Source organism: Helianthus annuus, chromosome 14, assembly GCF_002127325.2.
Source record: "Helianthus annuus cultivar XRQ/B chromosome 14, HanXRQr2.0-SUNRISE, whole genome shotgun sequence".
Classification (NCBI taxonomy): Eukaryota; Viridiplantae; Streptophyta; class Magnoliopsida; order Asterales; family Asteraceae; genus Helianthus; species Helianthus annuus.
The window spans coordinates 101,018,867-101,087,230 of NC_035446.2; the positions used below are offsets into that span (position 1 = coordinate 101,018,867).

A 68,364-nucleotide genomic window follows, 5' to 3' on the forward strand; every position below is an offset into this window, starting at 1 on the left:
GTGGCAGTAGATTACCTGTCTAAATGGGCCGAGGCCGAGGCACTTCCAACAAATGATGGAAGAGTCATGGTAAGATTTCTGAAAAAATTATTCTCTCGTTTTGGAACACCTAAAGCATTAATAAGTGATCGAGGTACCCATTTTTGTAATCATCAACTCGAAAAAATCTTAACAAGATACGGGGTTTATCACCGGGTCTCAACAGCATATCACCCTCAAACAAACGGACAAGCCGAAGTGACTAATAGAGGTTTAAAACGAATACTTGAAAAAACCGTAGGATTAAATAAAAAGGAATGGGCCGATAAATTAGATGATGCTTTATGGGCTTTTCGAACTGCCTATAAAACAACTATAGGCACAACCCCATATAAGCTCGTCTATGGAAAAAGTTGTCATTTGCCGGTAGAAATAGCTCACAAGGCCTACTGGGCAATAAAAAATGTAAACTTGGATTTAGAATTTGCAGGTAAAAAATCGATTTTGTCAAATAAATGAATTAGACGAATTAAGGAATTATGCATACTCTAACTCTGAAATTTATAAGGAAAGAATGAAAATTTTACACGACAAACACATTAAAACTAATGAATTTCGAGTGGGAGATCAAGTTCTATTGTTTAATTCACGACTTCGATTATTTCCGGGAAAACTAAAATCTAGGTGGTCAGGACCTTTTTCCATCACCCATATTTTTCCTCACGGTGCAGTAGAAATTAATTCTCGAAATGGTATTCCATTCAAAGTCAATGGCCAACGGCTGAAACTCTATCAAGGATTCATTGAGGATGAGGAGGAAGAAATCTCGCTTCGAACGGTGGACGAATAAAGGCATCAACATCATACCTAGTAGGTTACGAACAAGCGGATGAACATCGAAACTGGTAAGTCTTCTAACCGAGTTTCGGGAAAACAGGGCACTCACACGAGCACTATATAAAATATATATATATATATATATATATATATATATATATATATATATATATATATATATATATATATATATATATATATATATATATATATTTCAAAAAACTTTGCTCGGCACGGGGCCGTGTCCGCGCAACTGTCGGGATAAAACCCCCTTTTCATAACAGTTACACCATTCCACACGCCCCGTTTCCCCGAAAAACGCTCTGTTCCAGGCGATTTTCCGCAGAATTTCGACGTCTCCTCTCATTCTAAAAACATCATGGTAGGATTCTATCCTCATTAGTAGTTAGATTAGTTACTTGCATGTAGTTAAAACATCGAAAATTTGGGGAAAAATCTAGGGTTCTTGAAGTTCATCCGGATCAAACCTCAAATTTTTGCATAAATCTGATAACATTAGTATAGATTAGTGTTTTGGAAAGTAAACCCACTTGTATTGTTGATAGATTTGCCCGATTTCTCATAAAAACCCCAAACCCTTGTTTTTGAACCGAAAAAGATAAAATTGAAGGGGTAAACGGTTTGTTTTGGGAAAGGGCACTTGGGGTTTCATTTTCGGGGGAAACCGCACCTAATTGGCAAAAAAAATTCAGATTTTCGGGACCGGGTCGAAAAATGGAATTTTTGAGCAACATACGCCTGGACACGGGGTCGTGCCCGCTGAGCACGGGGCCGTGTCCAGCCCACTGTTTTCAGTTTTCTCCGAAAAATTTCACTATTTCGTGCTAACTTTTGGTATATTCTTTCAGATGTCGAAGAAGTTCACAAGATTCAACGCAAACGAGCTCGATGCTAGGGCCAGATATGACACACTTCAAACAAGACCGGAAGAATATCCAAGACAAGTGTGCACGAATCTCTTAGCCATGGTGAACCAACTTAACCGGTTTAACAACCTCGTTACCGGCCCACTAAGGATTGCCCTAACCACTAGACTTCGTTCCGTCCATGAATGCACTAAGGAGTTCTATAGCACCTTCACTTTCAATTCAAGGTGCGACCCTTTCGACAATGATGGGGTGGCATTCCGATGTGGTGGAACGAAGTACTCAATCTCAATGGCACAATTCGGGGCAATAGTAGGGCTGTATACGGAGGAAGATTCGGGAAGTGAAGAGAACACCAGAGGGGTGCGAGATTTGGATGAGAACGAGCGCCAAGCCGCGTGGGCTCTGATTGGTGAAGGGAACTGCAACCCAAGCAGCACAAAGAGTACCAAGTTGAGGGACCCACTCTACCGATACATCCATAGGGTCCTCGGTTACTCTTTAAGCGAAAGGCATGATAGTGGTGGTGTTGTTAGGTTGAGAGATTTGATAGTCCTTCACTGCATTCATAACCGAAGACACCTCGATGTTCCGTTTCTCCTAATCTGAAACATGCATCTGAACCGGCTAGCTCATGCACCAACCCCTATTTTCTTCGGGGGATGGGTGTACCGTCTCTACAGGCACTTCGTGAACATACCTAGGTCTTTCAAAAGAAGCCCATGGTCGGGAAGAATCGATGTATACATCTGCCGCTCCATGAACCTAATCTATGAGGCAGAAGACAGGTCGGTAAGCTTTCAGAGGATGCAAGGCCATGCATGGAACCCACAAGAGGTGTTAGTCCTTCATGCCCCAGCTCCCCAATACCAGTACCACCCTCACGGTGATCCAGGCCAATCCTCCTCACAAGGAGGTGGTTTTCCTAACTTTCAGAGTTTGCATGATCTTTTGCAGGAAAACCTTATGTGCACCAGGAACACCTACAACCTCGCCAACAACACATACAACCGGGTCGGGGCCATTGAAAGAAACATCTCCGATATCCAAGATGACATCGGAAGCATCCGGGAGTACATGACGGGGCATGGAGGAGGAGGTGATGAGGAGGACAGTGATGATGACATGGACTAGGCGGGTGGAGTAGGAGCAGAGCAGGTGGTTGGTGATCCCACAGGTTAAACCCCCTTTTCTATCAAACAATTTACGGCCTGCGTGCCGAGTGTTAAACAATTTACTTTCCCTAACTCTTTTTATTTTTCTGCATTTGTTTTTTTTTTTACTTTGTGACATGGATGTTGAACTTGGTAATCTAGGATGTTTGGTATTGTTTGGTGTGGTATTTATTGATAAAACAGGTACATACGAGGCTTAGAGTACTAAACACTAAGTACTACTAAAGCCGGGACAGGAAAACCGGAGCTAGAAACCTGTTTTTCAACCTTGCAGACTGTCTACATGGGGTCGTGTCCGGCTGACACGCCCCCGTGCCCACCTCCCAGACCTGCTGATTGTCTAATTTCTGCAGATTTTTGTCAGACACGGGGTCGTGTCCAGCCAACACGCCCCCGTGTCCACCTTCTGTAAGTTTTCGTTACTGGAACCTGAACACGGGGTCGTGCCCATCCGACACGGGGCCGTGCCCGGGATGCCAGTAACATAAAATTTTGCTTTTAACACCCTTTTACACATTCAATCAACCTAAAAACTTATTTTTGTGACACATTGAGGACAATGTGTAATTTAAGTGTGGGGGGATGCTAAAACTTTGAATCTTGCAAGTCCTAATCAACAAGCCTTACACAAAACTCTATTGGAACCGCTAATCACCCCAAATTTTTTCAAAAAATTTTTTTTTTACTTGTCTAAGTTTAAGTTGGGAATTTCAAGTTCTAAAAAAAGGTTATATTTTTACAAATTTACAACCGATAGCGTCGTGATAAAAAGAACCAACATAAGAAAATTATGAAACGGCATGACAAGCTTAGTTAAAATTTGATTATATATACTTGATCACATAAAAACCCATTCCCACAAAAGTGAGTTTTGAGCCTTTATTGAGCATACAAATACATATCTTTACACTAAATGCTCATTTTTCGTTTCTTGTGTGAATAGCCGTTTGGTTCGTACGACTCTAGAACTTGCCACAACAATGCATTCCCGGTCCTTACCAACTTAAACCCGAGTAAGTAAATGATGGAGGCATTAGGACTAACCCTTTTTCTTTCTACACCATTATTTTTCATTTTTTTTACCACCTACCCAAAATCCCCCTAGTTAACCCCTTTGAGCCGAAACCTTTTCATTTCTTAACCCGAAACAATCACCCTTTTTACCCACCTAGACCTTTTTATTTTAACCCTTTCTTTTAGTAACAAAGCTCGGTTTTTCTTATGACTTTTCAAAAAAAAAATATAGTTGATGAAACCAAATAAACAAACAAGTTCATCAAAAATTACTTTGTTTGACAGAAATGGTTCATCAAAATAAAAAAAATGTGAAAAATAAAAAGTCTTTCAAAAACCGACGCTTTTTACGCTTTTCGCCATTTCACTAACCACTAACCCAACCACCCACCTTTAGCCCAAACCTAACCCTTCACCCAAAATTCCTCTTGATATTTACAAAGGTATATAGTTAAAAAGGAGGAGGATTGATTGCTTGGCAAGCTTATGGTAGGAGTAAGTTCCATGCCGCTCTCGAGTGACTCACTATAAAAAATACACCTTCGGCCGAGTGTTGAGTGATTCCCCGTGAGGTATGTGAACTTGTATATAAATGGAATTTAAAAAAAAAGGCATGTTATGCCCTAATAAGTAATTTATCTTATGAAACGTTTTTAATAAATCATGACGAATAGGATTGTAAATAAATAAAAATAAAACTTAAATAAAGAATCTTGGAAAATCCCGACACTCTATGACAAGTCCAAAAACCTTCTCTTCTACCCATTCCATTTGGGAGTGAAAAAGCCACATTATAAAGAGTTTTGTTTGAGGACAAGCAAAGATTCAAGTGTGGGGGTATTTGATGTGTACAAAATGCAACATATAAATTACATCAATTGTGGCATAAAACTAATCCTTTTTTAGTACTAATGTTGGAAAAAGTGTGCTTTTGTCTTCCTTTTGTATTTTCAGGATTAAATGAGCTCAAATGAACAAAAGAAGCAAAAAGGCAGCTAAATCTAACATAAATACAAGAAAAGGAACAAACGTGGCATGCCCGACCTCCCAACAGCATCTTCCCAAAGCCAAACAAGAAGACAGAAGACTGAGCACGCCCCGTGCTTAGTGAGCACGGGGGCGTGCCCAAGTGTCAGCAGAAAAGACAAAGTGGTTGAAGCTTCTATTGCCCACCACGGGGCCGTGCTCAGCGGACACGGGGGCGTGGTCAATTGTTGCAGACGCATTTAATGAAATTGCAAATTGCAATTATTAAAGAGAGAGAGTTGGATGGACACGGGGTCGTGCCCGAGCTTCTGTTCAGCCTATAAATAGGAGTGCTTGGAGCTCTTGCAACTCATCCCTTGGCACACCACCTCTCTCACACTTCACCAACCACCCACCACCATCACAACACCATCATCCACCACCATCATCCATTGTCCATCATAGAGTGTGTGAGTCGTCTCAGGATCCAAGATTGATCGTAAGAGTTCTTGACAATCAAAGGCCATGTTTGCCTAAGTCTCTTACATCACTTGGTGAAGACAAGTGTTTCGTGTAATACTTTTTATTTTTAATCTTTTGCACTTTTTAATTGGTTTTGTATTAATGACTTTAATTACTAGTTTCTTATGTTGAAGGTGATTCTTCCTTATCGTTTGTCCGTGGTGTCTTGGCATTATTTTACTGTCTATATAAAATAAAAGATTTTCCCCATTCATATCTCCACGGTCTATATGGAGGGATGTTGGCTACCTGGTCAGGGGTTAAGGGAACGGTTTGGTAAGAGTCTTGCCATTGTTCAGTGTATAGATCCTGCAAAGGACCTGGGTCAAATTTAGTAGGACCTCTTTCAATACCCAACGGTATTGGATGGCGGGGGTCCAAACTCTTTGATCCCCTCATAAGTTAAACTACTATTAAAACTTTAACCCGGCTACTTAGGACTGTATCCCTGCTGACTCAGACTACTTAGCCGAGGGTAACGTCGCCTTCAAAAGAGGGGCCTACCACATTATGCATTAATACTTAATTAATTATCTTTCAATAATCCGACCCTTTAGGATTGTATCCTTGCTGACTCAAACTACTGGGTTGAGGGTAACGTCACCTTCAAAAGAGGGGCCTACTACAATAATTAAGATAATCTCTTAAACAAGTGCAAAAGTGCGAAAATAATCAAAGGTTACACTACACACGAGTCGGATCCAAGTGATTCATCTTATCTATATGTTTTTACTTTTATTTTATTTTTCAGCATTTAGTTAGTTTTATTTTTCTAGTTTAAAAACCTTTTTCTAACTTTTTGATTTGATTAGACGTTGAGGATAAACCGGTACTAAAAGCTCTTGTGTCCTTGGACGACCTCGGTATCTTACCAACACTATACTACGTCCACGATGGGTGCACTTGCCCATATGTGTGTTTATTGTTAGTAAATATCGTGTTTTATAAACTTAAAACTTGACAAAAAAGTGTAAAAGGGCTTAAAATATATATATAAAAACCTATAACACACGACACGCATCAAGTTTTTGGCGCCGTTGCCGGGGACACAAGGATTTTAAGAAAGTTAGGAATCAACGGCCTAATCGTTTTTTCTAATTTTTCTGTTTTTTTAATCCCTTTTTACATTTTTAGCCAAGTTTTAAATTTATAAACAGGATATTCACTAACACTAAACACACATATGGGCAAGTGCACCCATCGTGGATGTATTATAGTGTTGGTAAGATACCGAGGTCGTCCAAGGACACAAGAGCTTTTAGTACCGGTTTATCCTCAACGTCTAATCAAATCAAAATGTTAGAAAAAGATTTTTAAACTAGAAAAATAAAACTAACTAAAATGCTGAAAAAGAAAATAAAAGTAAAAACGGATAGACAAGATGAATCACTTGGATCCGACTCGTGTGTAGTGTAACCTTTGATTATTTCCGCACTTTTTAAGAGATTATCTTAGTTATTGTAGTAGGCCCCTCTTTTGAAGGTGACGTTACCCTCAACCCAGTAGTTTGAGTCAGCAAGGATACAATCCTAAAGGGTCAGATTATTGAAAGATAATTAATTAAGTTATTAATACATAATGTGGTAGGCCCCTCTTGTATTTATGTTAGATTTAGCTGCTTTTTTGCTTCTTTTGTTTATTTGAGCTCATTTAATCCTGAAAATACAAAAGGAAGACAAAAACACACTTTTTCCAACATTAGTACTAAAAAAGGGTTAGTTTTATGCCACAATTGATGTAATTTATATGTTGCATTTTGGGCACATCAGGAAGACAAAGTCTTCGACTTTTACCAATAGATTTTCGACGACACATTGTGGATATTTGATAGACCTATTGGCAAGTTGTATGCTCATCTTTGTGGGGCTTGTTTTACCTAGTCCGAGTTGGTCAAACATTGATGCGGGCATAAGATTAATGCTAGCCCCAAGATCGGCTAATGCATTGCTGATGGGTGATCCCCAAATGGAACAAGGGATGGTGAAACTTCCGGGGTCAATTTTCTTTTGTGGGAGTTTGTTAAGTAGTACGGCGGAGCATTCTACACTTAAATTAACTAGTTGCAATGTTTCAATTTTCCTTTTGTGAGTGAGGAAGTCTCTCATAAATTATGAATATTTAGGCATTTGAGTGAGGACTTCCACAAATGGAAGATTGATGTGCAATTGTTTTAGTAAATTTACGAATTTTGTGAATTGTTCATCAGTCTTTTGGCGAAGTAACTGACCGGGGAAAGTACCAGAGGATTCTTGGTAGGCTCTTGATTTGGTGGAGGAGTCGTCTCTTTTTGGGGCATCGATGAAGTTGGGGTTTGGGTAGAGGGACTCTATTCAGTTGAAGGTAGCGGGGCCTCCTCGAGACCGATGGTACGGTTTCTTAATGTGATGAGATGTACTTGCGCCTTTGGGTTTATTTCGGTATTGCTGGGTAACGCGCCTTGTGGTCTCTCGGAGAAATTTTGAGCTAGTTGATTTAATTATTTTTCAATGTTTTGAATACTAGCTTGTTTATTTCTAAAGTTCGATTCCATTTGTTGAAATCGATCCGAGTTTTTCTTTTCGGTGTCGGAGATGAGGCGTGAGATAGTATCTTCAAGCCTCTCTCGTCCCCCATGTTGTTGTTGAGAGAATTTTTATGACTCATTTTCTTGGTTGTTGAAAATTTGTTCGTTGGTTTTGATTTTGTTGGTTACTACTATTGTCGGGTTCTCTACAACCAAGGTTAGGGTGGTTACGCCATCCTTGGTTGTAGGTACCCGTTGGAGGACCTGACGGTCTAGGTCTATTATCAATGTAGTTTACCGTTTCTGTTTGATTATCCATTTCTTTCATACAACTCCAATTTTCATGTGGTCCACCACACCCTTCACAAGCCATAACCGAGGCCATTTTTGCCATTTCTAACTTTTTGATTTTCGAATAGAGGGCCTCGATTTGGGTTTGTAAAGTAGTGGTTTCGTCAACCTTATGGGCGCCCGGGGCAATAGATTTTGTGCCTCGGGGAGTGTGCCACTGAAAATTGTTTTCAGCAAATTCCTCAATTTGATTATAAATTTCATTTGGGCGACGATTACCTTGAAGTCCCCCGGAGCTAGAGTCAAGTGTTTGTCTTGTGTGTGGCAACAACCCATTATAGAAAGTGAATACTTGTTGCCTTACCGCAAGACCATGATGAGGGCACTTTCTTAGTAGCTCCTTTAACCTTTCCCTAGTTTCATACAAGGATCCCCCGTCCTCTTGTGAGTATGTATTAATTTCAGTCATTAATTTAGCTGTTTTAGAAGAAGGGAAATACTTATACAAAAAATTTTGGGCTAGTTCATCCCAAGTGTTTACCGAACCAACTGGGAGGGTGTTAAGCCAAGCCTTAGCTCGGTCTTTCAGTGAAAACGGGAACATTCAGAGGCGGATGGCGTTATTTGATACTCCGTTGATCTGAAAAGTATCACATATTTCCAAAAAGTTGGTAATATGTAAATGGGGATCTTCGTCCGCAAGCCCTTGGAAAGTTGCGGAGTTATGGAGCATTTGGATCAAATGCATCCGAAGTTCAATGATGTTGGCATCGACATTCGGTGCATTGATAGCGGCGCCGAGATTAGCTACCGTGGGCCGTAGGTAATCCATTAGGGTACGTTGATCCGCCATTGGAAATGGGTCCCCCGAAACTTTATCTTGGTTTTAGCTTTAAGTCTTTTTTTTAGAAAGCGTTCGGGTTCGTCTAGAGGTTCTTTTATGTTTTTATTGGAACTGGAGTCATTCACTGCGTAGGAAGTTCAGGTGCGGCGCCTGGGTTCCAAGTCCTGCGATAAAACAAAAAGATTGTTGGTCAGAAATTTTACCACGGCCCCGTGCTCAGCTGAACATGGCCCCGTGGTCGGAGTTACAGTGTTTTTTTCCGGATTCCTGTTACTGGGGAGTTCAACACGTCCCCGTGCTGCACCAACACGGCCCCGTGTTCAGCTCTCTGTAACTCGAAAAATAAAAACTACCAGTTACGATGTTGGGCACGACCCGTGTCCGATCAGGCACGATCCCGTGCTGCAATTTGAAGATACTGAAAAATTAAGAAAAATCCTAAAAAAAAAAAGAAAAATAAGAGAAACGATTAGGCCGTTGATTCCTAACTTTCTTAAAATCCTTGTGTCCCAGGCAACGCCAAAAACTTGATGTGCGTGTAGCGTGATATATTTTTATTAATATTTTTAAGCCCTTTTTGACACTTTAGTCAAGTTTTAAATTTATAGAACATGATATTCTACTAACACTAAATACACATATGGGCAAGTGCACCCATCGTGAGCGTAGTATAGCGTTGGTAAGATACCGAGGTCGTCCAAGGACATAAGAGCTTTTAGTACCGGTTTATCCTCAACGTCTAATCAAATCAAAATTTTAGAAAAGGTTTTAAACATGAAAATAAAAACTAAAAATGCTGAAAAATAAAATAAAATAAAAACAGATAGATAAAATGAATCACTTGGATCCGACTCGCCTTTAGTGTAACCTTTGATGATTTCCGCACTTTTGCACTTTTTAAGAGAATCTTAGTTATAGTAGTAGGCCCTTCTTTTGAAGGTGATGTTACACCCAACCAAGTAGTTTGAGTCAGCAAGGATACGATACAATCCTATAGGGTCGGAATATTGAAATTTAATTAATTAAGTTATTAATGCGTAATGTGGTAGGCCCCTCTTTTGAAGGTGACGTTACCCTCGGCTAAGTGGTTTGAGTCAGCAGGGATACAATCCCAAGTAGCCGGGTTAATGTATTAATAGTAGTTTACATATGAGGGGATCAAGCCATTCGCACCCCCACCATCCAATACCAGTGGGTATTGAAGGAGGTCCTAGTAAGCTTGACCCAGGTCCTTGCAGGATCTATACAATGAACAAGGCAAGAACTTTACCAAACCATTCCCTTAACCCCCGACCAGGTAGCCAACATATCTCTATATAGACAGTAAAATAATGCCAAGACACCATGGACAAATGATAAGGAAGTTTCACCTTCAACATAAGAAACTAGTTATTAAAGTCATTAATACAAAACCAAATAAAAAGTGCGGAAAGATTAAAAATCAAAAGTATTACACTAAATGCTTGTCTTCACCAAGTGATGTAAAAGACTTAGGCAAACATGGTCTTTGATTGTCAAGAACTCTTACTATCAATCTTGGATCCCGAGACTACTACACACACTCTAAGATGGATGATGGATGATGGTGGTGGACGTGGGTTGTAGTGGCGGTAGAGTGTGGGTGAAGTGGGAGAGAGGTGGTTTGCCAAGAGATGCCTTTGAAGTGAACCAAACACCCCTATTTATAGCCTGCACAGAAGCCTGGACACGGCCCTGTGGCCATCCTTTTTCTCTTTATTCATTAATTGCAATTTGTCTGTGTTAGCTCCACACGCCCTTGTGTTCGCTGGGCACGGCCCCGTGTGCAGAAGCGTATCTGTACTATCAAGATTGCAAGATTCTGCGAATCTTAACGTTGACCACGACCCGTGTTGAGCTGGGCACTCCCCCGTGTTGGGAATAGAAGCTTCTATAGCTTTGTCCTTTCTGCAGACAATTGGCCACGCCCCCGTGTCCGCTGGGCACGGGGCCTTGTCAGCCTTCTGTTCTCTTGTTTTTGATTGTGGAGATGCTGTCGAGGGGTCGGGCATGCCACGTTTATTCCTTTTCTTGTATTTATGTTAGATTTTGCTGCATATTTGTTCCTTTTGTTCATTTACGCTCATTTAGTCCTGAAAATACAAAAGGAAGACAAAAGCACACTTTTTCCAACATTAGTACTAAAAAAGGGTTAGTTTTATGCCTCAATTGATGTAATATATATGTTGCATTTTACACACATCACCATTATAACTAAAAACGCCATTAGATATAAAACGCCAAACTTAATTATAATAAAATCCCGCCTAAAAAAACCGCCAGAAAAATCCTATATATACAACATCTCTGACCTTCAATTAAAAACACACACAAAACCCCAAACGTCATATTTAATATATACCATTCGTCTTAGAAACGCCAAAAAACCCAAACATCAAATATCTTCTAAACCAAAATGTTTATTTGAAATTCAGTTTGGTTGTCTGTAAGCTTTCGCTCAATGCAATGGACAAAATCCTTAAGTGAGGATATTGTCCGTTTCATTGAGTGAAATCTTATTGACTTTATCCTCAATTTCCATCCAATTTATATCGCCAAAACATACAAAAACATTATTGAGGTTTGTTGTCAATAAAGTTTAGCTATTTGGGGTGGACAGCATTGTCAGTTATCTTTCTTAACCGAGGATTAACAATGTTGTCCATCTCATACAGCAAAACATTATTGATTTTAGCATGATCAAATTTTGAGGTTTAAGGTGCTTTTATTTAGTGGCGTTCTTTTTATCGGTAAAATGCCAAAATTAAAAAATCAAACATCGTTCATTGGAAAATTCAAGATTGTTGGCTGAAGGGTGTAAACTCAATAAAATTTTGCTGCATGAGATGGACAAATATTCAAGAAAAAGATGTTGATGTCAGACTTTGTGCTTGCAAACAGCCACAAAAAACTACTTGAAAAAAAAAACAAAATGAATCATACGAAAGTCGAACCAGCCAGTTAAGATGATTCAAAAAAGAAGAAAGAGACTGGTGACAGTGAAGATTTGGAAGATCAATTGTTTATATATTCTTTTTTTTAATTTTCTTTTTCAGTTTGATTGTATATATTTAAAAACGCCATATATAATAAAAACGTCAGACAGCCAAATGCTTGTTAAAACGCTATCATGCCGTAAAACGCCCCAAAAACTCCCAAACTATAATAAAATTCCTTTGGAAAAGTATTATAAAAAACCCAAAAAATAAAAAAAAAATAAAAACCAAACTTGAAAATGTAACTAGAAACAGTAACTACAAAATAGTAAATATGAAGAGACGGAAAATTTATTATATTAGAATCTAAAATGCCAAACTTGAAAGACGGGACGTGTTACAGACTTCAGAGAAAAAAGCTTATAAAAAACAATAATTACAAACAGTAACTGAAACGACGAATAGTTTATTATAATAATGCACCGCCAAAAGAAATCCTATAAAATAATAACTCTCAGCAACTTCCATTTAATCAAACCAAAAAAAAACAAACGTCAGATACTACTAAATACCACTCACTGTAAAACGCCAAAAAATTAAAAAAAATCAAAGATGGCTTATATGCTTTCTTGGATATTCAGTAATGTTCTTCGTGAAGTTTCACTGAATGGATTGTTAGCTGAGAGGAGTAACTCAGAAAGATTTTGCTACATGAGATGGACAAATCTTTAAGAAAAAGATACTGATGACAATCGAATGTCATTTTGTGTTCTTTGTTCTTGAATAAGGCTTGGATGAGGAGAAGAGATCAATGACACTGAAGAGTGGGATGATTATAAAGATGAAGATCAAGATGAAGAAAAAGCGAAAAACCCACCCACACGTCATAGTAGGGATGGCAAAAAGCCCAAGCCTGACGGGTATACCCGAAACACGAAACATATGGGTCGGGTATACCCAAAGCCCAATGGGTATGGGTCGGGTACGGGCTTTAAAAAAGAAAAAAATCGGGTACGGGTATGGGTATGGGATTTAGTGATACCCGCCCGATACCCAGCCAATTTACCCGAATAATACCCGAAAGTATCATATTATAGATTTCCATATATATAATACCATCTTTATAGTCATATGTGGATATGTATTTGGCAGATGCTTAGTGAAAAAATAACTTATTTTTTAGCATGTATATTGGATATGGAAGCTATCATCCTTTATTATGTGGATGTTTAATACAATTAGGTGGTCCTGATACAATTAATTGATTAAGTAATTGTTTTGATCTAGTTTGGTATATGTGGTCTGATTATGATACGTAAGTTATTAATCATATTTTCATTTTTTATAGTTATTAAAATAGTAAATTATATAAATATCAAAGTAAAAATTGCACATTTGTCCCAACGGGTATTTTTATGAAATTAACGGGTATACCTGATACTCGCGGGTATGCCCGATACCCGACGGGTAATTACCCGACAAATACCTACCGGGTAACGGACCGGGTATGGGACAAAGAATCACAACCGGGTACGGGCCTGGGATTACCAATACCTAGCCCATTGTCATTCCTACGTCATAGACCTATGTCCCCAAACATCCACAAAAAGCCACTTCAACAGACGAGCAGGCAAAAATAATCAAACCGATAGGTTTGTTAAGTTTTACATAAAACGCCATATATTTGGTGACAGTTCTTGTACTATTAAAGAAGAGATAGACTGATGACAGTGAAAATTGTGAACAGAGATCCGATTAGGATTTTAATTTATTTTCTTCGCTTCTATTTTTTTTCACTATGGTTGTAATATAATTTTACAATTGTAAAACGGCAAGATACCACAAACGCCAAAATGTATATAAAAAATAATAGAACAATGGGCCAACTTGTTTAAAACGCCTTGAAAAAATGCCATTCAGATAGATTTCCTGACCCCCTTGGGGTTCCAATGGCATACGATTTGAAAAACGCCATAAACGCCATGCCAAAATGTTAATACAATGAAACCATTAAACGCCATTAATTATTGAATTTGGTTAACGCCAAAAATCTTAAACCCCAAAAATAAAACAATATTGGGAAAAGCGGAACTGGGAAAGTAGAAGATAAAAGGACAAAAAAGCCCCTCCGTCCTTCTCTATGACGCGTGACACGTGTTGGGCCAGGATGCGTTCTCACCGTTCTCACACTTTTGAGCGTTTTCTCCTGATCATGTTCCTATATTTACATATTACAAACTTTTATAGGGAGAATAATCTGTGTATTTTAACTTATTTTGTCATACCCCAATCGATGACGGAACGTGTAAGGGCGTGATAATTGTTCATATCTATGGCACTAAATTGATGTATTTGATCATGACATAATTCAAATGTCAAATACAAGAAACAAATTAATTTCAACATAGCATAACATGAAATAAAGTTATTGGTTTAATCTAAGTCCATTGAATCTAAGTGATTCATCAAGCCTGTAAAGTCTGAGGTGTGTACATATAAACGAATGAAATGATAACCCTAGATGACTAGAGTCATTTAGTATAATATCAGTTTTAATACCCAAATATCTTGGGCGGTTGTCAACCAATAAGGCTATTATCTACCGCTTTAGGTTTAGTTCGTTAATGATCAAAGCTAGAATAAAGATTATAGACTTAGGCTCACAAATGAAAAGGTTTAACATATAGCTAGGCCTGTAAACGAACCGAACGTTTATGAAGTGTTCATGAACTTGTTCAGCGGAAAGTTTGTTTATTTAATAAACGAACGAATACGAACAAAAAAATTTGTTCGTTTAATTAAATGAAAAAACATGAACACACCTTGTGTTCGCTCATTTATGTTCATGAACGTTCGTTTATGTTCGTTCATGAACGTTCGTTTAAATTTTAGTAAATACATAAATAGTTAGATTTATATAAATATTTGGTTTTCTAACTACTTATATTAATATGACTAATTAGTATATTTATGAACTTTAGTTTAAATATATTTTCAGATGAATTGTAATATATTTGACTTGTTTGTTCAATCATGTTAATTTATGTTTGTTTATATTTATTCAAATATGTTTAGTTAAATTTTTTTTGTTTATGTTCGTTTGTGTTCGTTAATGTTCGTTTAGGCTTTAAACGAACGAACACGAACATGCCCGATTTCTTAATGAACGAATACGAACAAAAAATGTGTTCGATTATATGTTCGTGTTCGTGTTCAGTTAAAGTTAAATGAACAAACAAGAACATGCCTATGTTCGTGTTCGTTCGATTCGTTTACAGGCCTACATATAGCACAAATTAACACATACACACATAATGAATCGCATAGTTTGAATAAAAGATTTCAAATAATAAATAGTTATATGTGATATACCTCAAAACATAAAAATAAAAAAAAGAATATTATGTTCATGAACGTTCGTTTATGTTCGTTCATGAACGTTCGTTTAAATTTTAGTAAATACATAAATACTTAGATTTATATAAATATTTAGTTTTATAACTACTTATATTAATATGATTAATTAGTATATTTATGAAGTTTAGTTTAAATATATTTTCAGATGAATTGTAATATATTTGACTTGTTTGTTCAATCATGTTAATTTATGTTTGTTTATATTTATTCAAATATGTTTAGTTAAATTTTTTTTGTTTATGTTCGTTTGTGTTCGTTAATGTTCGTTTAGGCTTTAAACGAACGAACATGAATGAACTCGAACATGCCCGATTTCTTAATGAACGAACACAAACAAAAAAATGTGTTCGATTATATGTTCGTGTTTGTGTTCGTGTTCGTTCTATTCGTTTACAGGCCTACATATAGCACAAATTAACACATACACACATAATGAATCGTATAGTTTGAATAAAATATTTCAAATAATAAATAGGTATATGTGATATACCTCAAAACATAAAAATAAAAAAGAGAATATTAATACTCACATGTTGCAAAGATAACAAAATACAACTTAACACAAGTTGTAGCGTTTTAGAATAATCCCAAAACTATCCTAACATGTATAATATAGAAGTATGAATAAAAAGTATAAAACGAGTTCGAATGAAATAGAGATTTCTAGGTTCTTATTATAGTTAGTTTAAGATGATAAAAATGGGTATAGTGTCAAAAGTATATAAACATAGTTAATAATAATTAGTATTGAAATAATATAGTGAGATAAATATAATTTGTAGTTTTTGGCTAAATAAAATATAATGTATTTATCCTAAAATAATTTGTAATTTTTGGCTAAATAAAATATAATGGATTTATCCTAAAATTAATATATAATATATTATAGTTCGACTAAAATACAATGTAAGTATTTATTTGTTAATTTGGTCAAAAACGAATGTCTAATAACATCGTGTTAGAATTTACATAACAAATCTAAAATTGATCACAAAATGTAAGTTAGTAGAAAGTATAAGTTTTACAATTTATTCATCTTTAGATATCAAATACTATAACTGGAAATACTTATTTTTATAACAAATATTTCAAAGTACTCTAAATAATAAATATGACTAAAAGGGTTATTAGTGCGTGTCTAAAATGTATATAGTAGTGTTTATATATAAATTAAATATCTCTTACTCCATAATTCATCTCAAGCCATATATATATTACTATGTCAAATTTGTCCATAAGTATATATGTCTAAGGGTAAAGGATCTCTAAAAAGGAGAAGTGTAAGAAGAGTTTTACACTTTTACATCTGTTTTTTAATGGTAGAGGTTATAATGGCAAAAATGTAAAATTTATTTCATTTAATAATAATAATAATAATAATAATAATAATAATAATAATAATAATAATAATTGATTTGTCTTGATAGAGGTATAAGTGTCAATAAACATTAAGTAGATTTAAAAAAGTGTATAACTTCCCTCCCTAAAATCACGATTCTCTCTTTCTCTTCTCCACACAAACTAGAGATTATCTCTCTTCTTCACCCTAATCCGCCATTAATCACCAACTCCAGCCACCATAAAAAAAAAAAAAAAAAAAAAAAAAAAAAAAAAACCAAACCTCCTTCTACAAACATCCACTATTTCTTTCTTACCATGATAATACAAATGCAAAACACCATGTGTTAACACATGGGTTTTAGGTCACGATGTTTAAAACAATTTGGAAATACAATTTTTGCGATTCAAGATATAATGTTTTAAAATCTAGAATGAATGAATCACTATTCAAGTCATGATGTTTAAACATTTGGAAGGGTTGTATACGATTCAAGACATGGTGTTTTAAGATACAGAAGGAATGGATTTTACGATTCCTGTCATGGTGTTTTAAAAAATCTAGAAACATTGTATTTGTGATTCATATCATGGTGTTTTAAAAATATGCAAACATTGTATTTGTGATTCAAGTCATAGAACGTATTCTAGAAATACAGGTTTAAAACACCATGTGGAAATGCAGGTTTAAAACACTATACTAAGAACACATTCTCTAAATGCAGGTTTAAAACACCATACGGAGAACATGTACCGGAACGCATGTGAAAAACACCATGAGTTGCATTACGAATTTATAAAAACACCATGTTATGAATTTTGTTCATTGTATTTGTGATTCAAGTCATAGGACGTATTCTGTAAATGCAGATTTAAAACACCATGTGGAAATGCAGGTTTAAAACACTATACTAAGAACACATTCTGTAAATGCAGGTTTAAAACACCATACGAAGAACATGTATCGGAAAGCAGGTATAAAAACACCATGAATTGCATTATGAATTTATTAAAACACCATGTTATGAATTTAGTTCTAATGTGTTGTGAATAATGTATCATATGAATGGGTGGTTATCAAACCCTAAAAATTCTCCAGCTTTGTAACTACATGTTTATTACCAAATTTTAATTGTTGATGCAATTACAGTTATACCCTCAAGTATTATTTTAATTACTATCACATGTCCTCATCATATTCCTTCTTACACTTCTCACACAAAACCTCATTTTTACAATAACCCTACCCTATGTCTAAGTGAATTAAGTTTTATAAACTAATCAAAATTAAGTACGTATTTGCCCCGCTTGTGGTGTGCGCATGTAATGTATATATGTGTGGGCGCTCAGGGACAAAAGAGAATTGCACTAATTTTAATGTTATTTTATTAATTTCGTAAAAATAACGTTAACAACGGTGGACGGTTTAATCATGCATCATGTGGTGGCGTTGATAGCTGAAAGACAAGTGGGTACATGCACCAATCGGTCTTTTGTCCCGATTGCTAAGTGTTATGTACTTGAGGTCCAAGGCTTGATGCAAAACTACAATTAAGCTGAAGGTCTCACCGGAAGCAGCCTCTCTATTCTTACGGGGTAAAGATAAAGTTGTCTATATCTTACCATTCTCATACTCTATCTTAGCTTACTATTGTTGGGATTACTGAGCATGATGATGATGAAACTAATCAAAATTAATCTTATTAACCATTATAAATTAACTATGTCTAAGATTATAATGTGTCTAATTTGTCTAAAGTCTAAAGACAATCATATGAATTGATAAAATATAAGTTTTATTGTTTATATGTATTTTGCATAGAAATATATAATTAAATAGGATGTAGCCTACAAATAATTAAAAAAGTTATATTTTATAATTTTCAATATTTATATTTATATACTATTAATTTTTAACATTGTTAGGCATTACAACTTGTACTTTCTGCTTACAAAGTTGAACATTTGTGGTGTACCTCTTGGTTCATGGGTTGTACTCTTTTCTTTACATACCACGTGTACCCATGACTCACATAAGCAGGTAATGGTTTTAGGGGAATACCATCAGACATCAAACCCTTCATCCTTCTATTAGATTAGAGATATAGAGAGAAAGCAATAGAAAGATTGTTGAGGGGGGGGGGGACCGATTCCATGATGGTTTGATGGCGGTGGGTTGAGGCGGATATGTAGAGACATTGTTTCGTGGCAGTGGTTCTGCCGCCGGTCATCTTTGCGTTTGTTTATTGGTTGAGGGGGGAACACGTCGCAGCACTGTATCGCTCATTTACATTTTCAAGATTTACATAATAAAAGATACTTAATTATATATATATATATATATATATATATATATAATTGAACTACATAAGTACAAAATAAAAGTTTCAAAGTAACACCCACTAGTTATCTACCGACTAGTTGAAACATTTCAAAACATAGTTAACAATTCATTTACAACATCATCATAGTTTAGACAAGGTTAAGTTTAACGCAGAAGCTTCAAAATTTAGTGTTCGGTTCTTGAAGGCATGCTTGATCACCATCCGAAATGTCCACATCATTACCTATAGTCAAAACCAGCTAATATGTTAGTTTTGACATTTTTCACCAGCCCCATTCTCATAGGGGAACTCTAATCCAGCTAAGCGAGGTTCCCCTTTGAGATCTCCCAACCTAAAGGGGACATCGTGCGCGGCATAACCATCGAGTTGAAGTCGAGACCTAAAAGATCGAATGTAATGAAGTGTATAAACAAGTTCCTGCATCAAAATGAAAAAAAAAATAATTATTTTCCAAAATTAGTCCCACCGTGTGTCGCGGGAGAGTACACGTAGGCTGTCGCGTGTCGCGGCGGCTTCCACGTGTCGCGAGGAATCAAATGGGATCTTCCGCGTGGCGTGGGAGAACCACTTTTCCAGCAGGTGCAGGTTTAAAACCTTCACTTTTGCCCAGCTCTATAAATTCACATTTTTCCAACTTAAAAAGGGCATAACTTTTTACTCGCTAGTCCGTTTTAACCGATTCTTTTTCCTATGAGTCCGTAATAAAATTGCGGACCTAACCATGTAAATTTCGCATTACGGTAACTGAGTTACCAGTGATCCGTTCCTGATTCCCTTATTTTGATTATCCGACCCTCTAACCGTGGTTGCATTATGCCACATTTCAGTTTCTTATTACTCTTAGACGTGGTTACCCAAATTCCCAGGCTTATAACCTTGGTGTAATTGCACCATTCATGGCTTTGTGTTCCCTTAGAACTAAAAGCTCGTTTCCTCGGAATTCAAACATTCTGTTTCAAGCGACATTACAACTTACTTTTATTGTTTGATCCGAAAACCCGGATTCACAAACTTTAAGTATCATAGTCAAATTCATAAGCATAGTGTAATCCAACACTTAGCAGCATACTAGACTTTCAAGTCGCTACTTTCATGATTCTTTCTATAGCATCAATTCGACCCGTTTGACTACATAGTGAAAACCATCACTTTATTAACAAGCCAAACCCAATTCCAAACCTTTATTTTGACCCGTTTGATGGTCGAGTGAACTTCGCCACTTAAAGACGCATCAAACGCATCTATTTTACTACGACTCCATTTATACATTAAACCCAAACATATATGCATAATTTAACGAGACTAAGTCACGTACCTTTAGAGCACACCTTTTCCACGTGTATCTCCTCCGGCGTGTCCGCTTGACGTTCCGGATTCCTTGCCTAAAGAGTTCAATTCATAACAAGTTTAGAACTGTTTCATAAGCTTTAACGCATTATTTCTTAAGATAGACAAATCTGCATTTTCACCCAACGTTTAACATTTTAACCCTCATTTAGGCGTTTTATCAAACACCTAGCGGGTCAGATTTCTACATGATCAAAATCAAGTTCATGACTTGAATTTATCACCCAAATTAGCTTCAATTAGACAATTTTGACATATATCTTAACATTAATATTTCCGAATATTATCTCAAAATTTCAATTTACACTAAAACAAGAGTCTTAATCCTAGTGTTTATCAAGTTTCTACTAACACATTAATCACCTAAAATGGTGATTATGAACCTACAATTAACATGCAAAGTTTTAACAAGAATTCACCTAGGGTTTATCCCTAGACATCATATCTCTTCTAATTTCGTCATTACAATATCAAAATCAAGCTAAACATTCGATTTTCATTATATGCTAGGGATTTGAGTTGAATCAAAACAACCTAAATTGGCATACCTTATGATCCCTTTGACGCGGTGATCACGAATCTATGTTCAGATTTCTATTGCAACTTGGATTGAGCCTTCAATTTGTGAGTTTTAGTGATATTAGGGTTTTGAGAATGGGGGATCGCCCCACTCCTGCTCTTGATCGACCAGACACCTCAAATAGGGTGTTTGGTTTTGTTTTTATTAAAATAGTTAATTTAAGTTTAAATTTTAACAACATAGGTCCCTCCACTTTTGTTTAACATATAGTTTGGTTATTTTAACCCTATTTCAAGTTATTTCTAGACTTGTAGTTAACTAGGTTATAATTTTCCTAGTTAATTAATTCTTGTTTATTTAAACTTTATGATTCTAATATAAAGTTTTATGTTTTCCGGAGTGTTACAAACACTGGGAGGTACATGTTGCGTTGAAGACTCATTAGTCAATTTTCCTTTCTCATGTGTGTCTCTCTTCTTTTAGATGGTGGCGGTGTCCACCATTTGGGCTCCATTCCGGCACAGTAGATCAGAAACCACAAAACTCATGTTAGGGTTTTCATATGCAAGAGAAAGAGACTAAGAGAGAGAGAAAGACCTTACGGTGTACAAAAGGAGAGAGACAGGCGGTGGGGTTTAGGGTTTCGCCTCTTCCACGACTTCTTCGAAACTATTCAAAGAGAGAGAACAATGTAGTGGCTCTGGAATAGAGAGAGAAGGATGACAGATCAGAATCCTTGTCTGCCACCGATCTGTTGTTGAAAGGTGTAGAAGAACAAAAGGAGACAGGTGTGGGGTTAGTTTTATTTGTCGCTTGGAACTCCACAGTATCATACATTTGCAGTTTGTTAGGGTTTTATAATGGCTTTAATTTCTTGATTTTGGTTTGTTGCATCTTGAATAGCATTTTCCAACCTGATTTCACTTGTTTCCTCTGTAGCTTTCGAGGCAGCGCCCACTTCCGATTTCATCAGCAATTGCTAAGTATACGGTAGCTTTTACAGTAACTCTTTTTTTTTGCTTTGTTCTCACTCAATATCGTTTGTCTTGTCGTGTGCTGAATCAATTTTTATCCAGGAACAAAACATCTGATATACAAACTGTTTCATCAAGGTGATGTTTGATACTCATACAATTTTCGGTGATTAAAATACCGGAATAAATTTTGTGGTGAAACAAAATGGGTTGCAGGAGCAAATTTTGGTTGCAGATTGTTTAGGCAGTAGGTAAAATTTCTGTTCATTTATATATTCCTGAGTTTTAAATGTGGATTAAAGTGATTTTTATGTCGTGTTCCAGTTTTGACCATAACCAATAAGGAGCAATAAAGTTTCAGCAGCTGATTTTCATGTCAACATTGGACAAAACACTAGGTATGAATCCATGTCTCTTGATTTTTTTGTGCTCGAATTATTAGACCATTAAAATGCTCATTTTTAAAAAGAAAATAATTCATGAAATTAACACCCAGTGTTCAAATTTGAATTTCCTACAAGGACCTTTTAATTCATCTACAGCAGTCACACGTTGTGACGGTTGTGTTGTTGTTTGCATTGTTTTTCTTTTTATATGAAATTAAGTTAGACTGATGATGGGGTACGGTACTAAACCCGACCTAAGTGGTCGGGCTGCCATTACTTATTGCTTTTATTATAATATTTATTATTACTGTTGCTTACTAACCCAACCGCGAGGCCCAACGCGATGTAGTTTACACTACTTTGGGCTGGGGCTTGTAGAGATAACCCCTAACTGGGCCTGGCCCATTGAGGTTAGGGGAGGCCCATATCCCCTATATAAAGAGGTGTTCACCTCATTATTAGGGTAGATGAAATGGAGCCGCCACACTTTTTGTAGCTGGAAACAGGAGAGTCTTCTCCTACCGGCAATCTCTACAGCTCCACTTTCTTCTCTTCTCAATTGCAGATCTAGGTTCAAGAAGAAGAACAAGGTGGGATTCTTCACCCCCTCAGAGAAATCGGTCCAATCATCCCGGCGGTGATACCGTGTTTCTTCATTGGCGCCCACCGTGGGGCTCGAACCCACAACCACAAGGTTAAGAGCCTTGATCGAAAAGGGGTATGGTCCCAAAAAGCCGCGCAGACCATACTCCTTATGCGTTAATCAAACTAATCTACAGACCACGCGGTATTCAAAACCTAAGCCGAGCGCGAGATTCAACCTTGACAAGCTCATGGCAACGCGCCAATAGCAACTACCCGCAATCAAATAGCGTGCGCCAGGTTTGCCCAACCAGTATCATATAATATTCACCGCTCCATTGTCTCTACTCACAGCGAAAGACATACGCAACAAGCATGGCCAACAACTTTCCCGCACCTGGGCGACAGGTAAGCCTAAAACTCAAATCTTTACTTTCGAGCACTCCTAACAAGTCTAGTACTCCTACCACGCTTGCACACGGGAGCAGCACTAGACTGGGGGACTTGATGGGGTACGGTACTAAACCCGACCCAAGCGGTCGGGCTGCCATTACTTATTGCTTTTATTATAATATTTATTATTACTGTTGCTTACTAACCTAACCGCGAGGCCCAACGCGATGTAGTTTACACTACTTTGGGCTGGGGCTTGTAGAGATAACCCCTAACTGGGCCTGGCCCATTGAGGTTAGGGGAGGCCCATATCCCCTATATAAAGAGGTGTTCACCTCATTATTAGGGTAGATAAAATGGAGCCGCCACACTTTTTGTAGCTGGAAACAGGAGAGTCTTCTCCTACCGACAATCTCTACAGCTCCACTTTCTTCTCTTCTCAATTGCAGATCTAGGTTCAAGAAGAAGAACAAGGTGTGATTCTTCACCCCCTCAGAGAAATCGGTCCAATCATCCCGGCGGTGATACCGTGTTTCTGTAGATTAGTTTGATTAACGCATAAGGAGTATGGTCTGCGCAGCTTTTTGGGACCATACCCCTTTAAGTCCCCCCAGTCCAGTGCTGCTTCCATACGCGAAGTGAATGGTTGGAGCTCTGGACTCAGGAAAAAGAGAAAGGAAAGGCGTGCTGGTCTTTAAAGAATTTGCTAGGTCTTGGTAGCTGGCGCGTGTGTAAGTGTTTGTCAATTACTACGGCGCGGCTACCAGGCTTGTTAATTGATACCTGTTGCTTTTGAGAGCTGGCGCGCATGATCATTGGTTGATGAAGCATGCGGCGCAACCCTTGCTAACTTCAACTTGCAGTTTCGTTGTAATTTTAGGCGAGAAATTTCTCGAAATTTAAATTCTGACAGGGTGCAAATGTCGTTGTTGGTGACCCTTGAGTTGGCTGCTGACGCGGCGATCATTATGTTGTCACTGACGGTTCGCCTGCCAGCTGAGTGTGGCCCAGCTTTAGCGGTGCACACACAGTCGTGTGGCTATTGTAAAATATTCACCCTATGGTGTGACTTCTGTTGGTTAGCGCAAGGTGCGCGCGTGTCTTAAGCCATGAGGCGTATGTATTTATAGTATTTGAATCTTTGTAAACTGCTGTCTACAATAGTTGCACGTGTTAATCCACTTTGAACAGGTTATCGCGAATGAGAATTGGCATAAAGTTGCGTCAGGAATAATGAAGTGGAGACCCTAGCCTGCGCTAATCCTCTGGTGTGACACAACAACAATGTGGCATGAAGCAAAGGAGATGTGGCTTGTCTTGAAGATTGTAGGTGTAAGCGAAACTTTATTCCAGCCAATGTGTTTTTGCGTATACCCAAAGTGGTGCGTGCATTTGTAGCACAATTTACGTTTTGTAAGCGTTTTCATATATGGCTAAGCATGCGCGCGCGGGTGACACACACGCTCGTATGTAAAGCAGCAGGGTCGCGTGGAGATTAGCGTGCTTACATGTGTAGCAGCAAGACTCGCATGGAGGCTGAGATGATCGTATGTAGAACAACAGACTCGTATGGGGATCAACGTGTTGGTATGTAAAAGAGCTTGCGCGCATGGAAACTTACGTGCTCGTAAGTAATGAAGTATGCGCGCGAGGCGACTAATAGGCTCGTATGTAGAGGAGCGTGCGCGCTTGGCGACTTGCGTGCTCAAAAGTAAAGGAGCATGCGCGCGTGGCGACTTACGTGCTCAGATGTAAAGGAACATGCATGGTTGGCGACTTACGTGCTCAGATGTAAAGGAGCATGCGCGGGTGGCGACTTACGTGCTCAAATGTCAAGGAGCATGCGCGTGTGGCGGCTTACGTGCTCGTTTGTAAAGGAGCATCCGCGCGTGGCGACTTACGTGCTCACATGTAGAAAAGCAGTCAGTCTCGCACGGAGACTGGTATGCTCGTATGTAAAGGAGCATGCGCGTATGGCGACTTACGTGCGCATATGTACAGGAGCATGCGCGTAAAGCGACTTACGTGCTCAAATGTAAAGGAGCATGCGCGGATGGCGACTTACGTGCTCGTATGTAAAAGAGCATGCGCCTGCCGGCGACTTATGTGCTCACATGTAGAGAAGCAGTCAGTCTCGCACGGAGACTGGCGTGCTCGTATGTAAAGGAGCATGCGCGTATGGCGACTTACGTCCTCATAAGTAAAGGAGCATGCGCGTAAAGCGACTTACGTGCTCGTATGTAATGCGTCGCCAAACCTGCAAAATTCATTATCAAATGCTGGTGTATCATGAGATGCCCAGTCGTGTATTAGTATTTCTCCAACTTAAAATAAGTTGACAAGATATATTGTAATAAAGAGTGACATATGGAACACATTGTACCGGAACTTTGTCCTTAGGAGAAGTGTGTATTATGCATCCATACTTCACAATATGTGAAAGCAATTTTGACCCTCGGAATGGTGTTACGCCTTGCTAGTCTTTCAGTTTATTGATACTAAAATGTTAGTAGCGTTATATTAAAATATTGATATTAGACAAGTAAAGAGTGTATGCTCGTATATGTATACACGTGTAGCGGGCGTGTTGGTTATTGCCTAACGAAAAATGGTTACACGTCTACATAGTAAAAAAAACATTTTTTATCCTTTGTGGAAAATCTGAATATCAATATTTTAATTGAAAATGTAAGCATAATAGCATGAGTAGTTATATTTGCTAAAATGAATACATACCCATGTATGCCTAAAACCTCAAAGTGATAGAACAACTCTAGGTGTATGTTAGAAGGTATAAAAAAATCATGTCAGTATATGATATTCAAGGGTCACTGTTGTGAAAGATAGTAAGTTGTGGAGTGAAATGTAAAAATAGAGATTTGAACCACAAAAAAGTTTACAAGTACCCTTATAAACCCCACCAAACATCTGACACATTTTTAGCTTCTTTCTCACGCAAAATTTTGAAGCAGGTTTTTAATGGTGCCATGTTATGGAGTAATTAAAGTATCGTCTCTTTTGGTCTTTTAAATGTATCATGGCGAAGATGATTCAACTCTGGCACATATTCGCGTGCGCGGGTGGAAATCACCCGTTGTTGTAGTCCTGTGTTGCGCAGAGCGGAGGTCATCATCCGGTAGAGCATGTTAGGCGCGCCCGAGGTTGTGGAACTTGTTCACCATGCGCGAGACGTATGGCATGCCCGGCGCGTAAGGCGGCGAGGCATGTCTTAGGGTTACAGGTTTGTTAAATGTTATCGTGCGGGTGGCGGAGCATGCTCACTGCGCTTGTTCATCGTCCGCGAGGGTGAGTAGCCTGTCCGTAGCGGAGCTTGTTTTACCGCGCGCGAGGTGTAAAGCATGTATGGCGCGCGAGTCAGTGGAGCTTGTTCACTACGCGCGGGGGGTAAGGTATGTACGGTGCGCGAGTTGTTGGAGCTTACTCACTATGTGCGGACAGGCAAAGTGCACTTGCGCGGCGGCGGAACGTATCCAGCAGATGGGTGTGTGCTCGCGAAGCTGCGCGTGTGTCCGGCAGGCGGGTGTGTACTCGCGCACCCGTGGAGTGAGATCCTTGCGACATGTCGGGTTGTATGTCTCGTAAAACATGGTCGAAACATTTGAGGAATTGTGAAAAATTCCAACCATGGCTCTGTATCCATGAAAAAGGAACTATAGGTGACCACCTCATTTTAAAGTTGAAGTCGGCTTGTTCCTGACAACTATATTAATTGCATACAACTGTAGAGGTTTTGAAAAATGTGACCATGCCTTTACAGCTGTAAAGGCTCTAACCTTGGTAGTACCATTTTGTTTGTATGCACAGTTAGGTAAGATTCTTATAAAAAAAAGATTAATAATAAATATTAAAATAAGATCTCATTAATGCTCCTCACAAACTAATACTCATGGTGAGCATTTTAGATTCTTTAGGTGTGGCACGTAGCACAAGATGTAAATAATGACATGGAGTATTTTGTCATACCTTGGTTTTGGCACAAGTTTGCATTAATGGAAATAAGGTAGGTGCTGACATGTATCCATGTATCAATGACGGTGAATTTCATCAACCCCTTTATCTTGGAACTGAGGACATCCGATCCGGATGAAAGCAGATCTGAAGGTTTCCTTTGTTTTTCTTCTTTTCTTTTTTTTTTCCTTTTTTTTTCTTTTAATCTCACAAAAACCCTTAATAAACATAGATATGAAGGGTTGTCGAACAGAAATCATGTGTAGATCTGTTGAGAAACTCGGATCTAGAAGTGAAAACAAGGAAACCCACATAAAACTTAAAAGAAAACCCAGATGTGGGGTTTTCGATCAAGAGCTGTGTGTAAAATTGAAAACCAAACAGATCTGAGAGATGGGTTTTCGATAAAGGGGTATGGTCCCAAAAAGCCGCGCAGACCATACTCCTTATGCGTTAATCAAACTAATCTACAGACCACGCGCGGGCTGCTTGGAAAAACCTAAGCCGAGCGCGAGATTCAAACAGGATTGAAGATCAGATTCAGCACTTAGCATCCTGAACGAAGGCCCTCAATCCCTAAGCCTTGCGCCAGCTGGTTGGACACACACCAAAGGCCGGGCAAGGGTGGCGGCGCAGGTTCATTTCAGGAAGCAGAAGGAACGTAAGGACGCCTACGTGGTTCCAATCAGGGTGCGCCAGCACCAAAGATCTTCTAGAAGACACAAACAGTTGGCACCAAAGGGACAGAGCGGATATTCTTTGTCGTCGTCTTCAGGCCCAAGGCCCATCAGCCCATTTCCTTCTAAAACTACTCCGACTAAAGATAGGGTCCTTCATACACAGGAAGGACCGTAGCTAAGCTCAGGAAGGAATAAGAAGATTAACCCTTATGGTCGAAACATAAACCCAACTAATAAACCTAAAACTAGTTACGTACGCGCAACCTTGACAAGATCATGGCAACGCGCCAATAGCAACTACCCGCAATCAAACAGCATGCGCCAGGTTTGCCCAACCAGTATCATATAATATTCACCGCTCCATTGTCTCTACTCACAGCGAAAGACATACGCAACAAGCATGGCCAACAACTTTCCCGCACCTGGGCGACAGGTAAGCCTAAAACTCAAATCTTTACTTTCGAGCACTCCTAACAAGTCTAGTACTCCTACCACGCTTGCACACGGGAGCAGCACTAGACTGGGGGACTTGATGGGGTACAGTACTAAACCCGACCCAAGCGGTCGGGCTGCCATTACTTATTGCTTTTATTATAATATTTATTATTACTGTTGCTTACTAACCCAACCGCGAGGCCCAACGCGATGTAGTTTACACTACTTTGGGCTGGGGCTTGTAGAGATAACCCCTAACTGGGCCTGGCCCATTGAGGTTAGGGGAGGCCCATATCCCCTATATAAAGAGGTGTTCACCTCATTATTAGGGTAGATGAAATGGAGCCGCCACACTTTTTATAGCTGGAAACAGGAGAGTCTTCTCCTACCGGCAATCTCTACAGCTCCACTTTCTTCTCTTCTCAATTGCAGATCTAGGTTCAAGAAGAAGAACAAGGTGTGATTCTTCAGCCCCTCAGAGAAATCGGTCCAATCATCCCGGCGGTGATACCGTGTTTCTTCATTGGCGCCCACCGATTCAAAATCTACTTCCAAGAATTACAACTTGTTCCTTCTCCATTCCATCTCTCAGATCTGTTTGGTTTTCAATTTTACACACAGCTCTTGATCGAAAACCCCACATCTGGGTTTTCTTTTAAGTTTTATGTGGGTTTCCTTGTTTTCACTTCTAGATCCGAGTTTCTCAACAGATCTACACATGATTTCTGTTCGACAACCCTTCATATCTATGTTTATTAAGGGTTTTTGTGAGATTAAAAGAAAAAAAAAGGAAAAAAAAAAGAAAAGAAGAAAAACAAAGGAAACCTTCAGATCTGCTTTCATCCGGATCGGATGTCCTCAGTTCCAAGATAAAGGGGTTGATGAAATTCACCGTCATTGATACATGGATACATGTAAGCACCTACCTTATTTCCATTAATGCAAACTTGTGCCAAAACCAAGGTATGACAAAATACTCCATGTCATTATTTACATCTTGTGCTACGTGCCACACCTAAAGAATCTAAAATGCTCACCATGAGTATTAGTTTGTGAGGAGCATTAATGAGATCTTATTTTAATATTTATTATTAATCTTTTTTTATAAGAATCTTACCTAACTGTGCATACAAACAAAATGGTACTACCAAGGTCAGAGCCTTTACAGCTGTAAAGGCATGGTCACATTTTTCAAAACCTCTACAGTTGTATGCAATTAATATAGTTGTCAGGAACAAGCCGACTTCAACTTTAAAATGAGGTGGTCACTTATAGTTCCTTTTTCATGGATACATAGCCATGGTTGGAATTTTTCACAATTCCTCAAATGTTTTGACCAGGTTTTACGAGACATACAACCCGACATCTCGCAAGGATCTCACTCCACGGGTGCGCGAGTACACACCCGCCTGCCGGACACACGCGCAGGTTCGCGAGCACACACCCATCTGCTGGATACGTTCCGCCGCCGCGCAAGTGCACCTTGCCTGTCCGCGCATAGTGAGTAAGCTCCAACAACTCGCGCGCCGTACATACCTTACCCCCCGCGCGTAGTGAACAAGCTCCACTGACTCGCGCGCCATACATGCTTTACACCTCGCGCGGGGTAAAACAAGCTCCGCTACGGACAGGCTACTCACCCTCGCGGACGATGAACAAGCGCAGTGAGCATGCTCCGCCACCCGCACGATAACATTTAACAAACCTGCAACCCTAAGACATGCCTCGCCGCCTTGCGCGTCGGGCATGCAATACGTCTCGCGCATGGTGAACAAGTTCCACCACCTCGGGCGCGCCTAACATGCTCTACCGGATGATGACCTCCGCTCTGCGCAACACAGGACTACAACAACGGGTGATTTCCACCCGCGCACGCGAATATGTGCCAGAGTTGAATCATCTTCGCCATGATACATTTAAAAGACCAAAAGAGACGATACTTTAATTACTCCATAACATGGCACCATTAAAAACCTGCTTCAAAATTTTGCGTGAGAAAGAAGCTAAAAATGTGTCAGATGTTTGGTGGGGTTTATAAGGGTACTTATAAACTTTTTTGTGGTTCAAATCTCTACTTTTACATTTCACTCCACAACTTACTATCTTTCACAACAGTGACCCTTGAATATCATATACTGACATGATTTTTTTATACCTTCTAACATACACCAAGAGTTGTTCTATCACTTTGAGGTTTTAGGCATACATGGGTATATATTCATTTTAGCAAATATAACTACTCATGCTATTATGCTTTCATTTTCAATTAAAATATTGATATTCAGATTTTCCACAAAGGATAAAAAATGTTTTTTTTTTTACTATGTAGACGTGTAACCATTTTTTGTTAGGCAATAACCAACACGCCCGCTACACGTGTATACATATACGAGCATACACTCTTTACTTGTCTAATATCAATATTTTAATATAACGCTACTAACATTTTAGTATCAATAAACTGAAAGACTAGCAAGGCGTAACACCATTCCGAGGGTCAAAATTGCTTTCACATATTGTGAAGTATGGATGCATAATACACACTTCTCCTAAGGACAAAGTTCCGGTACAACGTGTTCCATATGTCACTCTTTATTACGATATATCTTGTCAACTTATTTTAAGTTCGAGAAATACTACTACACGACTGGGCATCTCATGATACACCAGCATTTGATAATGAATTTTGCAGGTTTGGCGACGCATTACATACGAGCACGTAAGTCGCTTTACGCGCATGCTCCTTTACTTATGAGGACGTAAGTCGCCATACGCGCATGCTCCTTTACATACGAGCACGCCAGTCTCCGTGCGAGACTGACTGCTTCTCTACATGTGAGCACGTAAGTCGCCGGCAGGCGCATGCTCTTTTACATACTAGCACGTAAGTCGCCATCCGCGCATGCTCCTTTACATTTGAGCACGTAAGTCGCTTTACGCGCATGCTCCTGTACATATGAGCACGTAAGTCGCCATACGCGCATGCTCCTTTACATACGAGCATACCAGTCTCCGTGCGAGACTGACTGCTTCTCTACATGTGAGCATGTAAGTCGCTACGCGCGGATGCTTCTTTACAAACGAGCACGTAAGCCGCCACGCGCGCATGCTCCTTGACATTTGAGCACGTAAGTCGCCAACCGCGCATGCTTCTTTACATCTGAGCACGTAAGTCGCCAACCACGCATGTTCCTTTACATCTGAGCACGTAAGTCGCCACGTGTGCATGCTCCTTTACTTTTGAGCACGCAAGTCGCCAAGCGCGCACGCTCCTCTACATACGAGCCCATTAGTCGCCTCGCGCGCATACTTCATTACTTACGAGCACGTAAGTTGCCATGCGCGCAAGCTCTTTTACATACCAACACGTTGATCCCCATACGAGTCTGTTGTTCTACATACGATCATCTCAGCCTCCATGCGAGTCTTGCTGCTACACATGTAAGCACGCTAATCTCCACGCGACCCTGCTGCTTTACATACGAGCGTGTGTGTCACCCGCGCGCGCATGCTTAGCCATATATGAAAACGCTTACAAAACGTAAACTGTGCTACAAATGCACGCACCACTTTGGGTATACGCAAAAACACATTGGCTAGAATAAAGTTTCACTTACACCTACAATCTTCAAGACAAGCCACATCTCCTTTGCTTCATGCCACATTGTTGTTGTGTCACACCAGAGGATTAGCGCAGGCTAGGGTCTCCACTTCATTATTCCTGACGCAACTTTATGCCAATTCTCATTCGCGATAACCTGTTCAAAGTGGATTAACACGTGCAACTATTGTAGACAGCAGTTTACAAAGATTCAAACACTATAAATACATACGCCTCATGGCTTAAGACACGCGCGCACCTTGCGCTAACCAACAGAAGTCACACCATAGGGTGAATATTTTACAATAGCCACACGACTGTGTGTGCACCGCTAAAGCTGGGCCACACTCACCTGGCAGGCGAACCGTCAGTGACAACATAATGATCGTCGCGTCAGCAGCCAACTCAAGGGTCACCAACAACGACATTTGCACCCTGTCAGAATTTAAATTTCGAGAAATTTCTCGCCTAAAATTACAACGAAACTGCAAGTTGAAGTTAGCAAGGGTTGCGCCGCATGCTTCATCAACCAATGATCATGCGCGCCAGCTCTCAAAAGCAACAGGTATCAATTAACAAGCCTGGTAGCCGCGCCGTAGTAATTGACAAACACTTACACACGCGCCAGCTACCAAGACCTAGCAAATTCTTTAAAGACCAGCACGCCTTTCCTTTCTCTTTTTCCTGAGTCCAGAGCTCCAACCATTCACTTCGCGTATGGAAGCAGCACTGGACTGGGGGGACTTAAAGGGGTATGGTCCTAAAAAGCCGCGCAGACCATACTCCTTATGCGTTAATCAAACTAATCTACAGACCACGCGCGGGCTGCTTGGACAGAACCTAAGCCGAGCGCGAGATTCAAACAGGATTGGAGATCAGATTCAACACTTAGCATCCTGAATGAAGGCCCTCAATCCCTAAGCCTTGCGCCAGCTGGTCGGACACACACCAAAGGCCGGGCAAGGGTGGCGGCGCAGGTTCATTTCAGGAAGCAGAAGGAACGCAAGGACGCCTACGTGGTTCCAATCAGGGTGCGCCAGCACCAAAGATCTTCTAGAAGACACAAACAGTTGGCACCAAAGGGACAGAGCGGATATTCTTTGTCGTCGTCTTCAGGCCCAAGGCCCATCAGCCCATTTCCTTCTAAAACTACTCCGACTAAAGATAGGGTCCTTCATACACAGGAAGGACCGTAGCTAAGCTCAGGAAGGAATAAGAAGATTAACCCTTATGGTCGAAACATAAACCCAACTAATAAACCTAAAACTAGTTACGTACGCGCAACCTTGACAAGCTCATGGCAACGCGCCAATAGTAACTACCCGCAATCAAACAGCGTGCGCCAGGTTTGCCCAACCAGTATCATATAATATTCACCGCTCCATTGTCTCTACTCACAGCGAAAGACATACGCAACAAGCATGGCCAACAACTTTCCCGCATCTGGGCGACAGGTAAGCCTAAAACTCAAATCTTTACTTTCGAGCACTCCTAACAAGTCTAGTACTCCTACCACGCTTGCACACGGGAGCAGCACTACACTGGGGGACTTGATGGGGTACGGTACTAAACCCGACCCAAGCGGTCGGGCTGCCATTACTTATTGCTTTTATTATAATATTTATTATTACTGTTGCTTACTAACCCAACCGCGAGGCCCAACGCGATGTAGTTTACACTACTTTGGGCTGGGGCTTGTAGAGATAACCCCTAACTGGGCCTGGCCCATTGAGGTTAGGGGAGGCCCATATCCCCTATATAAAGAGGTGTTCACCTCATTATTAGGGTAGATGAAATGGAGCCGCCACACTTTTTGTAGCTGGAAACAAGAGAGTCTTCTCCTACCGGCAATCTCTACAGCTCCACTTTCTTCTCTTCTCAATTGCAGATCTAGGTTCAAGAAGAAGAACAAGGTGTGATTCTTCACCCCCTCAGAGAAATCGGTCCAATCATCCCGGCGGTGATACCGTGTTTCTTCAACTGAGCAATAAATTTGACTTAGAAAAATAAATTAAATGCTGCTAATAAAAAATAAGATACAAATATTCAAAGATTATTAATTCAATTGAATAATAAATAATAAATACTACTAAAACACTGTAGGATCGTTTTACCGACCAATTGAGTCAATAGAGACAATACACACTGTTTGAGTGGCGGAATCTAACAAACAGATTAGAATCAGTGAAGAATGGAGTAGAAAACAGAGATATCACTTTAAAACAGCTTTCTCATTTAGAAATCAACTTGATTACACAGCAGGTGTTTGGCAGCACTTCGTTACAATGCGACTAATTTCGTGCCAAATGAGAAAACACAACACATATTTATAGGCCCTGTAATTCCGCACGGAATATGACTTGACAGTTCAAACGGAATTACATATTGTAATTCCGTGCGGAATTAGCTAAATGCCTTTCATGCGAAATTACAAAATAAACCCTTAACTTTACATATTTGACACTAAGACCCCTATACATTATGACCTAGACTTAAGACGTAGGCTTTAGACATCGTGCACCAACAAACACACAGTTCAGATGCATTGTTTGTTGGTACCATTATGTGGAATGACAATCAATTTGTAGCTGAATATACTTATGTGTCTGTGCATAGTTGCAAAATCACAAATTGACTTATTTGTTTATGATCAAATTCTTAAGTCACACTAGCCAAATGTTGTTATGAGAATATATTCTTATAAATCTGGGTTCATGTAGTTTAAATAATCTAAAGGAATCTATTGTTCTTTTGTGTTTGTGTTGGTGCCTCTTTAGTAAGGTACATGCTTACGCCTTGGCTCTTTAATTAAGTTGGTTGAAGTTTTCAAAAACCCAAAATTTAGAAAACAAATCACTTTTACACAAGGTTTAAAAAACGTAAATGAGCCTCAAGGCATTTTCCGTTAGCGTCATAAGGCGTGAGCCTCGAGGCTATGTAGGAAGACTGATATATAGGTATCCTTCTTTAATAACATATTAAGTTATGTAGATATGCTTTATAGGTTACCCTATTGTATAGTTATGTTTGACCCGTAATAGTCATTATCGAATTGGGTCTTAGTTTTAGGTCTGTTGGTTTGTTTATTCTGCATTGTATCTCATTGTACGACGCATATAAATATATACAATTTAAGGTTGAGCAAATTATGGTTTACTTTTCATGAACTCAAATAATGGTGCTTGATGATAGCATTGTTTAATTGGTACATAACAATTGTAATTGTGGGATTAATTATGGTTGCAGGAGAGGATAATGTTCTTGAACTTCCACTAGCTCAAGTTCCTAAGTTGGCTACACAAGCTGAGCAACAGCAATGGGTCAAAACAACAAAGCAACCGTTAAGTTAAAAAGATCGCTTGATGTTATACTTTATAGCGCGTGTTGGCGATGTTTCGACATTCGTTGCTCGTGCCGCAACGCGCGCGGGGTCTAATTTTGTTGGGATTGAACCCTATCAGAGGAACAGATAATTAAAGCCAAAACTGGATCAGAGCAGTGGATCCTGAATAAGCAGATGTTGATATACAAATCTCTCCCCTTGAAAGTGATTACAACTACTGATGACCTCCTATCTACTGATCTTACTAAACTACTGACCCATAACTGCTGCTCAACTAAAGATCTGATGGAAGACTAAAGTCCTGCTGATTCAATCTACTTCCTTGGGTCAAGCACTGCTGATCCGGACAAGTGCTGCTGGGTTCACAGCAGTAGAAGGTTGCAGCAGCTGTTCTAAAGTCTGTTTTGTAATAGAATGTATTAGCAGTAGTTAACACAAGCAGTGTCTGTATAGATCAGAGGTTAGAGTTTGTTAGGAGGTTAGATGTCACTTTCATGGTGACGTCAGCAAAGATGCTCAGTAGTTTGCAAGTGCCTATAAATAGTTCAGTACTTGGTACTGTTCTATCAGCTCTTTGCATCATTCGTCTTCTTTGCACGAACAAACTACTGAGCTCTGGCTGAGGGGGAGTTTGCAATCATTCATCAATCAGTAATCGTGTTTGAAATAAATTCAATCTTTCGGTTCATTGTGTAAAGATGTTTGATAAAAGTATTACTCCCGTTTGATTATATGCAAAGTTTGTTTTCATCTTAATTTCCGCTGCACACTCATCCATCTTCATCTTATTTACAAACATAAAATACAATCAAAAACAAACTCAGATCCAACAATTGGTATCAGAACATGGACAGTCAAATTTGATTTAACAATCATTTTGACGTAAATAATTCAGCTCAAAACAGTTGATACTGATCGTTTGTTCGTCGTTGAAAAACATAGTAAGGATTAATCACCATTAAAGTTGATTTCTCAGTACCTGTAAAATAACAAGAATGACGTCACAATCTCAGGACGATAAAAACAACATTGGTTCTCTTTTTAAACCACCTATGCTAAAAAGAAATGAGTACAACATCTGGCAGAAGAGGATGGGTCACATCCTCGCTCAACAAAGCACAGGTTGTTGGAAGTCTGTCATCTTTGGTCCTCATGTTCCTACAGTACCAAGCGCTGAAGATGCTAAAAAACAAGTTCCAAAACCTGTTGAAAATTATACTGAAACGGATTATCAAAAATTTGAACTAGATGCTAAAGCGTTTAGTATCATAGCATCAGCGCTGCCCAACGAAATATATGCTGGATTGTTACATTGTGACAATGCCAAAGAGTTGTGGGACGCGCTTAAGGAACAGTTTGGAGGTACCGAAGAAGTCATAGAAAACAATAGGGAAATCCTGAACCAACAGTATGAAACATTTTGTCATGTTAAAGGTGAATCACTGACGCAACAATTTGAGCGTTTCAGTTGTCTCATCAGTGAACTGAGGCTTGTTAAAACCACTTTTACAAACTCAACTCAAAACAGCAGGTTCCTCAGGTCACTGCCAGAAAAATGGGACACAATAGCTTTTGTCACCCGAAATTCACCTGAGTTCAAGGATCTGACCTTGACCCAACTCCATGGTCGACTCCTGACCTACGAAAGGGAGTTGAACCAGAAAAGGAAGTTACAAGAGTCAGGGAAAACCATTGATGATTATTCATTCGGTAACACTGCTCTTCTGGGTCAAGAAGAATCTGGTGGTAGTGGTAAGGATCAGGGTTATGATCACTTCATTGACATAACTGCTGGTGTAAATTTTAACAACCCTGATCCTCACTCTACAGGTTATGCATTCACTGCAAATTCAAACCAGATGTCAGACAATTTAAGCTTTGAACTCAATGATCTACAGCATTTCGACCCCACTGATCTAGAGGAAATGGACATCCTGCACCAACTGGCCTTGCTAAGTGTTAGAACTAGCAAGTTTTATAAAAGAACAAGGCGAAAATTCTCAGGGTTGCATGGGAATCTAAGGGTTGGGTTGGATAAATCGAAAATCAAGTGTTATAAGTGTAACAGGTTAGGACATTTCGCTAGAGAGTGTAGGAGTCAAACAACTGGTCCCATAATCACTCACCCTAGTTCAAATCCTAGACCTCAAAATCAAAACACTGTGCACTATGCCCAATATGCCCCAGCAGCACATGTGAACACTGCTCACTATGTTGTTGCTCCTGTGCCAGTGCATTATGTCCAAACAGCTGCTCCACAGATCCAATATGTTCAAACCCCTGCACAAGTGCAACCTGCACCACAAACCACTGCTCCAGTAGCAAAACAACCAGATCAACAAAGTTTCTTTACTCAAGAATTTGTTGACTGGAGCAGTATGCCTGAAGACCTCAGTGATGAAAATTTTGCACTCTATGCTTCTAATGTTTCTTCTCATGATGAATTTTGTTTGATGGCATTAGAGTCAATACTGGAGGGGGTTGAATCTGAAGAGGAACAGCTGGGCTTTGAAACAGTGGATGAGGTGATTGAAGAAGTGATTACTGCTATGGCTAATGAAGTACTGTTGGAAGAAAGTTCAGGCACCCTGATTGAACCACTGACAGATCCATGGTCCGAAGAAGAAAAGACATGTGAGATAGAAGAGAGAGCTGAAGATGAGGAAAATCCTAAATGTGATTGTGCAATGATGGCTGCTGCAAAGGTAACACCTCAAGTTCTTGAAAAACTGTGTTCTGACAATTGCATTATTGCTTTTGCTAACATCAAAGAGGTGAATGAAAACCTTCGTGATAAAATCTTATCTGATGAAGTCATATTTGAAAGGTCTCTAAAGGAACTTAAAAACAAATTGGCTGAAAAAGAGAAAGAGATTTGCAGCATGAAAGAAGAGCAAAGCATAACCAAAACCCAACTTCAAACCTTGGTAGAAAAATACCAAGGTTGCAAAAAGGAGTTAGAATCCACCCAGATCACATGTGAGAGATGGGTGGAATCATGCAAAGGGTATGAGGTTATGCTTGAGAAACAGATAAAAACCAATGTGAAATTTGGGGTTGGATATAGAAAACATGATGATGAAAACACTGCTTTTGAAAAATCTGTTTCAACCACTGATGTAACTGCTGAGTTCATCCCCACAAACAAGAATGGACAAGAAGTGAAAATCACTGACAAACTTGGTAACAAAATCACACTTGACAGACCAATGGGCCCCTCTGCTTTTGAGGAGATTGAAAATCATCAATTTAAACCAAAATGGTCTGATGAGTGTGATATTCTTGAAAATTTCAAGCCAATGGACTTTACATCAACTGATGGTGTTAAAGCTCCAAAAGCTAAAGTCATTCCTCTTAAGGACATCCCAGCAGTGGTCAAAACCTCTGCTGCAAAGGAGTTTGAAAAGAGGAAGAAGAAAGAAAAAAATGATAACTTGTTTTGTGAATTCTGTGAGAAGATGAACCATCTAACAAAAGATTGCTTCCACCTAAAAGCTTATGATTTAACTAAAACAAGTGTCACTGCTTCAGCTGAAAGTTGCAGTGTTTGTGGTAAAACAAACCATAAAACTCAGGCATGTGTGTATCTCAAAAACTTTAATGAGAAGAAGAATGAGTACATGGCTAAAACATCCTTGAGTTCATCAGCATCATCACCATCTGTCAAATTCACAAAGAAACAACCACTGTTTGTGCCAGTTCAAACAGCTGTCACAAAACAGCTGAACCAAACATCTGTCAAAAGAGATGTTCAGGTTACTGATGCACCTCCTGCCAATCAGTTCAGAAAAGGCAAGGAAAAACAATCTTACCAAAGGATTCCACACGTTTATGAGGTCTACAAAAAGCCCTCTAAACCCAGAGTGAATAGGCATCCTTTTGGGTATCAGCAGGTGATTGGTCAAGACCCTCAACAGTGGTTAGCAAGAAACAGTACTAAAACTATCCAAACCTCTGACCTAACCACTATCCATCACTCTGCATCCATACCAGACACTGCTGAATCCCCATCCAAAGCCCTGTTGGCTTTGGAGCCCTTAATGAACTAATCCTTTTACTTCATGTGCAGGGAGCTTCTGCATGCTTTGATAGTCTTTGGTATGTAGATAGTGGAGGCTCCAGGCACATGACAGGATGTAAAGCCCTCCTCAAAGACTTTAAAATCCATGGAGGGGGTGATATATCCTTTGGAAATAATAGTAAAGGGAAAGTTCCGGGGTCTAGGACAGTGCAATCTGGTAATGTAAAATTTGAAAATGTCAATCTAATAGACAATCTGAAATTCAACCTTCTGAGTGTATCTCAAATGAGTGACAAAGGGTTTGGGTCATTCTTCAAAAAGACTGTTGTAGGATTTTTGGACCAGAAATGGTCAAAAAGATTGAAGCAATAATCAAAAATGGTCAAACTAAACTTGTTGCTCAAAGAAGTGGCAATGTTTATGTTGTTGACATTTCTAAAGAGTGTCCCAGAGCTGATGCCTGTCTGTTCTCAGCTGCCTCTAACAAAGAGACAGAACTTTGGCACAGAAGACTGGGGCACACAAATCTTAAGACAATAACAGAAATTTCAAAAAACGGGTTGGTGAGAGGCTTACCACGAAAATTGTTTTCATGTTCTGAACATTGCATTTCCTGTTTAAAAGGAAAACAGCATAAAAGTTCTTACAAGTCCATTGAAGAGTCCAAAACAACCCAGTGTTTGCAAATGCTACATATGGATTTGTTTGGCCCAGTTCAAGTCATGAGTCTCAAAAAGAAAAGATATTGTTTGGTTATAGTTGATGACTTTTCTAGGTTTACATGGACTTTCTTTTTGCACTCTAAAGATGAAACTGCAGGCATTTTGCAAGACTTTGTGACACAGGTTGAAAAGCAATTTGATCTTCCAGTAAAAAGCTTTAGGAGTGACAATGGCACATAATTTAAAAATAAGGAGTTGGATGCCTTCTGTGTGAAGAAAGGGATTGTAAGGCAGTACAGCATCCCTAGAACACCAGAGCAAAATGGGGTTGTTGAAAGAAAGAACAGAACTTTGATTGAGGCTGCCAGAACTATGCTTACAGATTCAGGTTTGCCATTAACTTTCTGGGCAGAAGCAGTAAACACTGCTTGCTATGTCCAGAATAGAGTTTTAATAAACCCCAGGCACAAAAAGACTGCTTATGAAATTCTGTATAAAATCAAACCACTGATCTCATACTTCAAGGTGTTTGGCTACCCATGCTTTATTTTGAACTTAAAAGATTCCATTTCAAAATTTGCAGCCAAAATTGATTGTGGTTATTTTCTGGGATACTCAACCACTGCCAAGGCCTACAAAGTGTTCAATGCACGGACCAAGGGAGTGGAGGAGACTTTGGATGTAAAGTTCAATGAACTTTCATCAATGAAAATCCCAGCAAATCCTGCTGATCTGTTTGATCTTGAAAAATTCACCTTTGAAAATACTGTTATCAAGACTAACAGTGCAGGTCCATCAGAGGATACATCACCAGACTATGGGTATGAAATCATCATCCCTCAAAGGTCTGGCACAAAGGGAAAAGCACCAGTTGTTCAAAACAGCTGCCAAAGCTCAACCACTGCTACCTCAACAGTTGTTGACCAAAGTAGCCCATCTACCACTGCTTCCACATCCTCAAACACTGCTGACAAAAGTCCTCAAACAGTGGATAAAAGTCAGCAGTGGTCCACTTCATTGCCACCCATTTCACCACCTTTTGAAGCCACTGCTGGGTCATCAAAGTCTCCAGCAGAGGTTAGCTCAGATGATACACATTTGCAGCCTTCACCAACAAATGCCATCATACCATACCAAGGAGACTTAATCTTCTTGAGATCTCATCCACCTGATAAAATCATTGGCAACATAAATGAAGGGGTGCTCACAAGAAGCGAAACCCAAAACATTTGTCTTTTTGCTGGTTTTCTATCACTCCATCAGCCAGTCAAGTACCAAGAGGCACTAAAAGACAACAGCTGGGTAGAAGCCATGCAAGAGGAGCTCCAATAGTTTAAAAGACAACAAGTATGGGAGCTTGTACCACTGCCAAAAGAGGTTAGTCCCATTGGCACAAAGTGGGTCTTTAAGAACAAAACAGATGAAAGGGGCATTGTTGTCAAGAACAAAGCCAGGCTTGTGGTTCAAGGTTACAGACAGGAAGAGGGGATTGATTATGATGAAGCATTCGCCCCTGTTGCAAGATTGGAAGCTATCAGACTGTTCCTGGTCTTTGCTGTCAACCACAACATGAAGGTGTTTTGGATGGATATCAAAAGTGCTTTCCTCTATGGTACATTGCAAGGAGAGGTGTATGTATGTCAACCTCCAGGCTTTGAGGATCCATTTTATCCTGATCATGTCTATAGGCTAAACAAAGCCTTGTATGGCCTGAAACAAGCACCAAGGGCCTGGTATGAAACTCTTTCCAACTTTCTACTCTCAAATGGTTTCAAAAGAGGTACCATTGATAAAACACTGTTTCTTAAATGGAGAGGGAAAGATTTAATGATTGTCCAAATTTATGTGGATGACATTATTTTTGGAAGCACATGTACCAAAATGTGTGAAGAGTTTAGAGAACTCATGACAGCTGAGTTTGAAATGAGTGCAATGGGTGAGCTGCAATGCTTTCTTGGTCTCCAAGTACAGCAATTGCAAAATGGAACCTTCATTCATCAAAGCAAATATGCTAAAGAACTTTTAACCAAATTTGATATGAATGATTGTAAACCATGCAGCACACCCATGGCCACAAATAAGCTGGTCATGTCTGATGAAAAGGATGAGCTGATTGACCAAACACTTTACAGAAGCATGATTGGGTCTTTATTGTACCTAACTGCATCTAGACCAGACATCATGTTTGCAACATGTGTCTGTGCAAGAAGTCAATCAGCTCCCAGAAAATCAAATCTCATTGCTGTAAAAAGGATTCTCAGATACATAAAAGGTGCTCCCACACTTGGTATCTGGTATCCAGCTAATGGGAATATCAAGCTTTTAGGTTTTTCAGACAGTGACTTTGCTGGATGTCACACCACAAGGAAGTCCACTTCAGGAGGGTGCCAGTTTCTAGGTGATTGCTTAGTCTCTTGGCAAAGTAAAAAGCAAGCAGCAGTTTCAACATCCACTGCTGAGGCTGAATACATTGCTGCTGCAAGCTGTACAGCCCAACTCCTGTGGCTTCAAAATTAGTTGCTGGATTTTGGTATCACTGCCTTAAAGACACCACTCATGTTGGACAGCCAGGCAGCGTAAAATATCATAAAAAATCCAGTTTCCCACTCTACCACAAAGCACGTCGACATCAGACATCACTTTGTGAGGGATTGCTATGAAAAAGGTTTGATTTCTCTGCATCATGTCCCAACTAAAGACCAGCTGGCAGATGTGCTCACAAAAGCACTTGATACAACCACTTTGGAAAGCTTGGTCTCTAGGATTGGGATGCTAAACATGGAATAACAAGCACCATCTTTTTTTTCTATGAATAAAAGCAACAAAATGTTTTCAGAAAATCAAAAATCCATCCTTAAAAATAGCTAAAAATGAAAATTTCATTAAAATCCTTAAAAGTCTGCCATAACCACTGATTGTTCAAAAGTCTGCTCTACTTCAAAAAGCCTGCCCACTGCTGAAGGCAACCTCTGTTCTCTCATTTCTTGATAACCTCTGTTGTTCAAAAGCAGTGTCTTATCCACTAATATGCTATCCACTGATAGTGAAAATCATCCACTGCCCCCTTTCCACTGCTTTCATCAGTTGCTTTCATCAAAAGTACTGTCCTTCATTTTCACCAGTGGTTGTCACGTGGGCAGTACATAGCAGTCAGACCTTTTGTAACGGCTGCCACGTCAGCATTCATTCTCTTTCCTATAAAATTCCCCACTCACCACCAAAACAGGGTTTTACTGTCGAATTGAATTCTTAAAAATTCTCTTCTCAAAGCAGTTTTTCTTCTCATCTCTCACAAATTCCTTCGATCGTTCATTTCAAAAATGACAAAATCGAAGTCATCTACAAAACCCACATCAAAATCATCGAAAACATCCTCTCAAAAGGCAACTCCCACTGAAATTCCATACAAATCATCTCACAATCTCCTGGGTCTTCTAACAAAACCAGGAACCACCGATGTTTTCGATTCCATCATCAACATCATGACAAAATCAAAGTACAAAACTTTGTTCACCGCCGATGCACCAATCTATTTGGCGACCCAAAGGGAGTTTTGGAAAAATGCAACCCTTGAAAAACATGGAGACATTGCAACCGCCATTCACTCTTCTATAAAGGGTAAAACTGTCCAAATCACGCCACAATCCATCTCCGAAGTCTTTCAACTCGATGACCAGGCAGGTAAAACTTCCTTTACTAAAAACGAGTTGCACATTGACTTCATTGAAAGAGGGTATGAAGCCACAATGATGACGAAACTAACCTTAGAAAAAGGTTATTTTCCTCCTGCACCCAGATTCCTATTTCATACCCTCCTATTATGTGTTTCAAACAAAACCACTTCTTTTATTGAGATCCCTATAAAGATTCAAAATCTGGGATATGCAATTCTTCAAGAAGAAAATTATAACTATTCTCGGGAAATCTTTAAAGATTTGGTTAAAAATGTTGAAACCAAATCATTCTTACTATTTCCAAGGTTTTTAAGTTACTATTTTGAAAAGAAATTCAGTAAGAATGATTTAACTTTAATAAACCAAGGTGAAATAACTGTAATAAACTGCCTAACATCTGAAACTTTTTCACGAATGTTAGCACCTTTCAAAACACAAGCAGAGGTGCCTGAGCAGAATTTAGCAGCTACCACTGCTCCTCAGGTATCTACTGCTGAGCCTACTGCTCTAGGTGATCAAAGCAGCAGACCAACTGTTTTGAAACCCACACCTACAAAACCCAAAAAGCTTTACAAAAAGAAAAATCAAAAACCCCCCAAACCAATCAAAACGGCAACTCTGGAGGATGAGATACCAGAGTTAATGCCTGTGACAACACAAATGTCACAAGAAACCACTGCTGCTTCTTCCTCACAGCAGTTGGTACAAATATCTCAACCCATAACCATAACTCCTCCTGCTTCTTCACAAAAAGAACAGGTTGTACACAAAGGGCCACCACATTATGATGCTCTGGATACACTCGTTTCCATCATCCACAGCTCAATGCCCGGAGCAAGTCCGCCTTCTACACCAACCATCGCATCCACTATTCCACCAAAAACACAACTATTATTGGATGCAATTGATTTGAACCAGGCATTACTCAGTCCTTCTCCATCACCTGTCAATGAGAATATGCCTCAACAAATGACTGAGCCTGCTGTATCATTCATTGCTAACCCTCCAACACAACCTGAGGAGGTTACACCCATTGAGTTACAAGTAACTCTTTGTGGTAATCCAAGTGAAGCAGCCACTACAACTGTTGAACCCACTGGTTTACAGTTGGACAGTGGTTACATCAGTAAGACTTCCTTGGAGGCAATTCCTTTTATAGCACCTCTGCCAACCACCAGTGGATTTATTTATCCTACTGGCAACATCAAAAGGTTGTCAAGTGTTGAAGGAAGAAGACCCCAGTACCAAGAAAAAGGGGCATCAGTGGTTAATGTTTGGAGTAAACTCCCTACTTCAACCACTGATAAAACCACTGTTAGTGGGAAATCAGATGATCCCATTAAATTGGGTGATGATTTAAAGTACCAGAAATTGACGGCTCGTGTTGAAAAACTTGATAACTCTATTGCAGAGCTCAAAGATATGCTCCAACAGTTGTTACAGGTACAAAAGGTACAATCTACTGCTGTTCCACCTCAAGCACCTGCTCTCCAACAGGCACCTGCTACAAATGAGCTCTGGAATCTTTTTCAACCTTTTCTCCATCATCAAGCACAAGTAGCAGATCAGCAACATGAAAAACATGTTCAAGAGCTGAGAAATGCTATGGAGTCTAGGTTCAAAGACACTCATGCTGATCTAAAGGCTCTCAAAACTCAGATCCTGCACAACTCTGGCACTGCTCCTCCACCAGTGTTCTTCATTGATCAACTTCCCGAAGATAATGCCAAAAAGGGGGAGAAAATTCAGGAGTGGAGAAGGAAAGGAATAACAGATGGTCTCTACCTATCACCAGAAAATTCAAATATGACCAAACAGATTCCTTTGCCAGATGGAAGTAAGAAAATTGATGTGACCACAAATGCACTTGCAGAAGCACTTGCATGTGTGAAAAGGGATAGAGAGGCCAAAAAGAAAGCCAGGGTGGATTATCCGGATCAGGGTACTTCAGGGTCAAGAGATGATGAAAATCTTATTGATGAAAAGAAGAAGCCTACAAGAAAAGTAAGGCTACCCAAATCCATTCCAGTCAGACGTTCAAAGTCTGCTCAAAAACCAACACCTAAAACAGCTGTTGTAACTCCTATTGTATCAGTTGCTGTTGGTACTTCAGTAGTTTCAACATCTGCTCCCACTTCAACACACACTACATCCACTGCTTTACCACCATCACCACCAAAATCAAAATCACCTCCTGTCAAAAGGCAGAAGACAGCAGTTGTTATAACTTCTGCTGTAAAGACAACAGTGGTTGGAACACCAGTTGTTTCAACAGCTGTTAATCTATCACCCACCACTGCCACTACAACCACCTTTCCATCCAAAACATCATCAGTCCCTCCTCAAATAAAGAGGAGAAGGCTAATTCCTAAAGATGATGTCACTGCACCATCCCAAACAGCTTCAAAACCTTTAGCTCTTGTCAATATACCAAAACCAGTTCCACTTTCTTCTGTTCCAATGCACAAACCCTTACCTCCTGCAGGTGTTCAATTTCCTCTTGAACTAGAAGCTGTTAGAGAAGAAATAAAATCTTTCTATACTGAGGATGACCCTGCCAAAAGGAGTTTGCCTTCAATTAAAGGATATCCCTGGCCCAAAAATATTGATGAATATTTGAAGATAAAGGCCAAGCAAGCAGAGGATATCTCGAAAAGAAACACACAAGGGAAATCTGACAAAGAAGTATCAAGATACTACCAATATCTGCTCACACAAGTCAGTTCCTTAGAACGTTTTGCAAAGAATGTCAGTCAACAAATTTCAGAAAGAGCAGCTGAAACTTTGAAGAAAGACTACATTGAAAGCATTATGTTTCACAAAAGATACAAAGGAGAGAGACACATGTACAAAGAGTGGACTGTTCCTGAGCTTGAAGTTGAAGCTGCAAGAATTCAAGACATGATAAAAAGGAAAGTCACTCACATTCCTCCTGATTGGGCAAAGTTCAGAAAGAATATACCTGATAAGCAAATGGAACTGAAGAGAATGAAAGAAGAACTGGTTGTTGCTGACTTTGGTACAAAAAGACAAATTGCTAGATGGAAAGAAGATGTGGTCAGGTCAACCTACAAAAGGTTGGAGGAATTAAGAAAGAAAGATCCAAAAATTCCTCAAAAACCTGACTATCCTGAAGCAGAGGTTTCAAAAAGGCCAACAAAGCTGCACACCAGGAAAGCCACTGCTGCTACTGGTACTGCCTTTTACAAAAGAAGGAAACAAAGCCAGTTAGGAGCTGAAACAGTTCAAGAACTTCTTACTGGAAATGCTGTTGTAAAAGAAGGCTTGTTAAGAACGTTAAAAGAAGAACTTGAACAGGAAAACTCTGCTACCACTGCTCAGCCAGTGATGAACAGGCCAGCCTCACCAGATACTTCTGCAAAAAGCATCTCCCAAGAAACCCACCAGGCTCAAAAATACAAAAGTGGGAAACTGACAAACAGACCTGCGTATTGACTTTGCTCAGGTATGGTGGAGAAGTGGAGAAAATATCAAGGGAACAAGCTCTTGGCCTGAGTCTTGAATTTGCAGGATCTCCTTGATCTTCCACTTAGCAGGGATGATGAAGATACAGATGCCCTTGATTTTGAGTTACAATTTAAAGGTCAGATAAGGGAGCTGTTAATGAGGCAATAAACTGTCCACAAATAATGAAGGGTTTTGGCATTATCTGTTCCAGGGGGAGATTGTTGGGATTGAACCCTATCAGAGGAACAAATAATTAAAGCCAAAACTAGATCAGAGCAGTGGATCCTGAATAAGCATATGTTGATATACAAATCTCTCCCCTTGAAAGTGATTACAACTACTGATGACCTCCTATCTGCTGATCTTGCTAAACTGCTGACCCATAACTGCTGCTCAACTAAAGATCTGATGGAAGACTAAAGTCCTGCTGATTCAATCTACTGCCTTGAGTCAAGCACTACTGATCCGGACAAGTGCTGCTGGGTTCACAGCAGTAGAAGGTTGCAGCAACTGTTCTAAAGTCTGTTTTGTAATAGAATATATTAGCAGTAGTTAACACAAGCAGTGTCTGTATAGATCAGAGGTTAGAGTTTGTTAGGAGGTTAGATGTCACTTTCATGGTGACGTCAGCAAAGATGCTCAGTAGTTTGCAAGTGCCTATAAATAGTTCAGTACTTGGTACTGTTCTATCAGCTCTTTGCATCATTCGTCTTCTTTGCACGAACAAACTACTGAGCTCTGGCTGAGAGGGAGTTTGCAATCATTCATCAATCATTGTAATCGTGTTTGAAATAAATTCAATCTTTCGGTTCATTGTGTAAAGATGTTTGATAAAAGTATTACTCTCGTTTGATTGTATGCAAAGTTTGTTTTCATCTTAATTTCCGCTGCACACTCATCCATCTTCATCTTATTTACAAACATAAAATACAATCAAAAACAAACTCAGATCCAACAAATTTCTAGTTATTATGAAAATTAACAATAAAATTCCTAACACAAAATGATTATCATGAATTTATTGTGTAGACATATCATTTTAACTAATAATATATAACGATTAATATATGGATTATAATGAATTCATTCGCGTGGCACGGGGACTAGCCTTGACCGGGTCAACTTAAGGACCTCCCGCGTGGCGCGAAGATGTGTAGGTGGTTCTCCGCGTGGCGCGAGAGAACAGAGAATTAAGAAACTTTATTTTTTGACACTTTTAGTCCCTCAAGTTTGTTTTACAACATAAATGCCTTGTTTAGACAATTTAAACGAATGTATCTGATAAAATATTACGTGTATAACATATATAGACTAAGAATTAGTATATGTAATAATATAAGTCTCAAAACTAACGAATACTCGATACCTATGGGTTTGCCCAATGCCTGACAAGTAATTACCCAACATATATCCAACGGGTATGGGTTCGGGATTACCAACACCCGGCCCATTTCCATCCCTAGCCGCCGCCACCCACCACCGTTGCCAAGCACCTCCTCCTCCGCCGCCACCACCACCACCTCAACCACCACCATCGCCACCTATCACCACCGACCATCACTGCCACCAACCACCATTAACCATCACCACTGATTTTACTCAATTTTTTTCTTGCCTACCAAACAAAACAAAACAAAGTAATGATTCATTTCATTCCCACATGGTAACCAAACAAGACATGGAATGGTAATGATTTATTCAATTACCTCGTCCATTCTGTGACCTTATACCGAAACATAAACAAGTTAAGTTTAACGCACATGGATCGTCAATTAGTCTACTACCTTAAGGACTAATGGTGAACCGATTTGATACACACACAGAGTTAAAAGTGTTTGTTGATAAGTGACCACAAAAGCTAGATTAGCTTAGTAGCAAGACATAGGTTGTTTATTGATAAGTAACCACAAAACTATATAAACTTAGGCAGTGAAACAATGTTTAAGTTGTTTATTGATAAGTAACCACAAAGCTAGATAAGTTTAGTGATGGAATGTAGATAAATTCTTTGTTGTTATAAACTTTATAAGTTGAGTTTGTTAATATGAATGAATAGTGGTTAAATAAGTAACCAAACTGTAGTAATAATATGAAAACATAATGCTTTGGTGATACATCGTTACTTAAAAATATTTGGAAGTTGTGTCTTGCTATTAGGTGTATGGGGTGTTTTTAATGAAAGTTGTGGTTCTAAAGTGGCATGACCCATCCCATTTGCCATTGAACTTTTGAAATACGTAATTACGTATAATGGTTGGGATATGGTCACATAGGTGATTTCTCAAGTGGGTGAAATGGTCCCCGATAAAAGCACATGAAAGTGTAAAATTTGATAAGTTAGCAAATTAAATAACAGGGAACGCAATAATTGCCCCTAGAACTCATGAAGTCGTTGGGTTTTTATGATTAAAGAATAGGTCTAAATTCAAGTAAAATTTTTGGGCTAATTGGTGTAAATTTATCTTGATGTAAATGTTATAGTCGTGTCTTTTCTTGGCACCGCCTCGTTTTGGGGCGGTGATTACTAAATAGGTCAATGGGTTAAGTTATAAATAGTGTTCATGTTTAATAAGATTGAACTAAAGGACTTGTCAATATGAGTTGAGCATTATATTTTATGAAGATTACATATTTTGACTATGGACTAAGGTTTGACAGAATTGGTAAAATGAGTCAAGTTTGTATATAAATAAAACTTTGCGTTTAGATTATGACTATGACAGAAATGGTAAAACGAGTCAAGCTTTTATATAAATAAAACTTTGTGTTTAGATTATAGGTTGGTCAAAGCATTTAATTTCCATGTTTATGATTTTTTTTAATTTTAAAGGGGATTATATGAAAAGCTAATTGGAAAAATGATAAAACAAACAAGTATTTTAAACAAAGTAGAACTAATTTAATTACACAACAATGTGATTGTATTCACATATTTTGAGCAAACTTTAATATTAACACCTAGCCTAAAGCCTCCGCGTCGTTGGGTGGGGGCCGCAAAGCCATGCTACTAGTTTTACGAGACGAGAGAGTAAAACCTTTCTAAATGGAAACCGAACGATGACAAACACCGGAAAACAGCGTAAAATAAAAGCATGAATTTTTAACACCTAGTGACTCACGTGACTTAAATAGACAAAGTGAAATTTATATCGACACGTATTAGAAAGTCGAAGGGGTAAAAAAAACCCCGAGAGACTAAACGTGATAAGCAAACACCGTGCTAAATAGCAACCAAACAACGACCAAATATTAAAAAAGTAAGGCAAAATTAAAAAAAAAAAAAACAAACTCTTTTTAGTGTTGGGTTATTGGAATTTAATAATCATAAGTTTCATCTTTTGGCCGATAATAATTTCAACTCTAAAAACTCCTTCAAACGATCCCAACTTGTAAGAATTTGGTCCCCATCAATCCTTTTCTAACTGCTAGTGTACTTAATTCAATTAAGAGGGGTCCAAGTGCACTTGAATCTACTGAGAATGCCAAATTCTTAGGCTAGACGGTATGGATCCGTCCTCCACCCCGGCGCCGCCACATCACCACCGTCGTCCCACGCCGCCGCCCCTCCGTCCCCCTCCGTCCCGTCCTCCCCGTCGGAGTTTAGCCGTTTGCGACGGACCAAAGCATGTGGGCCCCCCTTGGTGACGCCCGTCCTCCCACGCCGCCCCCTCGGTCTTGCTCCGGCGACGTCCTCTTCTCCGGCACCATACCGAAGAGCCTTATATTTAGAAAATGGTCAACTGAGACCAAATTCTTACAAGTTGAGATTATTAGAGGGAATTTATGAAGTTAGAACTATTATCAGTCAACTCGTGAAACTTAGAATTATTAAAATCTAATAACGTGTTTTATATAAAAAGGAAAAAAAAGTATAAAAGACAAAAAAAAAAGACAAAAGAAGATACTATTTCTTGAAATGTTAAAAATTCATATACATAGACAATGTGACATGGTTATGTTAATCTATACATAGTTGTGTTGTTTGAATGAAGAATTCCGCATTTCAAACACATAGTCTTGTATGTTTTGTAAAATTTAGGGATTTTGGAATGTCAACACACACGACTAAATCATATCATTTACATAGTTTTGGGTTTTATGGTAAGGTAGTACATGGCTATGTGTTTACATCTACATAGTTGTGTGTTTACATATGAATTCTAAAAGCTTATGATGAACAGTATTTTTACTTTTGATTTTCAATTTGTTTATTTAAGTTGATCTATTTCATTTTTAATATTTAGTCTATTTTAATTTTAAATATTTGATCTATTTTGATTTTAGAAAAATGTACGATAACATTTATTTGTTAAGTTTTTTACAATACTTTATCATTTAGTTTACGTTTTTTTCTGAATAATTTGTACGTTAGTATTAAAAATCTAACTCCGCAACTATGTTTTTTCAACATTACAACTTTACATATGAATACCATGCCGTTATCGTACTAAACCAAACCGGAACCGATAAATCGTAATTTATTATTTTTAAGTATTTATTTACTTTTTAGTAATATTTATTCTTTCATTTAATTTAGTTTCTTGCATTCTGTGGTATTTTTTTTTTTTTTTTTGCAACATTGTGATGTAAATTTTATTGAAAACGGATACTGTGCTACTATTGTACTAAACCGAATTAAGATGTAAATTTTATTGAAAATGGATATTGTGTTTCTATTGTACCAAACCAAACTAAAAACGGCCAAACAACATTTGTAACGGTGCTGATATTTATTTTTATTGTCTTTGCTTTCGATAAACTAACACAAGATCGCTACCATACCATACCGAACAACATCAGTACATGTACCTATATTCACTTTTATGGTTTTCTGTTTGATAACAGATAACGTGCCACTACCATAGTGAACCGACCCGGAACTGACCGAACAACATCGAAATCGGCACCGGTATTTATTTGTTTATATCTTTGGATAAACTTACACCATATCGCTATCATACCATACCGAACAACATCAGTATTGGTATCTACATATTCATTTTTATTATTTACGGTTTCGATGAATTTTCATTTACAACTCTGTTTGCAACGATATTAGAATATTAGTACCTGTACCGTGATGTGATAATCTGAACCGTTTGAACATCGGTTTACCAGTGTTTGTTTTTATTATTTTCCGATCGATGTTAAACGCGTGTTGATTTCTATGTCGAGTGCATGTATCGGACCCATACCTTAACAAACCGAAGCAATACCGATTGAATGCTCGTGGTAACGTATCGTCGCAACGCGCGGGCAAACAACCTAGTTGGATATTAGTATAAGGTCCATAGAAGATTAGAAGCGAAAAAATTAGCTTGTCATTTTTATTGTAAGGTTTTTGACGAATTATGTGTGTCATATGCTTTCAAATCAATGTTTGTATGCCTCACCTTTTTTAACAACAAATTTGGATCACTAATGGACCACTGGAGTATTATCGTGCCACCAGCGGAACCATCCGATCATATCCATCTCCGCTAGGCAATAATGACTATACAACAATTCAAAGGAAACACAATAAAACTGGGAAAAACCCACTTGTGGGAATCGACCTCATGATCCCTAAGCTTTATTACACTCCCAAGATACCACTGATTGAAATGTGTATTTTAGAAAACTCACTTGAAATTGGACAATCATTTTTTTAGGGTGAAATTTGACTTTAGTTCACACATGATTTTGTTAAATACACTATATCCTTAATTCCTTATGGTGATACCATAGCCTTATGGAAAACATACTATTTTTAAACATTGCTTGCACAACACTTTTGTGCTACCTGGTACATTGGTATTATGTTTGTTATCTTAATAGTTTATGAAGCATGATGATAGAGGTGGTTAAAACGATCTATTTTTATAGTGGTCCCGAATTCAAGTTGATTCTATTTTGTCTATTCCTCAAAGAAAGAGAAAGACGATCAAAAAATTCCCAACCATGGTCCTTGCGGATCGGATCATCCCTATAATATACAAAGACAAACTCCAAATATTTGAGATCTTTCTCTTTGAATAATATCTCAATTCCAACGACGCTTTCATTAGATATTTTACAACTAGATTCACTCTTTTTTCCGATTCAGTCCCTCCACCACCGCGAACCCCAGTTAGATTCAGGCATGCTACACTTTTTAGTTATTGGGAGAACCCAAGTACTCTCTTTCGGATTCAAGAAAGAACTCTCATAGATCTTTTTTTTTCCTTTTGGAAGATACAGGAGCGAAACAATCAACCTATTGATAATGGAAGACCCAACGGATTCTTCCAATGTATACCCATTTTGAAGGATATTCGTGGTATAATTTTACTTTTATTTTATGAACCCGGTTCATATTATGTATGAGTTAATTTCGCTAGAAAGATTAGTCAAATCACTTTTGACAAATAAAAATACATGTATATATATGTTATTCAAAATAAACTTTAACTAGTCAAAACTATATATACATTTTAAGCAACGGAAGCGTATGTAGCAAAATAACACGAACACTTTTATACCATGGAGCACCCGTAATGAAACAAGATCACCAACATGCAAACACGAAATAGAACATCAACCATAGGGGGTTTAGATATACCTTCGGTTAGTAAATAACCGGTTGAGACACTGAGGTTCAACGAACAAGTGCTAGTTGTAGGAACTATCGAAACGCGGGAATGGGTCGGAAAACGACGGAGGTGGGCGGCGGTCTTGCGGCGGCGGTCGGGGCCGGTTTGGAGTTGTGTGTGTTGTGAGTTTTTGTTTCAATTCTTGCAACCTCACAACAAGTCCATACACTTCCCTTATAAAGACTTGAACCCTCATGCATGCTTGACACATGGTTACCATGCAATTGGACAAGGGACAAGTGGTGAGAAGATTCTTTGCATGCAATGCCATTGGCCGAGATTTAGGTGCGCGACAAGTGGCAATGCAAGAGTGTTCTTGTCTCACCAGGTCCACGTACACGTCTCTCAGTTCAATACCCGCGTATCGTTCGTAATTACCAGTTAAATTAGTTAAGTGGATTTTAGTTCGTTGCCCATGGTATAACTCTTACGGGTCAAGACCCGGTCAGCAGCGTTGACTTATCGAACCGGACATAAATATCCAACATATTTCTCCCCCCATAATAATGGAAGGAGATAAAGAAACAATCCACTCAAATACAAACAAGGAGGTGACATCCTTTTGTCACTAGATAGACAGACACAAGGCCAATAAACAATACGCCTTCAGAATTAGGCAAGGAGAGGTCATCTCCTTATCAGTAGAACAACAACTCAGACGCACGAAGATGGAGGTAGGTCAAAGCCTCACAAGTCAGATACAAAAGGTTAAAGCAAGAGTTATAAATGCAACACAAAAGGACAAGAGAAGACTAGTTGCTTTTAGCAAGAGAGAAATGAAGGTATTACCCGATATAGCATACAAGGGAAAAACATAGAACTGGAAGGGAGAAAGGGGCTTGCTACACTTCCTCTTCTGGAAGTGTCACGGGTCGTCTTAGGGAAAGAAGAAGCCCCTTGGCTGGCTATAAATACCAGCCCAAGGGTTCATTGCAACACACCCGAGATACAAGGTTTACACCTTAGACTTGTATACCTATCTCTCACTTACTTCTCCTTTGTAATTAGTGTACTCTTCCTTTGTATTTCAGTTATACTTCTCTAGTTGTAACTTGTACTCTTGATACCACTTAGCCTTGGATCTTCCAAGGATAAGTACTCCATTATATCAATAATACATACTTAATTACCACTGTTTAATTGTTGTAACAACAAAGCATATATCCAATATATTTTGGTTGAAATTGTATAAATAAGGCTAGTTTCGTATGTTGATGGCATATAGAACTTTTTTTCAATGCTTAAAGCAATGTTATTATAAAAAATGAATTCCGGGTTGACTTAACATACTTGTAACTCAATAACTTTAGATTACAAGTTTACAACTTAATGATGAAAGATATTAAGATACATAACCTCAAACTCATAAGGTGTTTTAATCTTATGGAAGATATCTATCAAATTTCTCCACTTAAACACCTGACGCCCTCATCAGGCATGTGTGCATGAAATGTATACATCCATACCCGAGCATACAGGGGCGCAACTTTCAAGGGGCCGGGGGGGGGAGGCGACCCCCGAACTTTTCGCTCAGTTTGTGTTATGTATGTATGTATGTTTCGTATAGAATTTTTTAGGTACATACGTTTTCGACCCCTCAAATATTAGGTCCGGTGGCTTCTGACCCTCCGGTGGAAATTTTCAAGCTTTGCCACTATGAGCATATGCATGAGTCTGGCACCCAGTACACCCTGGGGTACTATGACTCTCATACAATTTATAACATCCCCTGTTTTAATTCTATATGGATGATATCTATCAAATTTCTCCACTTTAATACATGGTGTCCTCAACAGGCATGTGTGCACGAAATCTATTCACCCATACCTGAGCAAATGCATGAGTCTAGCACCCTGTACACCTCGGGGTACTATGACTCTCATACCATTTATAACATCCCTAAATCCGAAAGTCAGGGTATCACCCCATAACTTCATCTCACGATTCAAAACCATGAAAAAATATTAATGAATGTTTTAACCTCTCTCTATATCCATATGAAACGAGTCGAAATAAAATTCCACTCTGAAACACACAAGGTCTCGTCCACATCCACACAATCAGTGACGGACCTAGGATTTTTTTCAATGAGGTCAATTTTTTTCGGTGTTTAAAATTTTCATAACAAAACGTTAAAATTTTCGGGTCGGTCCTCGTTCGGGTCATACATGGATTGAATTTATGACCTCTTGTTGGTAAAGAGGGGGGTTTACCACTACACCAACTTATTAGGATATTAAGCTAGATATTTACATATAATCATGCAGTAATATGTTAATGTATTTTAGGCTTAGTTATTTATCTATAGTATTATTATTATTATTTGTGGCGGTTACTTATTCAACCGTCATGTATATATGTATGTATGAACAACAGATAACGTCACCAATTCGATAATACGAACATCATCTCTTTCATTCACAAACCCTAATCTGCCATTAATAATCAATAAAGTGGTATCAGAGCCACAACGATCCATAACCATAAATATTTCAAATCGCTGCAAACATGTATCAATTTCTCTTCGTTACAAATGACAACCACAAATGGCGGAATTCAAACCCAGATCCCTAAACTGTTGGGACAAAATTACTATCAATGTCATATACAAATGAAGGTTCTATTAGAATCTCAAGATCTGTGGACCAGTGTAGAAGAAGGATATAACCAGTTAGCGGCAGGGGCATCCGAAAACGATCAGAATACTCACAGGGAAAAAGTTAAGAAAGACAAGAAGGCACTTCATATTATATTCTAGGCAGTAAGCGAGACAGTATTTGAACGAATTGCAACAAGCAAAACGTCAAAAGAAGCGTGGAATATCCTTCACAAGGCGTACAGGGGAGAGCAAAGAGTCAAAACGGTAAAATTACAAACCCTACGGTGTGAGTTTGATGCATTACGAATGAAAGATAGTGAATCTATAGAAGAATACATAAACAGAACCACTGTTATAGTAAACCAATTAAGACTAAATGAAGAAAACATTACGGAACAACGGATCGTTGAGAAAATTCTTCGTAGTTTAACAAGAAAGTATGAATCTGTGGTAGTAGCCGTAGAGGAATCGAAAGACATGACAACCATGTCCACTGAAGAATTATTAGGGATCCTGCAATCGCATGAACTTAGGTTGAAACAATATGATGAATCCCCTGTAGAACAAGCATTTCAAATGCAAGGCACAAATCAAAATAGATCGAGATCATTTAGATCAGATTTCAATGGAAGAGGAGAAGGAAGATTTAGCGGCCAAATTCGATGTTACAATTGTCAAAAACTGGGTCACACAGCACGTTTTTGTCAAAGGAATGAAGAAAATGATAAGAGCAACAATGCTCTGTTACATGAAGAAGAGTCCGAAGATGGTAATGATGAGACGCTATTTATGATATTTAATGTAGAAGAGATAACAAAAGAGGATTGCTGGTATTTAGACAATGGTTGTAGCAATCATATGACATGTAACAAAGATCTGTTTATTTCACTAAATGAATCCGAGAAGAAAGAAGTAAGAATCGGAGATGATAAGAGACTCAATGTATTAGGAAGTGGTGATGTAGCCATTAAAGTAAGAGGAATAGAGAAGAGAGTTCCCAATGTGTTTTATGTTGAAGGTTTAAAACATAATTTACTGAGCGTGGGGCAATTAGTGCAGAAGGGTTATGAGATAAATTTTCTCAACAATGAATGTGTTATTAAGGATTCTACGGGAAAACATGTAGGTTCGGTTCGAATGACAGGAAATAAAATGTTTCCATTGAACTTAGCCTATGATGTTACACCGAGAGTATGCAATGTATTGACTCAAGATGTCTCAGTCCTGTGGCATCGCCGATATGGACACATAAATTTTGAAACAATACACAATATGGGAGCAAAAGAAGTAGTGAAGGGGCTACCCAAGACGGCTGCCAAATCAACGCAGAATATATGTGAGGGTTGTTTGTTTGGTAAACATGCACGAAAAGCATTCCCTAAACAAGCTACATGGCACGCCACAAAACCCTTGCAATTAGTTCATTCCGATATATGTGGTCCAATGAGAACTGCATCTATAAGTGGATGTAGATACTTCATCACATTTATAGATGATTTCTTGAGAAAAACTTGGGTGTATTTTCTAAAGTTAAAATCGGATGCTTTGTTAAAATTCAAGATTTTCAAGAGGATGGTGGAGAATCAAGCAGATACCAAGATAAAAACTATACGCACTGATAGGGGAGGAGAATATTGTGGACATGAGTTTCAAAATTTTCTCAAAGACAATGGCATACATCATCAACTCACTACTAGTTACACACCCCAGCAGAATGGTGTGGCGGAACGAAAAAATAGAACTCTCATGGAACTCAGTCGTAGTATGATGAAAATGAAAAGATTGTCACACGTGTATTGGGCTGAAGCAGTATCATGTGCTACTTACCTCATTAATCGAGCAACAACTAAAGGAGTGCAAAATATAACTCCTCAAGAAGCTTGGAGTGGAAGAAAACCCAACGTTTCACACTTAAGAATTTTTGGCTGTGTAGCTTATTCTCATATTCCAAAACAACACCGAGGGAAACTTGATGACAAAACGGAGAAGGCAATTATGATAGGTTACAGTGAAGCAAGCAAAGCCTACAAGCTATATGATCCAATAAACAACAAAACTATTATAAGCCGAGATGTGATATTCGATGAAAATCAAGACTGGAAAGGATCGAATGATCAGCAGAATGATACAAGTGTCCAACTGAACTTCCCGGACACTAGTATCATAGAAAATGAAGAGGAAACGGAAGTTCAGGCTAATGAACCTAATGTACCCGAAAATGGTCATCACGGCGGTGAGATCAATGACGAAGAAAGTCAGAATGATGAGGGTGCAGATTCCCCATCGTCAACTTCCTCGGAGAATGCAGAAATTAGAACTAAAAGTTTAGCCGATGTATATGCCAATTCCGAACAGTTCTCACCGGAATAAGTAGAAGATTTGTATAACTCTCAACAAACTGCCGAAGACATGACAAATTTTGTATTGTATGCTGATGCGGATCCGATCACATACAAAGAAGCCAACAAGGAAATGAGGTGGAGAGATGCGATGGATAGGGAAATGGAATCAATAAAGAAAAATGATACATGGGAATTAGTTGATCCTCCAAAGGATCAAAAGCCCATTGGAGTTAAATGGATCTACAAAACCAAATACGATGAACATGGAAATGTAGACAAGTACAAAGCGAGATTGGTAGTTAAAGGCTACAATCAGAAATATGGAGTGGACTATCAAGACGTGTTTGCACCAGTTATACGCTTTGACACGGTAAGGTTAATACTAGCATTGGCGGCCCGAAACAAGTGGTACCTACATCAAATGGATGTCAAAACGGCATTTTTAAATGGAGATCTAAATGAACGAGTGTATATCGAGCAACCGGAAGGATACATCAAATTGGGAGAGGAACAGAAGAACACAGAAATTTCTACAATGGTGATCTACTTATATGTTGACGACCTTATAATAGCTAGTGATTCTCTGCACATGATAAATCAATTCAAAGATTCAATGAAGAAAGTGTTTGAAATGACGGACTTGGGAGTGCTTCATTACTTCTTGGGCATGGAAGTTAAATATAAAGAAGGAAATGTGGTATTATCTCAGCAAAAATATGCTAAAGGTTTACTCAAGAAATTCAATATGGAAAAATGTAATACAGTATCCACCCCTATGGAATATGGTGAACGACTCTCGAAGAATGATTTTGAAGACGAGGTAAATGAAAAATTATATAGAAGTTTAGTGGGAGGTCTTATGTACTTAACAAATACTCTACCGGATATTATGTTTGCGGTTAGTAAAATAAGTAGGTTCATGGAGAAGCCAAAAAGAAGTCACTGGGAAGCAGGTAAACGAATCTTAAGATACATAAAAGGAACAATAAATCATGGGATTGTATATTCAAAAGGAAGTAAAGGGAAGTTAATCGGTTTCAGCGACAGTGATTATGCCGGGAATATAGATGACAGTAAAAGTACATCCGGTTACCTATTCAACTTGGGTTAGGGAGCAATAGCATGGCAATCCAAGAAACAAAAGGTTGTTGCACTATCTTCGACTGAAGCGGAATATATTGCTCTATCACTTGCAGGATGTCAAGGAATATGGATGAAAGGAATTCTCAATGAACTCAAAATAAATATGGATAGTCCTCCTGTAACCCTCTGTGATAACAAGTCTACCATTTGTTTAGCCAAAGATCCGGTATATCACGGGAAAAGTAAACATATTAGAGTGAAGTACCATTTCATACGTGATCTAATTAAGAAAGACGAAGTGGAAGCAAAGTTCTGCACTACGAAGGAGCAAGTTGCCGATATACTTACAAAGGCACTACAGCCTAAGGATTTTCTTCGCCTCAAGGAACTTCTGCTTGTTGCCGATATCTAGCTTACGGGAGGGAATATTAGGATATTAAGCTAGATATTTACATATAATCATGCAGTAATATGTTAATGTATTTTAGGCTTAGTTATTTATCTATAGTATTATTATTATTATTATTTGTGGCGGTTACTTATTCAACCGTCATGTATATATGTATGTGTGAACAACAGATAACGTCACCAATTCGATAATACGAACATCATCTCTTTCATTCGCAAACCCTAATCTGCCATTAACAATAATACAACTTTCTTTTTCTTTCTATGGTGTCCACCTAATTATATTATGGGGTCCTTATAAAATTTAATATACCGGATCTACTAATTTTTAAAAACAATTGGGGTCCGGGGACCTCGACCCGCTCTATGTGAGTGTGCCATGCACACAATCGATACCATAGGAGATACATGAGCCGCAATCACTACACCTAATAGGCTACTTGATCCTAGTATCAGTATCAACACCTTAAATCCCAAATCATGGTAAGACTAACTACAAATCACAACATAAAAACTATGACTCGTAACTACAAACTTGTAAGACTTTTAAACTTGTATGTCTATATATATGTATGACACGACACGACGAATGCATATCATATTCTTTATTATAATAATAAAAAAGGTTAAGTGAGTTGTTTATATTAAACAAAAACTATGTTTATAAATGTCGGTCAATATTAATAACCTAAAGTTTATCTCTCAGTTAGCATTGAGTTTACTATAACTTGAAGACAATTATTTTATATAAAACATGTTTGAAGTAAGATAATTGTTATTATGCAACCATATAAAGTACAATGGAATGATAAATACTCTAATTATTGAAACATTATTACATTAGGTATTTGTACCATTAATATGATAAAAAAATGTTTATTGAATAACATAAATCACACAATGAGACAGTTAGTAGAGTTAGTGGCAGTTAAAGTGAAAGATTTAAAGCAAAGGTTAAGAACAAAATGGCCGATGGATGGGGATGATAATACGGTGTTTTTTCATGGCCTAATCAACAATAAGAAGGTGTCTAATACTATTATGGGGCTGATAATACGCAACAAATGGGTCACAAAACCAAAGCTGATTAAGAAAGAGATTTTTAATTATTTAGGGGAGTGATTTAAAGAAGATATGGTTGTTTGGCATGAGTTAGTTGGGTGTCGTGATAAAAATCTTTTTGAGAAGGACAGGAGGCTGCTTGTTGCGGCTTTCTCCAAGGAAGAAATAAAAAAATGTTGTTTTTGAATGTGGTAATGACCGGGCCCCCGGCCCGGATGGGTTCGATATTAGGTTTCTAAAGAGATTTTGGTGTTTCTTTGAGGTTGTTTTTTTTTTGAACATTTTCAGGTTTTCTTTGACTCTAGGAAAAGGATTGTAGCTCATCGTTTATTGCCTTTGTGCCCAAGGTTAAAGACCCAGGGGAGCTAAAGGACTATGGCTCGATTGACTTGGTGGGCTTGATTAATAAAGTCATCTCAAAAGTGCTTGCTAATCGCTTGAAGATGGTGCTTGGATTGGTGATTTCAACCAATGTGTTTTTAATGATAGATTTATTCTTGATGGCCCTATGCTTTTAGTGAGATCATGACGTGGATTAAGAAAAAACCCGAAAAGGTATTCGCTTTTAAAACTACATTCGAATTCCCATGTTTCAAAGGTATACAACAAGGGACCCGATTTCCCCATTCTTATTTATCATTATGATGGAAGCTTTCTTCGGCATGATTAAAAAATGTAGCGAGATTATTGTGGTGCTTCTATCTTTGCTCAGGGTTTAAAATTGACTTAGGTAAATCTAAGGCCACTGGGGGTGGTCCGTGATGGAGCCCCCATCACGCGTGATGGAGATTAGCACACCGTCGCCACCTTAATGTTTAATGCGTTGATAATATCACGCGTTGAACTTTTTGAAATTTGAACGTTGTTGATGTTTTTTTACCGTTATTCAACGGTAAACTATATTAAAAAAAAAAACCTTTAAACCTTTTATATATACTTCTCCATTTTAAACCATTTCACGGACACCAAAACCCAAACACATTTCACACAATCTACATTTTTCGCAAATGGAGTTTCCTACAGATTCGACATTTCCGATGGATAGCGATAGCGACAGCGATACCGAGTCGTCTTCCGACAATGAGACACTAAAATATTTTGTGTCGGTGTATAACGAACTTGATCTAGTTCGTCCCGCCCAAAGAAGAAGATGGTAGATCGTGATCGTATATGTGCCAAAGAAGTGTTAATGAACAATTATTTTGTGGAGAATCCGCTCTACAATGCCGAAACGTTTAGAGATCGGTTTCGTTTACCAAAAGAATTATTTTTAAAGATTGTTGGAGACATCGAAGCAAGCGAGGAATGGTTTCAAGAAGGTTACGATGCGAGGGGCAAACCAAGTTTCACGGCGATACAAAAATGCATGTCCGCCATTCGCCAACTAGCGACAGGTAACCCTCCCGATCAATATGATGAATACCTAGCTATGGCGTCCAGAACTTCCCGTGAATGTCTGCAATTTTTTTACAACGCGGTCATTAAGTTGTTGTATGGTAAAGAATTTTTACGTAAACCGACGAGCCACGACATCTCATGTATTTACGCCGCACATGAGGCCAGATGGCATTTTCCAGGGATGCTTGGTAGCATCGATTGTACACATATCGAGTGGAAAAATTGTCCAAGGGAGTTGCGAGGGGCGTATGTTAGGGGTGACATCAAAAGACCAACCATCATACTAGAAGCGGTGGCGTCGAATGATTTATGGATTTGGCATTCATATTTCGGTGTTCCAGGTTCAAACAACAACATCAATGTGTTGCACACGTCGCCGTTGTTTCAAACCGTAACGGATGGTACCGCACCTTTCTCTCCATTCTATGTTAACGGACGATATTACAGACGAGGCTTTTTTTCTTGTGGATGATATTACAGACGAGGCTTTTTCCTGTCGAGGCTAAAGAAATCGTGTTGAAAAAACTAGCATGAATCGGCAAGAAAAGATGTTGAGAGGGCTTTTGGTGTTTCAAAGGGTAGATGGGGTATACTACACCGACCGGTTCGTGCGATGAATAAGAAAGCAATACATAACATAGTATATGCATGTATCATATTGCACAATATGATAATCAAAGAAGACGGACGTGCAATATCTCCAGATTGGGTGCCGGATCCTCCTACACAAGTTCAAGTTCCACAAAATATCCAATAAAAATTGCGTGATGAAGAAACTCACTTTCGGTTGAGATACGATTTAATCGAACTAGTAGGTTCTTTAGGTTTGGAGTTTCATGAGTCGGACGAGTGTCACACCCCAAATTTCCACGTGTCACCGGTGGGCCCGGTGGGGGAGTATGGTGACGTAGTTGATATCATCATAGTCAAACAACACAAATTATAATGCACAGCGGAAGCATAAAGATACATTTATTTCAACCAAACAAAATGTAATATCCAAGTATCACAATGCAGCTGAAATAGATCCACAGGCGGATAAAAAAAATAAAAAGGAGGAACTGTTCAACAGATAATGGCATCCAAGCTTGCGAGACTCTAGCGATGCTAAGGAGTGGCCAGCCTATTACGTGTAGAACCTGCACTTAATCTTTTTGGGGAAAATACGTCAGTTTACACTGGTAAATACAATTTAACTGACTCATTTTGAAAACATTAAAAATTTATTTGAATGCCCATGGCACAAAACTTTTTATAACTTGGGAAAATTAATAAATTCTAAACTTGTAAAAGAATTACATAATTGTTATGCGTTCAGTCGCCCGGTTCGTGCCGGGTTTAAGATTAATAGACACACCACATAGTATAAAACCGCGGCGGGAGCCAACGGTTATACCTTAATAAATTTGGACACATTGTCGGGTGTACGCATACACCCGCGTGTCAAGGTCGTGGCCATTTCATGAATGATGCCAAGGATATCCGGGACATGGTCATTAAAATCCCAAAGGCGTAAAACAAACAAAACCAATTTTCAAACGGGTCACATTGATAATACCCAACCACTAACGAGTTAGGGTCAATTGCCCGACCAAGCGGTATTTTATATACCATACCCCAAGCCCGTATAAGGGAAAATAAGTTAAAAGTATTTACCTGAGCAAGTAATAACCACAACAAGCAAGTGCAAGTATCTTTTACTGGGTCTCCTATTCTGGAACGAAGGTTTATAATAACCTATTAGAATCCTAACGGGTCTTTTACTTAGCCTAAGCTTAGACCGGTTAGTTTCAAAAATAAATGCGGTTTAATCGCATGAAAGGCGAAAACCGGAAGGAATGTGATTTAGACCCAGCAAGTTTGGAGACTTGTATACTATGTGTAAACTAAACACATTCTGGATTTTGAGACAAAGATGATACGGTTTGACCCGTTTCGGCTAATATGCGTAAACTAGTTAAGTAAGCCGATCCGAACGCGAAAGTGCGTAACGGGTAACCATATAGATCATATACAAGTTCCCTGAGATTATATGCACTAAATATGTTGTGATATCAGTAAGATATGTCCAATTATGCCCAAAATAAGTTTAAACTCAAAGTATGCCTCATAAGGGTGTTTTGGAAATTTTAAAGGGTATAATAGAGTTAACCTAGTAATCTGAGTTACATATCTGAATAAATTAGTAAATATACTTAGTTTACTATGTTATAATAGTAGGGTATCAAATATATGTGAATTTTATTAATTATAACCATCTTATGCACCGAAAGGGCATTTTGGTAATTTCACATAAGCCTAAAAGGTCAAAACTGGAAACCTGAGTTTGAAACTTCAATTTATTGTTATAATATGAAATTTTACTAAATATATCAGTAGGTATCAACCCTTATATATATAAACTAGTTTTAATACATACTATGTCGTAAAAATGCCTAAAAAGGCGATTTGGAGCCATTTTCGGGTTTTGAAAGAAAAGCTGATATTTTTATAATTTCAGCAGGCTCAAAATAATATATTTAACATAATAAATCAGTAGAAAAAGGTTTGGGGTCAAAAGGATCTATAAAACTCATTTTATGGCCCAAAAGGGCAAAACCGTCAATTACCAAAATAAGCTTAAAACTCTAAGTTATGCTCAGCCTAAAAATAAATAAAAATCTTTAAAATTCCCAAAATACTATTATACATAAGTGGGTATAAAGTTTGATACAAAAATTTGGGTTTAGTTAGGCTATATGCTAATTATGCTAATTAATTACTAAGAAAGCTTTTAATTACGCTAATGAGCATAACTCTTAATCTAGACCTCCAACTGATGTCAAATTTTTGGTACAAGTTTATAATTCAGCAACTAAGATGTTTACCCTTTCATATTTTCAAAAGTCACATTTTGTGGATATTTGGGCATAATGGTCAACATATGGCATTTAACGGAAACTTGCATAATAATTAGACAACTAGTGAACCAAGCCGTATAATCACAGAGGTTTATACTAACATGTAACTAGGTCCAAAAGAAGCTCTAAGGCAATGCTAAACTTGACTAAAACGGGTCAGAACTGAAAGTCAAAGCGAAAGTCAAACTATGCGACTTTCGGTTCCAAACCGGGTCTAAACAGAAAATTGTCGAGTTGAACATGTTGGGACATGTTCTTACATTAGTTACCAAGTTATATTAATGATCAAACAGGTTGCATGTATCCTACATTGCTAATTATGAGTTAATTTGGATTTAAACATTCTGTTGACTTTTTAAAGTATGCTTTGACTCGACAATTATCATAGTTAGAGTGGGAATCTGAAAATACCCTTTTAAGGGTTTGTTACCCACATAATTACCTACTTATAGGTATTTTTAATTCGAGATTTGACTGAGTAATTATGGACTAATCTCGAAATCAAACCTTAATTACGACGGTTTGACTCTTAGTTAATTAACTAAGCTAAACTTAATTATGAATGGTTAGGATCACTTACAAAGGTCCTAAATAGGATTAGGGATGATTAGGGAAACTTGTGGAAGTCCAGAAAAGCTCCAGAGCAATGCTTCAAGAGAGTAGAATGAGCAAGTGAAAGTTCACAACTATGTTCTCCTTATATAGTGATCAAGGGGGCTCAAGATCATTCCATGCAACTCTACAATTGTTGTGTGATCACCCCAGGTGTCCCTAGAGGGCTAAATACTGCCTAGCAAGTCCCTGGTTTCGAAACCATGCTTATAAGTCGGTGCAACAGGCTGAACAGGCAGCTGTCCATTTTCTGCTGCCAGCGACAGGCTTACGGACCGTAAGCCTAAGCTCTTGCGGTCCGTATGCAGCTCTTGCGGACCGTATGCTGAAATGGTTGCGGTCCGTAACCGACCTTTGCTGAAATCGCCTAGGTATGCACCTTATGGACCGTAAGCTTAAAGCCATACGGTCCGTAACCGTTGGCCAGATGCCAAAAATTTTGTGAACATCCAAGTATTGACCATGCAATTGTGAAGTGCTGAATCTTCAGGCCTTTACTGCAGTGTAGGGTCCATTATTTCAGGTTTTGCATGCTTGCATGAACATCTTTACTTTGGATTCTTATGGCAAGCTTTAAATTGACGGAAATACCAAGAACAAGTCTTGGATTCTCACAATTGATGAACATGCTTGATTAAATTATTTCCAACTTCCTTTACAAAGATTTAAATTCAGAATTTTTCTTGTAGTAACATTCCTAATAACCCAATTTCCATATAAAAGATGGAATTTTATTTATTTAGAAGACAACCGGTTAATATATCAGATGTTTATCAAATGAATTAAGGATCTTGGGATTTATAAATTTGGGTCGCTCAGAGGTGTTTTAATAACATGTCGCCCTTGGGTCGTTCAAAGGTATTTTTAATAACATGACGCCCTCTTTAAAATCCTACCATATATCTTTTTATTTGATCCGGGTTCCTGACACGTTTGTCTCTCATGACACGTGTCTTTATTTTATTGGGCAGGAATTTTCGAGGTGTTACAATGAGGAGTAGAGTTTCTTTAGTATTTTTTTTTTTTAAATTGTAGCCTAAAGTATTTCTAGTATGTTAAATTGAACCAGTATGTTTTAATTTTAATGAAATTTATAATTTTAGTGTTTTATTGTTAATTTCTAATTTAAAAAAAATTAAAAAAATTGTGAGTGATGGAATTCCATCACTAGTGATGACCACCGCCAATACAAAATGCTTGTGAGTGATAGAATAGTGGCTGATGACATGGCAGGAGTTGATTGGATGCTTGTGAGTGATAGAATTCTATCACTAGTAACCACCCTCACTCCCCTAAGCTACATGGTATTGATATTAAGGATGAAGAAGTGAGTGGGGTGGGGTGAGTGGTGGGTCCCACGTAAAATTTAAATATTAATTATATATTTTTTTTACTTTTTAGTTATTAATTTTATAGTAAGGGGTTTTAGATCATTTAACACACATTTAACTGATAAAACTAACCCCCATTCGCTTCAGAGACAATCCGAGAATGAATGTGCAAAACTCGGGGACTATAGGTGTAATTTTAGAAGTGTAGAGACTATAGGTAAAAATAGAGCAAACCATAGGTACTATCCGAACATTTTTCTCTTATTTGTGTGTAGGTTTGATTGTTTGGAATTGAAGATTTTGAGAAAGAAAGACACATGGGAACTTGAAAGTTGAAATTGTTTTGAATTTACGATTAGACTTTTATAGATTTCATTTTAAGTTTGTTAAGACATTATGTTTTTATACATGTTTTAAGACTTTTGTGAACCTTTGGCGATTAAGTTTTTACTAAACAAGTTCCTTAATGGCTAATATCAAATATGTAATAACAGGTCCTGTTCGTATCTTAACAGGTCACATAATATGTTTGTAACTTTTTTTATGTTTTAACAGGTCATTTCGTGTAACCTGCTTATTATCAGGTTAGTGTTTGTGTTTGGAAAATATGACACGATAAGATTCGTGTCATGTTCGTATTTACCTGTTTCAGGTTCGTGTCTTAATAGATCGGGTTGACCCGATATACTAGCCCTATAAAAACGGAGTCATATCAAATATAATACGTTTTGGTGCTTATTTTTTATTTACGTTTTCCGTTAGTCTACGTTTTGACGCTTATGCACGTGTTGTTATAAATTCAAGTTGGCTACTTGACAGTCTACGTTTTCAACGTAATGACATTTTGACCCTCTCAAGCTTTACGCGCTCATTTCTATGTACCTATTGGCA

At 38.5% G+C, this 68,364-nt stretch overlaps 1 long non-coding RNA gene and 1 other non-coding gene across 3 annotated transcripts; both read left to right on the forward strand.

Annotated features, from left to right (window-relative positions):
• Positions 1 to 8,542: 8,542 nt before the first annotated feature.
• On the forward strand, positions 8,543 to 8,649 carry LOC118487039. Its single transcript, XR_004880206.1, has one exon. It is a non-coding gene; the product is annotated as a small nucleolar RNA R71 (small nucleolar RNA).
• Positions 8,650 to 21,345: 12,696 nt separating this feature from the next.
• On the forward strand, positions 21,346 to 36,054 carry LOC110908806. Of its 2 annotated transcripts, none has more exons than XR_002574920.2 (5): positions 21,346 to 21,727; positions 21,879 to 21,929; positions 22,016 to 22,164; positions 22,238 to 22,311; positions 35,206 to 36,054. It is a non-coding gene; the product is annotated as an uncharacterized LOC110908806 (long non-coding RNA). The 2 variants fall into 2 exon arrangements; XR_002574919.2 differs by having other exon boundaries at positions 21,353 to 21,734.
• Positions 36,055 to 68,364: the final 32,310 nt, after the last annotated feature.